At 39.5% G+C, this 72,089-nt stretch overlaps 1 protein-coding gene across 6 annotated transcripts; it reads right to left on the bottom strand.

Annotated features, from left to right (window-relative positions):
* Positions 1-17,438: 17,438 nt before the first annotated feature.
* On the bottom strand, positions 17,439-71,082 carry LOC131237139 (protein FREE1-like). Of its 6 annotated transcripts, XR_009167061.1 has the most exons (12): positions 69,985-71,080; positions 50,564-50,650; positions 50,270-50,401; positions 32,117-32,254; positions 27,025-27,090; positions 26,796-26,906; positions 26,100-26,192; positions 19,346-19,379; positions 18,826-18,896; positions 18,654-18,737; positions 17,962-18,054; positions 17,439-17,858 (listed from the first exon to the last, which is right to left on the bottom strand). XR_009167061.1 is itself a non-coding variant. In XM_058234804.1 (11 exons), the coding sequence occupies exons 1-10, from the start codon at positions 70,876-70,878 to the stop codon at positions 18,660-18,662; spliced, it is 1,704 nt and encodes a 567-aa protein (XP_058090787.1). In that variant the 5' UTR covers positions 70,879-71,080; the 3' UTR covers positions 17,439-17,858; positions 18,654-18,659. The 6 variants fall into 6 exon arrangements, 4 of the variants coding, with proteins under 4 accessions (XP_058090787.1, XP_058090786.1, XP_058090788.1 ...); XM_058234804.1 differs by lacking the exon at positions 17,962-18,054; XM_058234803.1 differs by lacking the exons at positions 17,439-17,858; positions 17,962-18,054 and having other exon boundaries at positions 18,393-18,737; positions 69,985-71,079.
* Between the last annotated feature and the right edge of the window lie 1,007 nt (positions 71,083-72,089).

Raw genomic sequence — 72,089 nt, 5'->3', positions numbered from 1 at the left:
TGATGTCTTATTCATGGTTTTGCTTGCCTACATATGGTAAGGTTGTTTGTTGTCCCTATGCCTTAGGGAATTTTGTGGTTCCCGTATGAGGTAGGGTCGCCTTGCATGTATGCACGGCTTACATGACATGGTTACAAGGTTCGAATGATGGATTCATGCATTCACATTTGCACGAGTCATTTGCATTACACCCTAGCAACATTAGGGTTTTAGCTATCACAGACATATCATGGTTAGTAGGTATAGACTTCGAAAATATGTTTTACTACTTGGGTGTTATGGATGTCTTTGGGTGAAAGTCCTTAAACCCTGTAGCTACAGGATGTTCTAATATCGAGACTGAGTAAAAAACATGAGCGCCTAAGTGTCAAATACCAGTAGATCGCGTCTCCCACTGTGTCGAGGTCACTTAAAATGGGGTGTGACCTTATCCGCCCAGGTGACGAAGGTTATAAGCTAGGTCAAGTCTGACCAGCTCGTAAAATGGGTCTGCTATCGGCGAGCCGGGTGTGCATTGCCATACCATTGACAATGCGAATAGTGAGGTCTCTTCCACTCGCTCGGTCATGAACGCGATGGGGCGGTGGGACAGTGTCAGAGTGTACTAGACCCTGGTGATTCCAAACGGAAACCGTACTGAGATATGGATTAGACATTAGGACTGACATGTTGCATATAACATTCATTCATTCGACATTAGGGATGCATAAATACAATTCAAGCATCATATAATCGTGGGTCATGGTCCCTAATAGGTATGGGACTATTCGGGATTAAGAGTCTATCATCTTGAAATTACTTCACATGATAGGTATGGGACTAACATATGTTGCAGCCCTAGGTGTGAAACTCTTATTGTCACACAATACTATGCACTACAACCTGATCATTCATCATGAACTCCTTTTCCTTTATATCACAACATGCTTTAGTAATAACATGTCTGATTGGTTGACTAGATATACTTATGTTGATAATATCTCATAGCATATATGCATAACCTTGGTATGGTACATGAATAAATATTAGTACAGTTCTCCTTCCACCTTTGCTGCTACTTACTTTGATGTTAATGTGGATATTGTTACAATATATCTGTCAAATGCATTGCACATGCACACACGTACTCTACTAAGCTTCGTATGAAGCTTATACATGTTTGTTTACACTGAAGGTTAAGCTAGAGCATATCAATAATAATGGGACTAGAGCGTGCACCTGCTCCTTGAATTTTATTATATCATGTATTTACTTTATCAAAATTGTATCTCGAACCATTGTTTAGTGGAGATGTAAGGTAATTGTGAAGTTTCGTGGGTTGTACTTGGTTTGTAATTTTTCCTTGGTCCTTGTAGGATCCTGCTTTCGAAACTTGGCGCTGGTAAACTAGGAGCCGAAATTGGGGTACTATGGAGATTATCACCTCCATAAATTCATGTTATGGCAAAAGGAGCTGGAAACCAAGTTCCGGGCATGACCCAGAAACGGCTAGACTTCTATCTGACCAAAATTGGCTTCAGTCACACCGAATTAGCTAGTGGAAAAATCACAAAAGTTATTAGATAAATTTTGGCACCTTCGGTCAGACCAAATATGGTCTTCAGTCGCACCAAAGCTAACCGAACGATTCTTCGCCTAGAGCCAAATTATATGAATTTCAGGGCTTTGTATCTGCCCTATTTTGAGCACTTTTGGTGGTGTCGAAGGTAGCTTGAAATTGTGTAGTTTGTTTTTCAGCAACTCAGGACCTCTAACGCCAACCTAAGCATGTTCAATAAGGATCCTAAGGCTAAATGATGATTAATAAAAGATTTTTCTATTATGGTTAAAATCATCTAAAGGTTTAGGTTGTTTTGGGTCAAGGGTTATGGTCACCAAGGCACCTCATATACCTGTTTTTTGCTCCTTAATGCTTCACGTCCATTGTGTCTTTGGTTTTCAGCTTCCAAGGGCGGTTGAGACTACATGACACATGGACTCACATAATTGAAAAATAAGGTACACAAATTAGTGCACTAATAATCTCTCCCTTGGTCAATTACGTGACAAAAACTTAACCTAGATAATTTCATGGTTCATACCAATAACATACCAAAACAACTATAAATATTACATGTTAAATGAATAAATTTATAACTCAATACACTAAGACATATAAGCTTGCAATGCTCTCCTATAATTGCTCCCCATTTCTCCATCAATCCCTAAAACAAATAAAACCTGCGAAAGATAATTGATTATTTTACTCGGACTTGATCTTTCTCCCCCATTTTGTCAATATTTGACAAAGAGTTAATACCAATAAATATACCAATAACAACATATCATGGAACAACTATATAAGTCATGGATTTACCAATTATAAGACACATACTTACAGGAAAATAAAAGGTGCACATAAACATTAAAACATGAAGCATGCTTATTATGGTCATTTAAAAGATAGACGAATTGAAATAGGAATGACCAATGATAATCTAGTAATAAACATATGATACTACGATCAAGAAACTTTAAAGCTAAACTAACAAAAATGAGGCTTAATTTTTTAATATACTAATTAAGCACAAAATGAAACTTGAATCTTTAAATTTTACTATGAGCTCACTCATGAGGCTTAAATTCTCTAATTTAACTATAGAGCATAAGATTGAGGCTAAAATCCTTAGATTTAACAATTAGCTCAACAAACGAGGCTTAATCCTCTTATATAACTATTTAGCTCAAAGGGACCTTTTAAGGTCACCTATCTGAGGTGTTATGGTCTCTCAAGTCTTTAGGAAGGGACACCATGGCGAATGCCGTTAGAACACGTAAATGTGCAGGGTTTTCGTCACTAGGGGAGTCTCTTGAATTAGATTCGGGCTCTTCTGTATCATCCCATGTTGCCGCCATAACCTTGCCTTTAGATCTTATTTTGTAATGTAATTGGTGATACCATGCCCATAACTCTCATTATTGGAACATTCGGTTATGCTTGTTCTTTTGAAAAATTTACTTTTATGTACATGTTTAACAGACTTACCCTTTGTGTCACAACTCTTCCATCTATTGAACTTGAAGAATTTGTTGAATTTTCTAAATAATTTCTCATCCTCATCATCATCATTACTATCAGATTTAATAATCTTATGCCTATATGAATGTCTATGAGATGTTTTAAGAACAAATAGTTTCTTTGCTCTCGAGTGGACCTTAAATTATAATTCATAAGTTTATAGGGATCTTAAGATTTCTTTTACTTTCATGTCATGTCTGTTCCTACACTCTTCGATAGAGGTGACTTGGGAGTTAAATCTTTTTGGGATGGACCTAAGTACTTTCCTACATATACAGCGATCCAAGATCTTCTCTCCTTAGTGCCACATGTAGTTAGAAATATCATTAAACTTAGAATAGACCACCATGAAAGTTTCAGACTCTTTCATTCTTATGTTCTCGAATTGATTCATTAAGAGTTGAAGCTTCGACATATATCTCACGCTTCCTTCCCTGTTGCACAAGTACAAATATGTTTGAATTCATTGGGAAAAACCGCACAATAAATGGCATTGAGAGCCTTGACATCATAAGTGTATTGTGCTCTCTTATCGACACTTTATTTAGATTGGTCTTTAGGAGTGCTGATGGATCTACCATATAAAATTGTGATAAACCGCTATTAGTGAAGTATAGAATTATGTCAAAGTGTCATAGAGGGGGTGAATAGGACTTTTCAAAACTTTAATCCTACTTAAAAACAAATACTACCCATCAAGCTCTAGTTAAACAAGATTAAAAGAAAACCATTCACAATCAAAAGCTAGGATAGTGAAATATACAAAAGCTGCAATGCATTAAACATGTAGTGTGCAGAAATTAATTATATCATGAATCAACATAACATAGACAAAAGCATGCACCACAAACACAATGATATATAGTGGTTCGACTATGTGCTTATTCCACTCCCAGAGGACACACTCAACCTATAAGTGTACCGGATTTCACTATCCAATAGTTTTCAATTAGGTTAATCATAAACCTTTACAATCTACACAAGGTTTTCTTGGTGCCTACACAAGGCCACCGACAATTCCTACACAAGGCAATCACAAATGCCTACTCAAGGCAATAGGTCCTATACAAGGGCACTCCACGTATTCTCCCATCGGAGGCCTACGAAAGGTCTTAACGAGTTTGTAAAACCAAATTTTAAATCTCAATCTTATACAAGGGTTTCAAACTCAATGGACTCTAATACTTGTAAGCGAGTGAGCTCCGTTTAAGCACATATTGATGAAGATCTTCCTATTAATAAAGAGTCTTCAGCTCCCTTGAACTGCAACCACTTGTAGATGCTCTAATTGAGGGTACCGAGGTTGTTGGGTTAGAGTTTGGTTCGATCTACTCTAGTTAATGATGGGTCTTTAAGATCTAGAGAAAATTCTCAAAAGCTAAGCATTCAAGGATCACATCATAATGATTTGTCATTAAAGAGTATTATTAGATGATCAATGAAGGTTGGAGTTCATAGTTCAATAGAGGCTATGAATATACCAATAAATGCCTTTAAGCCATGGATTAAATAATGAACTCCTATGGGAAAGATGGCTTGAGAGTAAAGGTATTAACTATAGCAATCATTGTCTTAAAGCTCTCTTCCATGCTTGCTTAAAAAGTCAAAAAGCAACTCAATTGATATATAAAGTCAAATCCCAATGGTAAAAAAATGGGTAGATATTTATCGTTGTCGATGCCATCGAAGGGTCTTCGATATCATCGAAACTTAAGTTTCGATGTCATCGAACTTCCTTCAATTCCATCAGATATATTCAAAATTTTTACCGTATGATTGTTGGACTATTAGGTCATTGTTTCGACACCATCAAACAAGTGTTTGATGCCATCAAATATGCTTGATTGCAATCGACAGAACATGAATTTTTGCTAATTGATCCATTTTCCACAAAATTTAAACTAACCCTAAATTTAAGCTTATCAAGGGTTTTAAAAACATGGTTTTGAGCAAGTGTAGACCATTTTAGGTGGAGCTTTTACTTGATAGGGTTTGATTAGGGAAGTGAGGCTTAATATAACTATGGAGCGCACTCGAACTTTTTCAACTTGGTGAGTCTTTGGTCTTGTAATCTTCATATAGGGCTTACTAGACTCTAGGACTCAACTTACACGTATATTGACAAACAATGGTACTTTCACCATCAACCATGACTTGTTCTGTAGGCATAGTCTATCATTGTTCGACAATTGCCCAAACCATAGAGTCATGAGATCTTAAAAAGACCCTCATCCTAGCCTTCTTTGGTAGTTAGACCCATCAAAATACGACGGTCGTGTGATGTCACGCCCCTCTTTGGTAGACATTATTCTTAAGCTCATCGGATCAACTTAAGGCGGTTAAACTCTTAAAGAGCTACCATCTTTGATACCAAATGAAATTACATGGAATAGGATACAATGACTATGTGGGAGCTTGGAGAAATTATAGAATGAAGCCTATGTCTTAGAGGGTGTGTGATTAGCACTAAATAATTTTTTCAATTAAAACTCAATTGCTTACTTATATTAATATGCCAATTAAATTATGCAAGGTAAGTTAACATTAAGGCTTACAAGCCAATAGTGGTTCCAATCACATAAACTATCAAAGATATGCCAATTATACCCCTAGCCAATAGTGTATGCATTACAAGTTAAGTGCCTAGCATGCAATTCAATTCAAGCATCCATATGATTTATTTAATCAATCACATAAGTATGAACAAGAATGTATGCAATTCACAATCACAAACACAAACATGTATAGTGGTTCGGTTTCCTTACTCCACTCCTAGCAGACACACTCTCCCTAAGTGTACCAGTATTCACTATCAAGAGGTATTCACCTCTAACTTATGCAAGCGTACACTCCCATCAGGAGCCTATATGTTTGGACAACCCCAAGTGTAGGATTATGATGTAATAATAACTCCGTGCGACTGAGGTCGTACCCATATGGACTTATGATTGTACAATTTCTAGAATACTTTAGAATTAGAATTAGAACTATACTAACTACTAGAATTTGAATTAAGAAATAATTGTGAGGGAAATTATCAAAGATAAAACACTAGAGCACTAAGGATCAACTTATAACTATAGCTTAATGTTAATTCGCTTGATTCAATTGAATCATTAATTGGAATCGAAGTCTTATCCTATCTAGTCAGATAATGGAGCAGTTAAATCATCATTCATATATCAAACATATTTAAACTTTTAATTAAATTGGTTCCTACATCACGCATCAAAATATTGATCACAGGGAATTCAAAGTATTTATCATGCCCGTAGTGTACAATAGATCAATGGATTTTACAGATCAATCTCTTACAAAATAGATAAGAAACTATTCTTAGTGTTCCTAAGCATCTAATGTGCGTGGAGTCAACAATGAATCAAAATCAACTAAAAATAAATCTTCATTCAAACTAAATATTAATGAATTGTTCAACAATTAAATCAAATGCTTGAATCAAAGTAAACTAAGGCATTAAGAATAACTACAAGCTTCACCTCTTAACCCTATCTAAGAGATTAGTCAATCAAAGATATAATTGAACTAAAACTCAAAAAGAAAAATATAAAACTAACTAAAACCAAAGCATTAGAGGAGGACTCCTTGGAGGCTCCACAACTCCTTACACTACCCCTTAAATAGGAAAATTCAACACGAACTTGGAACCGACTTCAATTTACACACTTTGGTTACGCTTTGGTTGCAACCAATTGGGACTTTCGGTTGGACCGAACATAGTATTCAGTCGCACCGAATTAACTCTCAGTTGCAGCCAAATTTTCTTGATTTACACCTGAAGTATTGTCTTCCTTACGTTACATCGAACATGCCTTCGATGGCACTGAACCTGGCTTCAGTCGACCAAATGTTCAGCCAAATTAACTCCAAAAATCACAATTGTGTTGCTAGATTGTTCTGTGCACATTCGGTTGGACTGAACTAACCTTAGGTGGGACCAAACAATCTGTTATTTTAGTTATAAAACTTTGTGATTCAATCAGTCTTTTCTCTCTCCTTTCAACTTAGTTTCCTTGGATATTTGGCACTTTAATTCTTCATTAAACACATCCAAATCTCTAAACCTTCACTTGATCATTCTTTGAGTTTTAAATCTTTTCTTTAATTATTTTTTCCACCTTAGCTCTTCAAATAACCTCGCATAAGAAAACATATGTAATTGGATCGATTAAGCGTATCTATGCTTATAAAATCAATATATAATAAGGGAGAAAATATAATATTTCACGCTCAACACACACCCTAACTAGCATTTTGCTAGTCTCAAGAAAAACATGCTAAAAACTAATCTTCAAAATCCAGATTTTAAATCTTTTTCGAAAAATAACATCATGTGCAATCATATACATATGTAAGTATGATGATTCAAAGATATAAGAATGAAATATGTCGGTCTAGAACCTAATATTACTAGTAAACCATTAAACTAAGTTTCCTATCATCAATTAATTAATAAAATGTATTCAAACATCAAGCTCCTAGTATGTTCAGTGAATTTCTAACTTATAATCCATAAAAGTTAAACTCTTCTCTATAACGCTAACTATGATAATTACCTTAAAGTAGACAGATTAATGTAAGTTATTGATTCTCAACATATCTCATTTCACTTATTTTTCCAGCTTTTTGATTTTTCATCGATGGCTTTCAGACTAGCATCATTTCTTTCTTTTTTCATTGTTTTTATCATTTAAGCACATGAAATAAGTAGCCATTTTGGATTCCAACTATTGTTTAGCTGATTCTTTTCTTCTTTTTATATCAAGGTAGATAAGGATCTCCAAACTTGGTTCATAACACTTTTTGAGTAATCATCAAGTTTAAAATTAAGAAATTAAGTTAACTTTGCAGAATATGAGTTAGATGTGAAACGTGAACTAGGCTCATTTGATGTTTAAATTTTCTATTAATTATTCATTTAAAAATAAATTTGTTAGAAATTTACTAATTAACTAGACTCTTAGACTTTCAAGATTTACTTTGTATCTTATCATCATATTCTCAAATATATTCCGATACATAGAATATTACTCTTCAAAGACAATTTTAAAATCCAAAAATTAAAAAATTTTAAAAGATTGTTTGCAAAAAATTAAAAATTAAAAAAGCTAAAAAAAACAAAGAAAATACTTGATTAGTTTTAGCTAATCTCACCTCTTAACCTAAAATCTACATTGTCCTCAATGTAAAAGAATAGAAAATACATCATAACATGAGACAACAAAAATACACGAGGAATGAGTAAGAGAGATTGTATCTAAAGAAGATCAATATAATGACCTAAATTCTCCACCATCTAAAGGGATTAGTAGTAAATAAAACAAATCTAAAACTAACTTAAACTATTCTATCCTAATCCTAAGAAAACAATACGTGGATAGATGGACCTCCATCAGACTAGAAGGTAAGTCTTGATATACAGGATCATTTTGAGGAATAGACATATCCTCTGAATCAAATTTCTCAACAAATAGTTTAAGGCGATGATTGTTCGCTTTGAAAATTTTACTATACATTGAATTTTCTATCTCGACTACCCCATGAGGATGAACCATTTTGACTTTAAAGAGGTCGGTCCAACGAGATCGCAATTTACTGGGAAAATGATGAAGTTTCGAGTTATACATGAGGACTTTTTGATTTAGTTCAAAAAAAATTTGAAGAATGTTCCTGTCATGGAACACTTTCATCTGGTCCTTGTATATTCGAGAGTTTACATAGGCAACATTCTGTATTTCTTTAAGTTCATTTAGTTGTAAATTGCACAGTGAGCCAACTTTCTCAAGATTAAAGTTGAAATTCTTTATGGCCTAAATATGCTTTATGTTCTAACTCTATAGGCAAGTGGCAAGCCTTCCTATAGACAAGTCTATAGGGTGACATACTAATAGGGGTTTTGTATGATGTATGGTAAGCCCACATGCATTGGTCAGTCGAAGTGACCAATCTTTGCGATCTAGGTTAACCATTTTCTCAAGAATTTATTTAGTCTCCCTATTTGATATTTCAGCATGACCGCTCATCTAAGGATGATAGGGGGTGCTCACTTTGTGCGAAATACTGTATTTCTTCATCAATGATTCAAAATGTCTATTACAAAAGTGATATCCTTAATCACTTATCATGACTCGAGGTGTTCCGAATCGGGATAAAATATTTTCTTTTAAAAACTTAATGACCATACAATTGTCATTATTCCAGTACGAATTACCTCAACCTACTAGGAGACGTAATTAACAACGAGCAAGATATATAGATTTCGAAGGGATTGAGGGAATAGTCACATAAAATTGATGTCTGATCAATTGAATGCTTCAATGATAAGAATGGGGTTCAGTAGCATCATATTTTTATGGGATAAACCACCCAATTTTCGACAACGCTCACACGCTTTCCAAAGTTTATGTGTATTTTTAAATATAGTGGGCTAATTAAAGCCGCATTGAAGAATTTTTGCTATGGTCTTTTTAGCTGAAAAATGGCCCCCACTCACATGAGAATGACAAAAGGAGATAACACTTTCTTGTTATGGTCAAGCACACATCTTTTAATGATTTAATATGGGCAATACTTAAAAAGATATAGATCATCTCATAAGAACTTGCTTATCTAAGCAAAGAATTTCTTCTTATCTTGTGCAATCCAATGAGTATAAATTATACTTGTAGCAAAATAATTAGTAATATCAATATACCAAGGTAATTGAGAGACTTTAAAAATTGTTCATCAGAGAACTTGTCATTAATAGGTGTCATCTCCATGGAGTCAGATAGAATAATCTGAGAGAGATGGTCAGCCACTACGTTCTTTACTCCTTTCTTATCTCGTTTTTCAATGTCGAACTCTTAGAGTAGAAGCATCCATCTCAACAGATGAGGCTTAGCATCCTTCTTAGAAAGAAGATACTTTAGCGTCATACTTAAGCCAAATTAACTTCAAAAATCACAATTTTGTTGCTGGACTATTTTATGCACATTCGATCAGACTGAACCAACCATAGGTGGGACCAAACAATCTGTTATTTGAGTTGTACAACTTTGTAATTCAACCAGTCTTTTCTCTCTCCTTTGCACTTGGTTTCCTTAGATCACCTTCAAATCTCCAAATCTTCACTTGGTCATTCTTTAAGCTTTAAATCTTCTCTTTAATAATTATTTCACATTAGCTCTCCAAATCACCTCGTATAGGAAAACATATGTAGTTGGATCGATTAAGCATATTTATGCTTATAAAACTAATATATGATAAGGAGAAATATATAATATTTCATAGTTTATACTACACAAGGACTTACCCTCGTACTCACATATATCAATGGCATACGTAAGGACTTACCACGTACACACTCATATCGATGGCCTACACAAGGACTTACCCACGTACACACCTATGTCAGTGTCTTGCACAAGGACTTACACAGGCACTCACCCATGTCAGTGGAAATACTATCCTACACAAGACTTACACGAGATTGGGTTATAAACTCTCCACTCAATCTTACACAAGGAATGTGAGGACTCTTACAATTTAACAACTTACTTGTCAGATTGCTTTTGTAGTGTCGTCTTGGGTTGCTTGATCGATGCTCTCCCGTGCTTCAATCAACTCCCATTTTGCTGCCCCGATCGTTGATGCTGGTGTTTTCTCTATGTTTCACCTCCAAGATTAAACACCTTGCATGCAATGCTCTTTTGAGGTGACCAAGGTAATGAGACATTGGTAGAATGTCCTACGACTAATTGTATAATTGAAATCCTATGGGATTCACCTAAATAGGTCTTATAGAGGATTTAAACAAGGGTTATGCCAAAAAGCTTTGGTCTAACCCTAGAATGATTGTGGAGATTGATTTCATCTTTTACATTGAGATTAGAATCCTCATTAGAGTGGTAAAGCTCAAGAAGATGAATCAATCTCATGGGATTAGAGGCTTAGGGTGTGGGATATGAGTGGGGATTTACATCAGCATCTATTGCACTAAAAATTCACTCCAATACCCAAAGACTGGATCTTCTTTATAAATGAATTGAGTTTCAACGATCATAAAACTTGTAGAAAAGGTTAGACTTCGGTCTCACCAAAATTGATTTCAGTCGCACCGAATTACTTAGTGGAAAAACTATAAAAGTTGCTGGACAATTTTTGGCACATTCGGTCAGACCAAATATGATTTTTTATCACACCAAATATAGCTGAATGATTCTTTATTTAGAGTTGAATTACACAAATTTCAGGGCTTTGTTGATGTTCTGTTTTGAGCACTTTCAGTGGGGCCAAAGGGGGTTCAATGGGACCGAAGGTAGCCTGAAATTGTGCAATTTATTTTCAGTAACTCAGGACCTCTAAAGCCAATCTAAGCATATTCAATTAAGGCTCCTAAGGCTAAGCGATGATCAATAAAAGATTTATCTACTGGGGTTAAGATCATCTACTAAGGCACCTCTTATACATGTTCTTTGCTCCTTAATTTTTCATATCCTCTTATGTCTTCAATCTTCAGCTTCCAAGGGTTCAACCAACTATATGACACATAGACTCACATGATTTATAAATCAGTGTGCTAACAAAGTGAGTTCTTTATTGTGAAGGAATGTTATTATATTCGATTCAAAGAGAGTCATGTTATACTCTCTAAGCATACACAGTTTGATAAGTAGGCATTCTAAATTCTATAAATGGCATATGCTAACTGAAGCTAGATAAATTGTATACGGCGTACCAAAAATGAGATGACTAACCGCATCAGAACTGGACCATGAGAGAAGGCTTGAAACTTAGAATCCTGAAAACCTGAACTATAGAAACCCTAAAGCTTAAATTTCCCAAAAACTTAAACCCTAGAAACCCATAGCCCGTATTACTTGAAAACCTAAATCCTAGGAAACCTTAAGACCCAAAACCCAGAATCTTAATTCTAAAACATTCACCAGAAACTCATCCAACTCGATTTAAGTTGTCCTAGGACCCTCTCTTCTGGCTACTTAGTCTTCTTAAGGTAGCATAACAAACCAAATGATCTTAGATTAAGGTAATTAATAGCTCATTGGAAAAATCATCAAAGTACCTTATCAAAGAGTCCAAAATCACTCATATCCAATGAGTATTGAATGAGATTCGGCCAATACCATTAGAAAGCTTATCAAACTATCTTTCAAATGAGCCCAAAATCACAGAAAATGGACTTGTAACAAGAGAAATACGAGCATTTTTATGTCATCGCACGCTGATATACATACCAACCAGAATTTGATTTTTATTGGCATTGAAAGTTGCATTTATCAGCTAACAAGCCTTTATCAGCTCAAAACAACTTGAGGGATGTGGAAGCAAGCCATGTGGCAACTAGCGAAATCTGATTACTGTTCATCGAAATGGATTCCCACCAATTTTGCCTAAAAAGACACCCAAAAAAAAAAAACCCTTACCAATTACAGATAGAGAAGTTCGGGAGAGGGCTAGAGACACCAAGTGGGAAAGGAGAGGAGAGGAAAGAGAAAAAGAAGAGAGAGAGAGAGAGAGAGAGAGAGAGAGAGAGAGAGAGAGAGAGAGAGATGCTAACCCATCCACCCACCTAGCCCAACATCCGAGCCATCCAAACCTAGGTTCCAGTCAATCCAAGCCTCTTCAATGGTGCATATTTAATGGAGTGAGGAGAGGATTTGAGATATACACCCACCTCATCCACAAAAGAGTGTTGGGTCTCTCTTATCCTCTCTTACATCTTCATAGCATGCGATCACCCCATGCAGGTATACTACGACATTTTATTTCTTATTTTAGATACAAAATTTCATTGCTCATACACCCTTACTAACATTTTCTTCATTTTTATTGGTCTTTCCGATGTATGCTTTGCATCTTGCCAATTAGTTGGAACCTAATGCAATAGAAATTAGGAAACCATTTGCCTTTTCAGTTTTGTTTTACATTAGCTACATCCTGGTCATGATAGATGCTATGCGTCTCATCTCCATGGTCGTGATCGCATTGGTTTCATATTATTGTTTTCCTTTTTATTTATTAATCTTTGAAACTTGCGTTGACATTAAGGACATTATCTCCACAGTCCGACCCCTGGATCTTTCTAGAACTCAATTAAATGCACAAAAATAAATAAATAAATAAAAATAAATTCAAAATCCTAATAGAGACCGCATATTATGCGGGCAGAAAAGGGTGTCTAACCCCTTTTGTCACTAAGGCCCTTAGAATCTCCGGTCGTAGACTAACCATAGGAGTCGCTTGAATTGGGGAATCTTGTGATTCCCCAAACCTTAAGTAATCTACGGTTTTTAGGCACACAGAGATTTTAAGCTTCGTTGGCTAATGGCTACTTCAAGTTGAATTCATTATCATATATAAGCCAATACCACGGTCCCTCTTCGCACCATTCAGAAAGAAACCACGCCTGAGGAAAGGGGTGAGCCTGCGTGCAGCGTTCACAAATTTTGCGACTTTACTTGAGTTAAGGAGTCTTGTGATTCCCCAACCCTTAAGTGATTATACGGTTTTTAGCCGGCCGTATATTCTAAGCTTCATTGGTTAGTGGCGATGTCAAGTCGAATTCATTATCATATCTAAGTCAATAAGAAAAGGAAACCACACTTAAAGAAAAATGTGAGCCTGTGTGCGGCATTCATAGATTTGGTGACTCTATTGAGTATGCTAGCCACTAGCCAATGCTCAACTCGAAACATAGCAATTTTATATTTTCAGGTATTTTATAGTTCTAGTTCTTTTAGCTTTTTTAATTTACTTTTTAGTTATTTAGTTTTCATTCCAATGCTTCACCGGTCCTGTAATTTACCTTTCTGTCATTTACTTTCCATTCCAATGATTTACTAGTCCGATAATTTACTTTCTTTCTATTCCAATAGTTACTAGTCCTGGCGTTTACTTTCTTATCTTTTACTTAATTTCTATTCTAACGACCTACTGGTTCAACATTTACATGTTGCCATTTACATTCATCTATTTACTTTTTGTATATTTTTCTTTTTTCCAGGAGTCACTACGTCATTGGCATTCACCAAGCGAATGCCACCTTGTGGCATAGGAAACCATCCAAGCCCGTTCAACATTCCACCCTGATTCTATTGTTGAGAAGGCCACTCGAAAGGCACAACCTAAGCATATACCCGAATACCAGTTTGCCCAGTTCGGAAGGTATAACTTATCATGCTCCAAAAACGGCGTTGAGCCCTTGGCTCTAATTCTTAAGGTGTGGCTTTGGGAGTTTTTTTTTTTTTTTTAAAGTACTGTTGGTTTGGTAGTATCTTCCATTAACCATGATATGACAAAGTCCAACAAAGTATGCCAATAACAAAAAATATAATATGATGTCATCCAAAATATACATTGGTTTAATTACATTATTTCATTCCTAAATAAATACTAAGCAAAAAAAAAAAAAAAAAAGGCATGTAATCTGAGACTTGTCTAGCTACCTCAATTGGCTAAGGTTCCCCGAATGGTTAAACAACAATTTAAGTGAGCTTTAAAAACTCAATGGGTACTTCTCAATTTTGAGTAAATAACAGAAACACAATAAACATAATGATGAGAATGTAACACAAGAGTCATCATACTAATCATCAATATGGTAGGCCATGAATGCAATGCAAGGTTATCTCCACATTCCCGAGTCTACATGTCTGTCCTACTCGGCCCAATGATGAAGGGATGCATTCATGATAATCCTAACCGACCTCGGTAACCAATGGGGTATATGTGCACTCAAGGCACTCACCCACTCGACCCACTGTACTCCGCCATTACCCAACCTTGACGATGGGCTATTTGTGCACTGAAGTCACTCACACACCCGATTCAATGATAAATGCCCCAGTATGCAAGGATAAGAATATCCACAACGTATCACAACGTTGCAACTTCCAACTCCTGTAAATCCACCACCCTCAGCAATAACTATAATGTTCATGTATAAGTCATCAAGGTGTAACGGTTGAAATGCATTCAATATATGGCAAGTCTCTGTATAGTTCTAAAATCAACATTTATTTAAGGTACGATATATTCCGAGTCTATAATAAGAATTTATTCACCTTCACAATATCATGATTCATTAGTCTGGGAATATTTGTATCCGTATATCTATCATATAATTCTATAATCATCATTTATTTAGTCAATGTACATATATTCAGAGTTCATAACACGAATCTACTCACAATTCATTATATCATGATCCAAATGTCTATGAATATATGTATCCATACACCAGATCAACTATAAGGATTTGTCATGTCATGCTAGACCTTTTTAAGACAAGGGTCCATTAGTGTGCTATAAAAGGATTTTGCTAGAGTACTTGAACAATGATTACTTTCAACTAATAATGGTGTATATCGCATAAGTCAAATGTGCTGCCTGAGTATACCCAAATAATAGTATGCATGTACATATCATTACGCACATTTCACCAGTCTAATGTTTCCTTGAGAGTGCACTTGAACATGGTTCATGTTCAAACCATCTAATGTACATCATATAAGCCAAATAGGTGTGTTTTTCCACATGTGCAATTTAGGGAGACCCTTCTAGCCCTCAGTGTGCTCGAGTAAACCTAGTTTAAGCTTAACAATCACAAATTCAAGTCACTAATCTACTTGTCATTCTCATGATTGAACGCCAAGTCGAGATCACTGTTATAAGAATCATATTTTTGACTTGTAAGACTGTTCATACAGTGGGCCTCGTATAACCATAAGGTGTGCCTTATGTCTTGGTGGGCGACAAAAGTTCTGAACCATGTTGATACGTGAGTTCTCGATACATCCAGATTCGTATAACCGAGGTAACAGGTTGGAGGTTAAGATTAAACCAGTACTTGTATTTTCCCTTTATCCAGTCGGTGGGCCCACATAAGTCTAGGATTAAGTGATATTTGTATTTTCCGCTTATTCAGCCGTGAGTGACGGCATCAATGGGCTAGATGGCAATTGAACATCATAGTGTCCCCCTACTTTCAGATCTAAAAGATGGACGGCCTGGATAAAATATACATCAGAGTGGGCCCAGGGTCAAGTCAGATGGACAGCTTGGATGTACACATTTATCAAGTGAGCACCACGGATATGCAGCGTGCATAAGACATATATCAGGTGGATGGATAGCATGTATCAACACGTCATGTGGGCCCCCAGCGGGGGACCACACTACTAACCGGCATGTATAAAACATATACATCTGTTGCGGCCTCAGCAATGAATGGACAGTGTGGGCAAACCCACGTATCAGGGGCCTCCACGATCTGGTGGACCCCAGCAACCTTCAAAATAATCTGATCTTTATCTTTTTCCCCCCCTCCATCCAGGTCTTTGTGACGTTATCAACAAGTTGGATGCAAACAAACATTTTGGTGGGCCCAAGGAAGGTTTAAACGGTGTGGATTCCATCACCGTTGTTCCTAGTGGTGGGTCCACAGGTTCAGGATCAAGCAGGTATTCGTGGTTTTCCTTCACCCTAGTCAGTGTGATCTCATCATGGTGGGCCTCAAAATGGTTTCAATGGTGGTTGTTCAATCAACACAGTTTCTTATGGCGTGGCCCACCTAAGCTTTGGATCTGCTTCATCTCTGGGGTCTGGCCCACGCCCAGGCCTACATTGCCCATGGACAGGATAGATTGCAGGAAAAAACATTAAGGCGGCCCCCAGGGACAGTTTTAATGATGGGTATTCAACCACCGCTGTTTGCTGTGTGGGGTCCAGTTGAGTTTCAGATCTGACTCATCTTTGGGGTCAGGCCCACGTGGCCTCATCACAGGTTAGATGCAGATAACGTCACCATGGGCCCCATAGGGAGGCAGCAATGGTAAGAGTTCAATAACCGTTGCCTCCTGCTGATGGGGTCCACTTGAGCCGGTGATATTTGTGCTTTCACTACATCCAGGTCTTATGTGACCTTGTAAACAGATTGGTGTAAACAATAACCACCATGGTGGACCCCACACGTTTTAACGGTGGACAGCAGTCTGCAGTGGGGTCCACTCAAGGTTTCGATTTGCCACGTCTGTGGGCCCTGCCCCACGTCCCGTCCAGGTGTCCTCATGGATGGTTTTGATGGTCACTAAAACCACTATAGTGACCCCACAGCAGTTTCAACAGTGGGAGTTCATCCCCACTGTTTTCTGCGGTGCAGTCCACTTGAAATTTGGACCTGCTCGTTTTTGGGCTCAAGCCCTGAATGGATGGCGTGGGTATGAAACACATGCATTATAGGTGAGTTCATGGTGGGTTTCAACGGTGGTGGCTGTCACCACTGTTTATAGTGGTGCGGCCCACCTAAGTCTTGGATCTACCTGATTCCGGGCCCATGCCAAGGAATGATCTGGAAAACAAAAAAAAAATGAACTGTGCTTATAAGACACATACATCACAGTGGGGCCCTAGCCTCCCGGTGGCAGCGTGTATAACATATACACATCATGGATGCGTCCACGGAATGGCAGTGAGGGTAGAACCATGCATCAGGTGGGCCCCCCAGTGTGGGGATCTATGCTGTTGGACAACACATACACCAGGTGGGCCCACTGCCCAATCCACCAGTTGGACAGCGAGGATAAAACATAAACATCTAGTTGACCCATGGCCCGGTCCACATGTAGGTGGACAGCGTGAATAAACTCATACCTGGTGGACCCCAAGTAGCTGTCCATGCACCGGTGAACAGAGTGAATAATGCTACTCCCGTGGGTTATGTATACATCCACAAGCAGACACGTGCGCGAGAAACTTTGCATCAGTATTTAGATCTTCTGGCCTGAAAATAAGGTGATTTACATCCGGTGGGCACCAATACAACAACAAAAAATAAATTAAATTAAATTAAATTAAATTGATGTACCATTCAGTTTAATTTGTACCTTGTGGCCCACCTAAGAATTGAAATAGCCTGTTTTCAAGACCTAAGATCTAAGCTTTACATCAGGTGGGCTACAATATTTAGATCTTCTAGCCTGTGAAAATAAAGTGATTTACATCCGGTGGGCCCCCATACCAAAAAACAAAAAGACAGCGAGAAGAAATTTGATGTACCCTTCAGTTTAATTTATACATTGTGGCCCACCGAAGAATTGAAATAACCTGTGTTCAAGTCATAAGATCTAAGCATTGTTTCCGAGTAATGGAAAGTTTAGATCTTGCACACACAGTCCATATTAATACATGCTCGAGCATGTGGATGGACTGTCTCTACGTGCATGTGTAGTTGGGAACCTATGTTATAAATCCACTCGTCCAGGATTTCATCATCAAATTCTTGGACCTGGGACAAAAAATCTGAAAGATTCACAACTCAGTCGAATCTGATGATATTCATATTTTGGCTTCAGTTTTAAGATACCCTGTCCATTCATAATTTTAGCATCTTATAATATAAGATTATCCCAAACACATTGGTTCAGATTTCATATACAAGAAAGACAGGTTCATCGGCCAAAAATGTATACAAGCAGGCAGATATACACAAACCAGAAACTCCAGATGCTCTTATTAAGCATGCAACCAGAATCAACAAATCATGTGAAGTTAAACTTGCAAACAAGGGCTCACGTACAGTAATTCAGTGGGCGCTAACGAGGAAGGGATGCTGACATACACCACACTCTATCGTTTCGGAGCCAGAAGTTGGGACTTGAACCTGCAACCCAATAGCATCCAAGAACAGATCAGATGAAGGGCAACTAATGGGAATTTATGTCGGAGACAAAAATGGCAAAAAAATTTACCTGCAAATGGACTGTGCAAATGGGGCAGGCAACTTCTTTCATCCGCCTCCCAGACCCATCTGACTTCGAACCTGTGAGAAGTAACAAATCGCCAGAAACTTCAGTGGTTATCGCCGGTGGGCCTTGGAAGAAACCAACTTTTTCTTTCCAAGGGATTTTGGTAGCATTACTCTTCATTCATTGCACATCTCACCTCTCGTGCCTCAGCACGTGGTGATCAAGGCTGCCCATTCAGCACATCATCATGGATGGACGACCTGATGAAAATCCCACTGATCACATATACTCACCACCCATACAAAAGACAGCCATCCACATTTCAATCTTCTGTATGGATAATGGTAGCCTCTGATTTACACAATGATCCATCCATTTAGGTGAACTGTAGTGGGAAGGCGTCGACGGGGGAGGATCAAATAGTCAACAATGCCAGCGAAATTCTATTTCCAGTCCCTCTCTTTCAGAGGGAGCATCTAGGACATTCTGTAAATAATAGGAAGAACAAATTATTGATGATTACCTGAAGACACCTTGCGATTTCTGTCCATCTCCTCCTGTTGTTAACCACCAGAGTGAAAAGCTTTATATCAGATCAATGAAAAGCCCTTTTGCCACTCATTAACATGATGCAAAACCACATTTTAATGGTTTAAAAGAATCCACATTCCATTCAAGCAAATTGCATGGAAGAAGCAAACGAGAACATGGTACAAAGCCAACAATTTGCTACAACTAGTTTGAGGTGTTAGTAACTTTGTAGCATGAACTCCTAGGTCAGACTAGATAACACATGAATTCAGATACCGTATTATTCAGTTAACAGTAAATTTTAGAAATTCAAGTTTGAGTAGGTATTAGCATTATTCCTCAAAAATTAAAATGAAAAATAAGCATAAAATCATCAATCAGACTACATAAATGCAACGAGATACACATGAATTCCTACATTGCATTATTATTCAGTGAAGAGTAAATTTTAGAAATTCAAGTTTAGGTAGGTATTTACATTATTCCTCAAAACTAAAATGAAAATAATTAAAAAAAAAAAAAAAAAAAAAAAGGCATTTACATTCAGTTGTCTCAGAAGAGAGATTTCTGGTAAATTTTGCCCATCTTCACCTAGTTTTTCCCAGAGTTCCACCCATGTTATTCATGAGATCGATTTAGAGAATGCTCTGATTATTGTTTAAAATGAAATTTTAAGACTGGATCAATCAAGACTGGGTCAAACATTATATTTTTCTGAGTGGTGGATCAATAATACTATTCCTATACAATGGGCGTAAAACCAGACACTATCAGTGATGTGACAACATTTCACCCTAACGACATGCATACCCAATCTTAGCAGTTGTTTCTTCAACTGATGTTAAGATATTGACCAGTGATATCATATATATCTAAAATTGTCCATCTCTAACTCAAAGTTTATCCGATACTTACCATGGGCTACACAATTCCCATGCAGCCTCATGCAAGTCTGATAGTTTTTTAAGCCAATAAACACTTGCCCTGTGCCACCTCGTAAATATTCTTAAAAAGCAGTGGTAGAAACCTGGACGCCACCCTCCATCCAGTTCTCTAGGTGAACAGTTCTGTACCACCTTTCTTGTTTTCTTTTTCTTTTTTTATTTTATGTTATTATTTTATTTTTTTTTGTGGATAAATACTGATTTTATTGAAGAAGGACAAACACAAAGAAATGGCAGAGATCGCCCGGCAAACAGGATATTCCTCAACACTCCCAGTTTAGCTAATTAGTCTGCAAGATCGTTACCTTCTCTCTGGATAAGCACAAAACTGGCATCGTGAATGATGAGGTTGCAGATGTCATTGAATACGAAAGCTACCCACCACAGTTCCTTCTACATTTTATTAGCCCGTGTTATAATGTCCACCAAGACTCTCCTTCCATTATTTAACTTGCTTGAAAATTCTTTGCTAAATGAAAATACGTCGAAAAGGTTCTAGCTTCAGCTTCCATGGATTCTTTTATCCCTACCAGTCACATTTCCCCCATATCATTCTTTACTGCATACCAATACCAACTCCAGTAACTCCCCATGTCATTCCTTTTCATTTTCCATCAGCATTTCCCCCTTGTTCCAAACATGCCTGTTCACAACAGATTAAAACCATCAAGAACTTTTTTCAGCGTGTCCTGCTTACGGCTGTAAAGGTTAGTGAAGTACTTCCAACTCTTCTATATTGCTTACAATGCAAAGGAAGATTGATTCTCTTCACCATTCTACACGTGAAAATACGTGCAGATCAAATGGTTTCTTCCATTTCTTGGATGGTCAAAAGTTAGGATTTTATCTACTGCTGCCAGCCAAGAAAGAACCACAATGTTAGGAGATTCAGAGTACCTCATACTGTACTTTCAGGATCAATACTGCCGCCAACGTTGTGATCTGCTTGAGAGATTTTATGAAAAAGAAACCATTAGGATCATCTGCCTAAACTAGTTTGTTAACTGCATATGCCAAGAATATGGAGGAGAAGCATGACCAGCAAAGCGATTTATTCATCCTTACAGATTCTAAAGTGGATAATTTAAACTACCTTACCCCCAACTATTTCAAAAGGATCCTCATGCTAAGACCACTTTTGAAAAGGCAATTCTAGAAAATTGGGGAAAAGAACTGTTAAAACACTTATGCCTACCAACATGTCTTCCCATTTGGAACCTCATTCCCCTTTTAACAACATCTGTGTTCTTGTTTGGTGTTTTTCCAAGGTCCATTAACACTGAAGGTTGGCTGACTCTTTGAGCACCACCCCCCCCCCCCCCCCCCCCCGGGGTTCTTTTGACAGAGATAATAAAGATTTATTGAAGAAAACCTGAAGGCAAAACAAAACAGAAACAAGAGCCACAAAAACCCCAGAAGGGGCCCCCAAAAAACAGGAAACTACCCACAGAAATTACATGCCCCAATCCTTTAACCAAGCAAAAACCTAGGGCCTGTTTGGTTCACGTGATTAAATGGTATGGAATTGCATTAGATGGAATTAGCACCATTATGGCACAATGATTGCATGTCTGGAAATACCATGGTATTTGACCATCCAATCCCACGTTTGGGATCAAATTCTTCCTTCGGGAAAAAACCATTAAGCTAAACCCATGTTTATTGGACCATGGAATTGTAATCAACAGACCAAATTCACAACTGATGTTGGAGTCCTGTACGCATATGCAACTTGAATGTTACGTGTAAAAGGGCGCATATGGACGGATGGCATGTATAAAACACATGCATCAATGTGGGGCCCACAGATGTAGTGGATTTCAAAATCCACCAGATATCATGTAGTATCTACTTTTGGGACTGGATGATATGATACCGGATTAATCCAATCCTTCTTGTCATTTCCAAATGTCGGATGGAATTTGCATGGGACCAAATGCAATTCCATACCAATTAATCCCACGTTCCAAACAAGCCCTTATACTTACAACCGATCGACCCGAGGCACTTTTATCCCTAAAACACCCACTATTCCTTTCCAACCAAATTGACCAAAGACCTGCAAGAAGAGGAAAACCTCCACTTATCTCTGACATCGGTAGCATAAATGCCATCATGCCAGGAAAGGTACAAGTCCACCACCAACCGAGGCATTAACCCAAGCCACATTGAAAGCTGAGACAATACCATCCCAGACCCCCTTTGCGAACCAACAGTGAATGAAGAGATGGTCCTCGTCCTCTAAACACATGATACACACATTGGGCAGCACCATACCTTGCTTGTGCAGGTTGTCCACCGTTAGGATCCTCTTCCTACCAAGAAGCCATGCGAAAGCTGCCACTTTTGGAGTTTTGTACTTCCACACCTTACACATATGGCAGGCTATTGGAGAAGCTTCCGAATGGGATAAGGTGCCAAGAAGAGACCGGACAGTAAAACCTCCCGACTAATCCAGCAACCAACAAGGTCTATCTATTTTCCCCCAATCACGGCAAATGCCTTGAAGCCGCGATAGAAGCCTCAACAACTCTTCTTCCACCTCCTTCAGATTCCAACGACAAGGAGGCAGCCAAACGCCTCCTGATCTTGCCCCGAGAAGCACGAAGTAACTGAAATGTTCCGATCCAGGAACAAAGCCACTACATTCGGATACTCCGATCACAAATTAGAATCCCCAATCCATGTCTTCCCAAAAGTGGATCCTATCTCCTCCTCCTAGAGAGAAACCAACATGAGGGAGGACCATCTTCCATCCTAGCTATGGCCTTCCAACAGAAAGAAGCTCTATAAAGGAACGAATCCCAGGTTCACCACCCCAAGCCAGTGGACAATATTTTCCAGCCACCACCGATCACCACAAGCTCCCCTCTTCCACCTGAATCTCGAAACCCACCTCCCCAATAAAGACAAGTTCACGTCCTCCAACCTCTTTATACCAGCTCCGCCTTCATCAAAGGGCCTGCACACTTCTTCCCAGTCCAGCAAGTGGAATTTGCCTGTAACTGTTCCACCTTGCCAAAGAAAATCCCTCTGCAATTTATTAATACGGAGAATCACCGACTTTGGGCATTGGAAAAGCGACATAAAATAAAGGGAAGGTTCGACAGCACCTTCATCAAAGTCAACCCATTTTTGAAGCCCTACTGAGTCAAAATTCATGTAGACTTGGTGGAATTGGACACCACTCAGGCGTGCTTTCCTGATTTTTCAAGTGACTCGATGACTCGATGAGTGAAAAAATCAGGCAAGTCCTAACCATTTAGGTTAAATATTAAGAAACAAGAATCGCCTGAGGGGAGGGAAAGAAGCAGAGAGGAGAGAATATTTCTCGCGTTTTTTGCAGGGAGATTCCGTCTTCGAACGAAAGAAAAGATTCCTGAAGGTCAGGGGTGTATTTTTATGAATGGTAGTACCCGATTGCCCCTGAGACATGGATTGGATAACTCATGAGTCCTTTTTATCTAGAGGTCGGAATTCCCTTGTGATATTAGTAAAGTGTTGAGGAATCATGGGTCCCATTGTATCAGATAAATAGTGTTCTTATGAGCCAAGTTGTTACAGGTGGGGGCCATGGAAAGGAAATCTAAACCGTTGATCTAATGGGTCTCCTCATAGTGGATTGGAGATGCCCACAAGGCTATTTAACTTTTATGATCATAAGCCTTCAATAATTGGCCTAATAAACTTTGGTACTCAAGTTTGATTGGATGATACATAGGCATTGTCTCGCCACGTCTTTCTCACTACTCTCATCTCCCTGTCACTTGGTGCTCCTAGTAGCTATTGGCCACAGCGCCTTAGTGACCATGTTGACCCACCCGAGTGAAGTTTTGTAAGCTGACTGAGTCAAGTCTAAGTCCCGAGTTAGGCAAACTTATTAGCACCTCCTCTCTTAGGACAAGATGGCATCAATCCTCTTTCAACTACCCATAGTTGTCCATGATAAACTGTCTCCAAAGCCGCTCGGTTCTAAAATGGTAAATCGATTTCCCATGAGAGCCGTCTTCCCTAGATTTTTTATTTTTTTTCGTTACACTCTCTCACACCTACACACAACACATGGGTTCTTGAACCCATGACCTCAGCATTGAAACACACTGGGTGTCTTCCCTAGATGAATGTTCCATAGGCCACTGCCCCTGTTCTTTTTATCTTTGTAAACATCCAATCTAAGAGTGATATTTCTGCATCACCTCCCAAAGGGAAGTCACTTTGCAGCTTTTAAACCTATCTGCCATGGTGACCAAAGTTTCAAAGACAGGAAATAGGAAGGGATATTGGGCAAAGTAGTGTTCTTTGTGAGTGATATGAGCCCCGATGTACTGCTTCTTTCATTTCCCTATCATTTTTTCCATGCATTTACCATTCGTGGGAGGCCCAAGTAACGTAGGGTACACCACACACTCTACATCCTTAAAAAATTACCCACTCTAGAAGTCCCTTCAACCCACAAGCATAGCAATTGACCTTTTACAGGGATTTAGTTGGATCCTCAATGCCACTCTCAAGGATATAATAATAACTTCAAGATTAGAAATTTGTGTAACCCTAGCTTCACAGAATATATCAGACAAAGATCCACAAATTATAAATGACAGATGGACACTACAAATTAACACCTACACAAAAGCATTTGGGCAAACCCGGAGATTTACCACAAGAAAGCAATGCACTTCAAAATTCACCGAGGTAAGCATGAAGGAGGAAAGTGGGAGTCCTTTACATAGCCCGTGACTGCTTTTGAATAAACTTTTTGGCAAGCCGATTACAACAGCAAAGAAATGAGCATAAGAGTCGGACATTTTTTTCTTCTTTGAGAGGCACAAACAATCCACCACCTCCATTTGCGACCAAAAGTCACATGTTCAAGAAGACACTGAAGGAATTTTCAATCCACATGATCCTTCTCCTTGTCGATTTTGCAAAGGACCACTGTTCTTACACCTCAAGGCTAGGCATTCATTCTGAGCTCCTTATTTCAGAATGGCTTACGCAACCTAAAATAAGTAACAAGTTGCTAAGAACGCTTCAATCATAAAGCTCGACAAATGTTCATATCAATTATCTTTGAACTAACTTGAGAGTTTTCAATTGTATACAATACACTCAAGAAGGAGCACTTACTCTTAATTGTCCGATATGGATCTTGAAAAGCACTTACATCAAATATACCAACGGCAAGGTAATTTAGCAAATCTATAATATCAACAGGGTTTGTTAACCATCACCGACCATCAGCAGGTGACTGAGCTCATTCATCAGGACCATCCATTAGACAAACCCCTCTTGGATCAGCCACTGCTCAAAACCAAGATTGATTGGATAGTCTGAACCAATGCAAAAAGTAGTCTATGATGTACTCTAGTTGGACAGTGAATATAATTTCAGCCTACAAGGTTAAGAAAAATAGGATACAATTAGATCAACTGTCCACTTGATGGACATTATAGGCTACTTCTTGCATGGCATTGGGTTTCAGGCGGTGGCTTATCCAAAAGGTAGCTATTTTAATGGACGGTCTTGATCAATGGGAAGGTTCACCAATGAGGGTCAGGGGATCTTGACAACCTTCACCAAAGCAATGAAGATTAACAAAGCCCTATTTCTATTGTTTAACATTTGTTCCTGACTACTTCACTTCAGGAATTCATTCAACAAAGGCATTAAAAATGGTAGGGACTCCAAAACAATGCTTGCACACTGAGCATGTAGCATGCAAAGATGGTAAGCTGTGATACATAAACAGAGATTGTGAGGCAAATAAAATCAAATGCTTAGGATTAAAGATCAGCAGTTCACCTGAAGCTTCCTTGCAAGATCCTCATGACTGTGTTGTGCGGCAGATTTATTGCTTGTTTCCTTCGCATTACTCAACCTTTGCGAAACTTCTGCCTGCAAAAGAACGTGATAAAAGAATATACTGTGTTTTCAAAGTGTAGAAATCTAAACCGGTACTGAAGAGAGAGAGAGAGAGAGAGAGAGAGAGAGAGAGAGAGAGAGAGAGATGCTATTCTACACACCTGCACTATTTATTTATTTATTTTATTTCTATTTTTTTTGTTTTCCTGCTTGGGCAAAAACATGAGTTCCACTGGAGTCACTTTCCACTCCCTCCCTCTCTTCCGAAAAAGGTCGATAAAAAGATTTTACAGACAATCTTGAGATGATCCCAGTTCCAAATTCTTTTTATCTCAACGGGATTGAGGGATTGATAATCCCTCCAACAACACCAAGTGAAAATTTTGGGAAATATATCATTGTTGTTTTAACACAGTAGCCAGACAATGGCAACTAAGATCATTAGGGGTTATGCCATTTATCCTGGGTGACAATTTGAAAGAATCTTTTTGCTGCATTTGATCTGAAGTCCATTTTCATCTCCACAGTGGATGAAAAAAAATCCCGACAGAGGGGACAGGGGCAGAGCGTAGACACAACAACATTTAGTTTAGTGGCACAAGAGTCGAGAGGTCACAAATAAATTAAAGAGCATACCAAACATCGGTCACAAACTCGGACGGACTGAGCTTGCTCATCTGCAGTGAGAGCAATTCTACCATGGGTACACTTGTCACAGAAAATATCCCCGCAATTCCTGCAGTGATGCTGGAAAAGCAAAAGAGAAGAAATTCCAATCAAGTTTACGCATAAAAAAAGCTATTCCACTTGATCAACCCAGTCCAGTCAATTGCTAACTCAATAATATAAATGGTAGGATAATCACCTTACGCACAAAAGCTCCAAAATCTGTTCCACATGCTGTACATTTGGAAACTGCTTCATCTGGAACCTGGATGAGGAAAAACAGGATTGTTGACTTGGACAGATTAAACATTAAAAAACTGGGATTTTCAACCAAAAGTAGTACATCAATGATCAAACTATAGTTGCACGAAGCGTGAAGTGAAGCATCAACAAATTCAGGTGCGGGAGCAGAGAAGCGTAGGTAGGAAGTGGGAGCGGCACCTAGTTAGAAGAATCCTGAAACTAAGAAACAAACTAGGCACATTTAGTGCATAAGTGAAATGTCAAAGAAACTCTTAAGGTCCCGTATTTGGTTAGAACATAGGTCTTATGAGGCAAAGGTCGAGAGTACGAGCCCCACAGGAAGCATTCAAAATACCAGAGCTTCTTTTCAATGAAGTCCAGGATCCCTGTTCTAGTTTAAACATCTCTTTGATCATAGTCCCAGAGGCTAATGATGTTGAAGACTCTCTGCCAAAGAAGCTCGGTAAGGGAGATTCATGGCCCCTCGATGTTCATTATGTTTTCACCAATGCCATCTGTCTCTTCACTGGTGTTCTAATAAAATTGATCATCATCCATCAAAGAAAAACAAAGTGAAAATAGCACAAAATAAAAACACAATTAAGCAGCTCAGGTAAAGAGGGAAATTTTGGTTTCAAGTCAAAGCCAAGATTTTCAGCCTGTTTGGATGTACTCCAGAATGACGATCGACTGAAATAGCTTTTTACGTGTAAGATATGCTGCAAACCAACAGAGATGGCAACAGAACTTTCTTTTTTATAGTAACTTACATTATACATACATTACAGAAAAAGGATGGATAATGAGATATCCTCAATGCCAATACAACATGTGAATCTGATCCCCGAAACTATTAAAAAGCTCCGTGGAGCATCTTCCAAATGCACTTAAGGATTTGGCCCAAACCACTTTAAACCTTGCAGTCAAAAAAAACTTCCTGCCTAACACCAAATTATTAGAGGTTCTTCTGTTGCTTCCACTCATATTGTCCGAAGGTGCCCTGCAGCAAGGAGAGGCGCCATGGCATATTCCCTTTTGGGTAATGGCAACCGTAGTGCCGTTACCCAAAAGGCACTATCGCCTGAGGAATCACCAATTGATATTGAAGAGGTATTTGAACCACCACATGCCAGATGACTCAAACTAATAAAGCACAAAAAAATGATTCACTAATTCCTCACCCCAAAGACAAAATGCTTACATTAGGAATGATCCTTTTTAAAAAAAAAAATCTCAAACGATCAAGAGTAAGCAGTCTATTCTTTCCCACCGACCAACTGAAAGCACTCACCCTTTGTGGATCAAAGCAAGACCATATGAACATAGCCGTAGTCCTTTACCTCAGTCTAGATTCCTTTGATAAGGTTACATAGAAAGATTTAACAGTAAAACATCCAGATCTATCCAGTTTCCAAGGCGATGTCATAATGAATGGCTTTAACTATTGTAGATTTCCATGATACTGACTCAAATTTCTTCAAAATAATCGTGAACACACAACTTGGTTCCCTACGAAGTGGACACCAAAAGATCAACGCCTTTCTCTATACCACCTGAGCCAACCTACATTAGAAAAGTGTAAGGTCCAACTTCCGAACAACATTTAGTCCCAAAGTTGGGTTCGAGACCCACCCCAATGCGGCAAACAATCTCCCGTCTAAATTGGCTTCCGCTATAAATATGTAATGAACCAGAATTTCCTGAGCCCATTTGGAACTTCATGTGTTTGTGCCCTAGCTACCCCTGCGTGTGTGACTGCACTTCCGCACCCGCACAAGTTCACACGTGTGAACCCTCATGAGTGAGCATGCATGCACCTTGTACACTTGTACGCACAAAAACAACTTCAGGAGAGTGTTGACCAAGACCAAAGGGTAGACTTGGACTTCACTTTCCACATCATCACTACTTTTGTGGTAGGGACTTGACCGAGTCAAGCCCATGGAGCTAAAAGCCCACGGCCCATAACAAACTCCACTAACTCTCTCTTAAGTCACACCCCACTATCCTACATCATCCTCCACTAAGTGGACCACTACCTCTCTCTCCTCTTCCCACCTCCCACATGCACCAATGCATATCTTCCACCACACCTTCCACCTCCCTCACCCACCAATGCATGCACTCCACTAATCCTATTGCTACAATCACCCTCGCATCACTATCCACTCACCTCCTAACCTGTGAGGTGTTACTCCACTCACATGAGCCCAATCCTTAGTCAATTCTCTACACACCCAAAAGCTTGTAGAGAGAGAGAAAAGAAAGGAAAGGAAAGGGTAGAAAAGAAAAGAAGGAAGAAAGAAAAGATAGAGACAAGAGAGAGGAAAGGAAAGAAACCACTGTAGTGTGTTATTATCCCCTACATCCATCCTTTTTACCGCCTCACCTTAGGCATGAGCCCAAAAACCAAGGTAGATCTGAACCTTAGGTGGAACGCACCCTAAGGAATAGTGAGATTGAACGACCACCATTGAAAACTTCTAGGCCCACAGAGGTGGGCTACGTTCTAAAGCCAACGTGCTAACAGCGTGCCCCCACACTGTGGAACCCACTATGATGTATGTTTTCATCCATGTTGTCCATTCAGTTTGTTGGGGCCCACCATGGTGTATGGGCTTACCCACACCATTCATCCATCTCACCAGCTCATTCCAGGGCACGAGCCTAAAAACAAGACAAATTCAAAGCTTAAGTGGGCCCCACCACAAAAAGCAGTGGGATAATGACACCTACCGTTGAAACCTTCCCAGGACCAAGCGTAAAGTTTATTTGTTATCCAACTTGTGGGAGGGGCCACCAGGGACGGGGGCTCCACTCATGCTGTCCAGAACAGCGTGCCCCCACACTGTGGAACCCACTGTGATATATGTTTCTATACACGTTGTCCCTTCAGTTTGTTGGAGCCCACCACAATGTATGGGCTTACCCATACCGTTCATCCATCTCGCCAGCTCATCCTCTTTAAAAATCATTTGTTGCGGCTGAATATCGGTAATGGCTAACACAATCTGTGAGCTTTTATGGATAAAGTCTCTCGTGTGACGTGATCTTTCCTCCTGCGTCAATCCCTCTTTGTTGTGATATTCAGGTGCCTGCTCATATTGCCAACAATCCGATGTTCCATAACACACAAAACATATCAAAATGGATTGACATTTTATTCGAGAGAAAGTGGTATATAAAGATGTCACCACACCATTGTTAGATTTGATGAAAAACTTGCAGACATCTTTACCAAAAGCTTTGAATTTTGCTTGTCTTCATACTACCAGCTCGAGGGGGAGTGTAGAGAAATATGTGTGTGTGTGTTTCAGTAATATGGTGGAGTACCATTCTAATTGTAATAAAATTGAGGAGAGGGGGGCCTCCCAGCCCTCTCTCATTCTCTCTCCCTTCTTTCTTCTTCCTTAGTCCTCTTTTATTATGTAAATCCACCACATTGCAGATTAACTCTACATCACATTTCAGCAACTCAATTTTTCTCACAAAAATTTCAAACCGATAGTGTCACCTTAAGCAACAGCTTCTTCGTTACCAAATTATGCAGCGACATTGAAGCAGGAACCACAACCGCATGGATAGTAGATGTTGATGATTACTCCCTCCCCCTCTTTTTTTTTTTTTTTTTTTTTTTTATAATGACATCAGGGTGTCCCTGCCCCACGCAATCACCCGCAAATCACATGCATCGGGTAATCCCGGGGAGGGGAATCGAACTCGCGTCTGTGGGAAGCAAACCCACGATGCTAGCCATTCGCACAAACCCCGCCATAAGCTTCAAATCTAATTATTTCATCACATCTTCATGTTTTAATCAGCCATACTTTTTTCTAGAATATTTTTGTTAATTCCTGAGCTGCTCTTATATCAGTTTTGCAAATTCCTACTACACAGCTTCCTAAATGATTATTTTCACTTTCTGGATCAGGAAACGGAATCCCAATCAGGGAACGAGTATGAATCTGTGTCAAAATGTAAACGAGTATTATCAGGTAGGAAACAGAAACGGGATAAGGGCAGGAGCTAAAGTCTAAGAATGCACAAGTTGAAGCAGGAACAGCACCTAATTAGAAACATCCTGCAACTAAGCTTCAACCACCAACATACAAAGACATGGTATGAGCAGTAACTGATAAATCTCAGGTGCATATCTTGAAAGCATTCCATGGACTTACAGTAACGAGTTAAACAAGTATGATATTGACAATCGTTTTGTTTAAATGCACCACCTGAAAAATCAATATCATGCATACAGTCTAGATTGTGCATGACTTTTAGGGATGCTAGTTTCTTTTAAATGCTTGTTATGACTTATGACTTCACAGAAGGATCTATGGATTTCTTTCATATAATCTTGGGTAGAACATATGTTATAGGCGTTTCTCTGGGACACTAGTGCATGGAACGGGTAAAAATGAAAAAAGGTTTGCTTAGCGTACTTTTTTTTTTCTAGAAAGGCAAGGAAATTTTATTAAGAATGAGGCAAGCAAAACACCTCACGGAACCACAGAGCAAAGACCAGCTAGAATTTTATTTTTTTTTAAAGGTCCGAATGGCAATCCATAAAAGGCTTTAGAACCAAAACATCTAGTTTGGATTTTCAAGACACCTCATATGGACCACCTATTATTAAAACACCTATTGTTATGCTTTTTCCAAATGGGACCAAATATGCGATAGAAGGATAGCTTCCAAAGATCTTTTCCTCTTTTTCCCCACACCACCCCATGCAAAACCATAAATTACAAATTACAAACTTAATTTATTGGAACAAACTAAAAATAGCATTGTAGTGGTTAAACAGAAATAATAATAATAATAACCAACATAAATATTGATACCATGAACATAGAGAAACATGTTTATTTTTATGGCTTTCAAATGAATGGAACTGGAATCTATGACTAAAATATTTCTTCAGGAATCCAAAAAAAAAAGGATAAAGCAATGAGAAAATTAACGTCCAAAAAAAAAAAAAAAAGGAACTCACAGACCCAAAGAAATGTCAGGCACTCGTCTGCAATTGAACATAATAAGACTCTTACCCAGTGATCTTTCTCCTCGTTACCAGGCTTTATCAAGTTCATCCAATCAGCTAAACCTTTCTTCTTTTCTGTTGGCTGTTCAGATTGTTTGCTAGCATCAGGAGTTACCCTGCTTCTACTGCCACCCATCTCCTTAAGCTGTGATTTAGAGAACACATAAATAGAGGAATTTATTTCCCTAAGCAATATATAGAAGATTTTAGAAGAAATAAAGCATTCTTATGTAATGGATCTTTTGAATAAAATACAAAAGGAGAAAAAAAATACAAAACAAAAAAATTAAAAAATTTAAAAAAAAAAAAAAAAAAAAGAAGTTTGCAACCAGTTTGCGACAGCATTCAAAGCATCGATCACCAAATGAAAGATAATGTAAGTCAAAAGTTCTGTAAAATATAACCCCTTCTGCAGTTTACCATGGAATTCTTTCGTATTCTTTACAAGAGAAAAAGCCATCCCATAATTAGGAAAGGATATCTGGCAGTTCTTGAAAATGTTAGGAAGCAAGCATCATAATATAGTAATAAACAATTTGATATCTGATGAATTTTATATGAAATGACAACTAAGGGGAAGCGACCAGAATGAAACTGGCTCTTTGCATTTCAAAGAAGAATATTTCATTTGGATGGTGACAAAAGATGATACCTTGCAGTGAACTGCTTGACTGTTTGACATCCAGATTCCAGATGTGTTACTAACACAGATAATCAATCCCCAATGCTACATCCACTGAGCTCTTTCCATAGTCAAGGTCTGGTAGCACTTTCAATTCCTTGTGGTGTGCAAATCAACTATAGTTTCTTGGAGATGGTGATCATGAACAATGAACGATTACCTTTTCTTCCACTAAATGGTGTATTATTAAGAAGGTATAAAATAATGTGATTACACAAGAAGTCTCTAACCATGAAAGGATGGTCCAAGGACGATGTAAACAAATCCCTAGAAAGGTAGGACTCATCCCTGGATTACCTTTCTCCACATTATGTAAAGGAAAAGCTTTAGAGAAACACATTTCCTTTAGGGCCCATTTTGACTCACTTTCACGGGAGTGGGTTTCCGCAGAAGGGGTTTTCACACCTGTTGTTTTGATCAACACAAATGGAAACAAATCCAATTGTTTTATGTTGAGCCAGCTTTGTAGGTGAGCAGGGGATCCAATTGGTTTTCATGCTTACTATTTTGTCAAGCTAGGGATACCACGGGGTTTGTGAAAGTGCATCAAAATGCAAAACATGGACTGGGTTGGCCTAAAACACGGTATGTCAAAATGCCCCTTCTGATGGTGCGTCCAATCAGGCCCTTATATGTCATCATGAAGGTTAGTCTTTGCATCCAGGGGATGCTTTAAAGTTTTAGTGTGGCAAGTTCTGATTCAGATGTGATTGCCCAAGCGTTCTGATCGTTTCAATGGAAGTGATGAGATGGAGGAAAATTGAAGATGCTCAGCAGTTTTGTGTTTGAGGTTTTTGGGCACCGAGTTTCTCGTCTTTGGAACCCCTCGATCTCTTCTTTTATTTTTAATATTTATTTATTTGAAGATTGCAACATTATTAAAAGCCCAAGGGCAAGAAAACAACAAAGACAAAACTAACAGGCAAGGGAAGAATAGACAAAAGACAAATTGAAACAACGGAAAAGATAAAAAAATAAAAATAATAAAAATAAATCAATAAAAAGAAAAGAAAAGAAAAAACCTAGGAAAAAGGCTATGCAACTCGAAATGGGGGTGCACCACCACAAAAACAAAGCAACAAAGAAACACGAGGAGCCTAGGGGCACCTGATCCAAGGGCAGGAGGCAAGCTAGCCAATCCGCAACATCCCTCGAGATCAATGCAATAACCCAAGCAGGGGGAAGCTGAATCCTGAGACTTCCCTCCTCATCCTCGAAATTGCCCAGAACGTAGTTAGGATCAAAAGCCGCCAACGAGCAATTTGGGAGCCATTGCCTGACACACCGTTCCAGGCGAAGAGCAGATCAGGAACGGAAGAAGCCATCACCCACACCATTTTCGAGAAGAGGAGAATAGACGTCCAGATATCTGAAGAGAAAGTACAACTGATGAAAAGGCAGGAATGGTTTCAGCATTCTACTTGCCTATTACGCCCCCCTGTAAAGGCCGCAGGCCCACAACAGCCCCGTAATGGTCTGTTACAGGCAGATATGAGCTTTTCAGATTTTTTCCAACGTTAAGGGGCATATAAAGGTTTTTCAAGGGGAGGTGGGGGGTGTTTCCAATAAAAAAGAGACTGCAAATGCCATTGTGGGGGTCATAACAACCGTTGCGGGGGTCGTAAAGGTAACAGTGGTGGCCGTCATGACCACTGTTACCATTACGGAATACCTTGATTCTAAACCCTTTGCAACGGTAACAAACAGAAGAGGGAGCAGTAGCAGTCAACTTCTATAGAATGGGCCTTCTATTGATTATTGATTCGACTAGAGGGACTCCTAGCAAGTATCTCATACGGGCCACCAAGCAAGCTAATGGGCCTAAAATCTTGGAGATAATCAGCCTCTTAGTTTTCTAAAATGAACAAAATGAAGGTGGCCCCCATAGCACAGGGAAGCTTCCCATTAGAGAAGAAATCATAAACCAAGGAAAGAAGGTCCTGTTTGATGACTTCCCAAAACATTTGAAAGAAAGCAAGGGGAAACCATTGGGGCCAAGGGCTTTGTCTTTGCCCAAAGAAAACACAACATCTTTAACCTTTGACTGGGTGAAAGGAGATTCAAGTGAAATGGCAGTCTCAGCCGAGATATGGGGAAAATCAATGTTGTTTAAAACGAGATCACCCTTCAAAAGAGAGGAGACTGCGATAAAAGGAGACTATATGATCACAGACCTTATCCTTCCCATCCACTCTCACACCATTGGCGGAGATGCTATGGATCTTATCATTATGGGCCTTGGCGCTAGATCTCTGGCACCATTTGATCACTTCCTGACTTTGTCTGAATAATCTAACAGCAAAACAGATTTGTGGTCTCTTTCAATAATAGACAAAACGCCAAGCTGATCCTTAGCGTCAATCGCTTGAATAGCCGAAAGAAGATTGGCTAACTCAAATTGTAGGGAGTCCGGGGAAGATTTTCTCCAGCAGATTAATTTGGCTTTAAGCAATTTCAATTTCTGGCTAAGGATGGAGCCCGGATCACCTAACACAGAAAAAGAAGACCACCAATCTATGATCATAAGGGAGAAATCTTTAAGAAATCTTTCAATTGAAGCCAAGATAACTCAAAGCGAAAGGGCTTAGTACCCCAACTCTTCTCTAATCTAGTATCTCTATTCTCTTATTCTAATCTATTTCCTAATCTCATTCTCTCAACTATCAATTATCAACTCTCATCTGATCTCTTAATCTTTCTTTGCTTAGCATCTATTTCTAATCTATACCCTAAGTTCTAACTTGTATGATCTATTTCTTTCATTATCATTCTCAAGACTTAACAAGTCAACTCAAGAGTGATAAACACACGTAAGAGTCAAGTCACCCAAAATTCAACATTATTTTGTTTTATTATAATTGTATAAGTGTATTATGTAGTTAGTAGATGCTAATTAGTTTATCATTCATTCATTCTTAGTTTCTAGCTTCTGCTTCTACTCATTTCCTTTATTAAGCATCAAGATTGAACACATTTACATCAAGATTCAAGACTTTAAGAAAGGTTCAACTTTCAATACTTCAAATCAAATTCCAAAGTTGAGACTTCATTTCAAGAATCAAGATCTTAAAATTGTAACTCTCTCTCTCTCTCTCTCTCTCTCTCTCTCTCTCTCTCTCTCTCAATTGTAACTCCAAAACTAAAGTGAGACACTCTCTCCCTCTCTACATCAGTATAACAGCATTTACTATTTAGTAACTAATTTGATATTTAGTAGTTACTACTTAGTAGTTAGTTAGTAATTAGTATTTAACTAGTAGCTAGCATATAGCTCATTTGTTTGTTTCATACTTTCATTGTTTGCCTAATACACACTTACTTATGCACTAGTACACTACAGTCACTACTCACTACCTACTATCCAATGTCATCATGTCTTCTTCCCAAGCTTCTATTATGAAACTGAAGCCAAATGACCCAGGTTGAAAGTACGGGCACTATCGAAGTGTCAGTGAAAAGTTCAAGCTAGAGTGTGATCTATGCAGATACATAAGTTCCAGTGGTATTGGCCAGCATAAACACCTTGTGCACACATCGAGAGCAAATGCAAGAGTATGTCCTCATGTTACTCTAGAGAATCGTAAAGAAATCATGAAGTACATGGACAAGCATGCTCGAAAAAGACATGACACAACAACTACTCCAGAAGAATTTATTGAGAGATAAGCTTATGAGGACATCGATGTAGTAGATTTGGATGAATCTACCCACCTATATCCACAGGGTGATCTATACCGGCCGCCAAAAGTGCTTGTGAGCATGGGCCTATGGATAGGTGGTGTAGAGACTACATTCGGAAGATGAGGTTGACTAAAGGGGTAACGGCAAAGGACCCGCCCAAACCACTTTAGAAAACTGATATAAGAAGTGTGATCTGACAGTGGGGTGTACTAAGAAAAGAAGAAGAAGAAGAAGAAGAATGATAGAAAAACCACAATTCAGTACAATGCAAAGTAGTTGTATCAAGCTAGTGTAGCTTTTAACACAGTGAAGATGAAAAGTTTCAAAGTAATGGTTTAAGTTATAGGTCAATATGGACCTGGCTTAAAACCCCATTCATATCATGAAGTGAGGAAGAGTTGCCTAAAAAAAAGGTGGAGTTAATAGAAACTTTATCTACACATACAAAGAAAGTTGGTAAATCTATGGTTGTTCGTTGATGGCCGTTGATGGACCGATGGATCCAGTCGGACATTGGTAAACTTTCTTATAAACTATTCAACTGGGACAATGTTTTTAAAGTCCGTGGATGCATTGGCCCATTCCCACACGGCCAATTATTTATTCAAATTGTTAGATAGTGTAGTTAAAGAGGTAGGAAATGAATATATTGTCCAAGTCATCACGGACAATGCAACTAATTACACAGTTGTTGATCACCTTCTTATGAGGAAGAAGCGATTTTATTTTGGACACCATGCACGGCACATTGTGTTGATTTAATATAAGAAGATGTAGGTAGGTTGTATCTTAAGGTAATTAATTGCTAGGGCTAGGAGAATCACGATTTTTATGTACAAGTATACCCTTCTTCTCCATCACATGAGAAGCCACCTTGGGTATAACTTGCTTCTTGAGGTGTACACGAACCGAGCTAGCTCGGTTAGCTCGCTCGACTCAACTCAAAAAAGCTCGATTCGACTAGGTTCGAAGCTGAGTTTGAGCCGAGTCAAGCTGATTTTTTGAGCTCGAAAATACCCTAACCAGAGCTCGAGCTCCCCTCTTTCAGTCTCTCTCTCTCTCTCTCTCCCTCTCTCTCTCTCAAGCGCTCACCTTGGTCTTCCTCCCTTTGATATTGATGTTGCTCACCAAGTGTTTGATGAAATGACCCAACGAAGTGTGGCTGGTGGCAAGGAAGGTATGTATATGAAACCAATACCCTTTTTTTCTTGATTTTTATGTTGCTTAGAAGGTGTTTGATAAAATACCTCTAAAATAATTGTTGCTGTCTTAAATACAGTGAGATTTTGAAGGTGCACACCAGGTATTTGTGAAAATGCTGCACAGGCGAATTCGGCTCGATCTTGGCTCGAACTCGGCTCGAACTGGCCCTTTGTTTTAGATTTCCAAGAATTAAATTTTCCTTTTCTCTTATCAGATGGTTTTTTAATATTTGTTCTTTTCTTGTTTTTGAAAATTCTATAAAAATTTCCTAGCTAACATTGCCATATCATCTTCATTTTCTTCAAAATCAAAATTAGTTTCTTTTGAAAGAGATTTAGAAGATCTAAGAGCAATGGACTTAGCTTTAGGAGCTTTAAAATTCAACTCATAAGTTTGAAGAGAACAAACCAACTCCTCAACCTTCATAATATCAGTATCCCTTAATTCCTGTATAGCGGTAACCTTAAAATTGAACCTATCAGGAAGAGATCGCAATATTTTTGCGCAAACCTTACTTTCAGGGATTCCATCTCCTAAACCCCACATGGAGTTCACTATGTCATTCAGTTTAGTATAGAAGTCCATGAAAGATTCATTTTCTTCCATACGTATCTCTTCAAATCTAATTGTGAGGATTTATACTTTTAATTTCTTGACAAAAGTTGTTCCTTCATGTGTCATTTCGAGAGTGTCCCATGCTTGCTTAGCTGTATCGCACGAAATAATTCCTTTGAATTCATCAAGCGATAGAGCGCAAGTTATGCCATTTAAGGATTTAGCATTAGCACTGCTTTCACTTTTCTGACCAACAGTCCATAAATAGAATGCAATTCCTCTCATATATTTGGTTCCATCCTCGACTACTACTTCAGTCATAGGAGGTCTCCATTTAGTCACAGTGGCTTGCCATACTTTCATCTAAGAATTTGAGAAAAATCTTCATTCTGGCTTTCCAGTGTGAATAATTAGATCCATCAAAAAGAGGTGGCCTGGTAATAGATAAACTGTCGAAATTTGACATTATAACGCTCTAAATCTTAATTCAATGAGGTTAATCCAAAAAAAAAAAAATAGAGCAACATGCTCTAATACCACTTGAAAAGGAGAGCTTAAGAAGTCCTGGATGTGGGGTGAATAGGATTGTGCCAAATAATCGAATAAAGTACTGAATAATAAATAAATCAGAAATCTCAACTGCCTAAGTATTGAGACGTTGATTCCAAATGATTCGTAGAACAACCTTCACCTAAAAGTTCAGGCAGGACAACCTTATTTCACGAATTACTTTAAAATCAAAATCCCAAACTTTGCAAGAGTAAATAAAAATAAATATTACAATCATTCACCACTTGAACTGAAATGTAAAAACAACCATTCACCACATAAAAGATAAAAAAACATTCACCACATAACTCAGAGAATTATAATGGTTTGGTGTGTCAATAACTGTTCTAAAACAGCCACACCTACTCCACTCTCAAAATTACTCTTCACATAATCTTAGCTTTTACTATGAAAAAAGTTTTCTCGGGGTCACCTTCAAAACCTGATACACTTGTGATTTTATTGGGCTATCACAATCAAACCCCTCACTAAGATTTTCAAGTTATCTCAGACAAAACCTACGCTGATATTTTCTGGCTATCTCAAAAAAACCAAATAAAGAATTGAAGGTATACTTATCTTCACCGTATAAGACGTATCCAAAGATGAAGCTGAAGAACCGTTTTTCTTGAATGTCGATTGTTCAATGTTCAGTCAAATAGAAAAGGTCCAGGGTTCTATTGATTTCAATCAAGTTCAAATCAATGGCTACTTGAGTTAACTCTCTTAAATCTCAAAAGAAGAGTAGTATTTACTCTCTTTAGAATCAGAATAAAAGGATTTGAGATTAAGGGAATTAAACAAAAGCTATAAATAAAATTTATAAATACTGTTCAATAGCTTGCTAATAATTGGAGCCTCTCTCTCTCTCTCTCTCTCTCTCTCTCTCTCTCTCTCTTGCAGAAGAATTTTGATAATAATAATTGATATTTCAGATTGAGAAAGAACCTCAATTTATAAGCAAAGAAGTTGAATCTTCGACTGGCCCGAGGTAGTCTTTGACTAGTCTAAGAAGACCGGAATCGGTTCAACGGATTTCAGATTGCACGGGATAAGATCTATCCAAACTTCAACTAGCCCTAGGACCAGTTCGACTAGTCAAAGAGCTTTGTTCGACTAGTCAAATTTGGTCTTCGATTGGTCAAAGATCCGAAAATCTGAAAAGATGTTGTTGCTGGACTTTGAGCCGAATTAACTCGGGCTCGTTGAAGGTCAAGCTTCGACTAGTCGAACCAATAATTCGACTGGTCGAATTTACAACCAAAATTCGGTTTTGCTTCGACTTGAACTCGGACTAGCCGGAAAACTCAGACTAGTCGAACCGAACCTTAGGCTGGTCGAATTCCAAGCAAACGTAAGTATAAAAACCCAACTTAAATAATTTTTTTAAGCACCTAATCGTAAGGTCTTTCTAGGGTTTTATACTACCTGAGATATGTGAAATATTTGAACTTCTTTGTCTTGAACTCGATCACTGACTTCATCATGACTTATGAGCTTGATCTGATACTTGAATATCAGTTGATCATTAGCTTGATCTTCTCTTGACCTTGAGCTTGATCTTTTCTTGATCTTGGACCAGTCTTGAAGATCTCTTGTCAAGTTGTTTTGACTATACGAAATTTGACAACAAAAGTGTGCTTTAAGCACTTACACAGCCCCTCATTAACAGAATCCATTTCCTAGGGGTTGCATTCCTAGGAGCTAAAATGACCCCTAAAATTTCCCCGATGTTTCCTCAAGACTGTGATACATTACTTGATACATGTGATATTTCTCGACATTGCTCACAATATTTCCATATCCCTAGGTTGTGATACATAATAAAATACCAATACTTCGAACTGGTGAGAATTTCTCAATATTTTCAATATGGTGGTGGATGATGTCAAGATCAATTGCATTGTGGTTCAAAGTTTGAGATAGGGGTTATAGTGGTAAGACTCATGGGGACTTGTGGAGATTTGCATTTTAGCAGTATTAAGGTTGAGAGAGAGAGGGAGAGATCTGAAACCAAGAATGAACTTGAGAGAACCCGAGAGAAAATCCGAGTGAAAAATCAAGATTGAAAGAAAATTTAAGAGAAGAACCGAGAGGGAGAGAAAAATTGACAGATGATAAGAGTGAGAAAAAATCCGAGAGAAATCCAGGAGGGAGAGAAGATCGCTGATGCTGGACAATTAACCACTTGCTCTAAGAGCTCGAACTGATAGAGCATGGAGAATTAATCCCTTTATCTTATAAGCCCAGGCCCCACATCCATGGGTTAGGTCCTCAGTCGAACCCTCCTCATGGGTCCCAAATCACATGGGTTCCGCCCCCTCATGGGCCCCAAATCACATGGGTTCCGCCTCACACGAGCCACCCACCCCGAGTGTGCCCCTACATCCCACAGGCCACCCACTCGAGCCCAGTGTGAAAATGCCCTTGCATTAATCACAAAAAGAAGTTTCAAGGACATTTTATTTTATTTTTGAAGACACAGGGTGTCCCCACCTCTTTTTGAAGTGAGACTAATCCATGCAGATACACGCAATCACCCACAACCACGTGTATCAGGTAAAGCCAAGGAGGGGAATTGAACCCTCACCTGTAGGGAGCAGACCTACGGCAAAGACCATTCGCCCAAACCTCGTTGGGTAAGTTTTGAGGACATTATGCTCATTGAGAGGAAAAAGGAGAGATTGTTGCCACATAATCGAAAGAGGCAAACCTCCAAAGAGGAAAATCGAAGGTTTTACTACTCACAGCACAAAATTGTTGTTGCAAAAGAGACCTCATCTTCTGGTGTGCATTTTCCTAGCAAGAATCTCCCTAAACGTCATAGAAGGATATCCACTAGGGGTTTGAGAAATCTTTAAAATCCTGGGTCAAGGAGTTCAGTGCTGGCAAAGGTGGGGTGGTCAACCGTGAATCTTGGGACGAAGCCATGTGTCATCCTTCATTCCGGCATCCGTCATGGGGGAAGAATGGACTCTCATCTCTCGGTGGCATCCTCCAGGCAAGTTAGCCTCAACACCAAAGTTTGCTTCCTCTCCCACTCTCTTCATCTCGAACTTTCCTAAGGACAGGTGAATACATGGCTCATTACGGTCCAGAAACAATTACCCGAGGCCCAAAGAGGAGAGCCAGGAGCTCAAAGACCATGTTACCTCTCTAAAACCAATGAACCACTACCCTATCTAATGCAGGATGGTTTTCTAACCTATGATGATAGATGAAATCATATTTTCAGTTTAAAACATGAACCACAAAAATATGAAATTTCAGCAACCTCATCATAAACCAAACAATAAATCAAATAAGCAATTACATGTAATCCTAGGCTACCACATGCTCGTACGAAGGAACTACTAAGATGTTAATTCAAAATAGGCCAAATGGAATTAAGAAATTCCATCCAAAACACGAGGATAGAACTATTTTAAAGGGAATCACCTAAGTCCTAGGGGGATTCTAAAGGATTTTAGGTTTAGGGAAATTAGGATTAGGGTTAGGTTTTGAGTTTAGAATTTGGGGAAATTTGAAATTAGGGTTTATTTGAAAGGGGGATCTAGGGTTTTAGGTTAGGGCTTGGTTGAAGAAACAAGAATAAGGGTGTAAGAAAATGGCTTAAGCGAGGTCCACAAAACAATCCGTATGGGCTGTCCGTACAATCGTACGAACGTACGGATTCACATGTACAGCTAGACTTTTTGTTTGGGCATAGGTTGGGATGTTGGGATGGTTAGGTTTTAAGAAGAAAGGAAGAAAGATAAGGGAGAAGAAGATTTGAGAGGAAAAGAGAGAGGAGATGAGAGAAAATACATTTGGAGCTTGAGAAGAGCAAAGAGATGGTGAACAAGGCTTCACACCAAAGTAGTTTTCATTCAGATTCACACCGAATGAGGTTTCACACTACATTCTCCATAAATACAAGAGAGATGAGAACTTCAAGCTTTTTCATTAACATCACTTTAAGAAAAGAGTAGGGTTGGACGTCCAAGCCTTTATAGTCTAAAAGTTAAGTCTTTTACAAAAAGACAATTAATAAAAAACATGTTTGTTTTTAACCCCCTACCTTGTAAATTACAAATACCCCATGGTAAAAGCATAAAACCAATAAAACATGTAAATAAAATCTTAAAATGTAAACTAAGTGCTCAAAACAAAAATCATTATAATCCTAAGACATTAAGACTATACGATGAACTCAAAATACGTCCACGATCACAACGGGCTACGATCAAGTGGCATCCAACGGTCCAATCGTGAAGTCATTGCGATCCAACGGTCTGAAAACATACTCCACCCAACCCACAAGCTATGTGCGTCTTCGGCTCCTCCTCAGGACTCGAACAAGTAGTCGCCTAGCCACAAGGACATTGGGGCTCGGAGCCTCCTCTGATATGTGTGTAATGCCGTCCATGATGTGATGTCCCCGTCACTATTCCTGGAGGAGGTCAGTAGGTCCATGGTCGCTCCTTTAAAGATGTTGTGGTTGTGGTTGGTCGATGATTGACTCCCTTTGGGGTGTTCCCCACAAGGACTAGTTGTCTCTCAACACAGTTGGCTCCGTAGGTGGCATTCTAGTGGCCTGGGATTCTAGAGCTTGGGTGAAAGAATACGCTTTGGTTGGGGCATTCTTTGTTTCTATGGTCATTAAAAGCCCTTCTTCTAGGTTTAAGTGGGTTTTTTTGGCAGTCTACAACCCTTGTAAATGTTCCTCAAGGCACCTCCTCTAAAACGACCTAAATGCAATTAGAAGTAGATGGTCCCTGCCCTAGTTCCACAGAGGAGACTTTAATGTCATCCACTTCTCCTTCGAGAAGGCGGATGATAGCCGCCTCTCTAACAGTATTAAGTCAATCACTAACTAGGTAGGCAACATCGATCTAGTGGATCTCCCCCTTTTGTATGTTAAATACACCTAGCCAAATGGTCAAAATCCCCCTATCCTCTCTCGCCTTGAAAGATTCCTCATCCTTCCGATTGGTTGCACACATTTCCTAAGGTCTCTTAGTGTGAGCCTCCCCGTCCTATCTCTGATCATTGCCCGATCCTTCTAGATTTTGTCGAGGCCAATTGGGGGTCTAAGCCCATCAAATTTGAGCTCTTGTTGCTCGAACTGGAGAGCTTCTCTTCCTTGATCATTAATTGTTGGTCCTCCATTTCGAGTGATCCAGTGTTCGTCCTTAGCCAAAAGCTTAAGCTCTTAAAAAATAAGTTGGTTAGGAGGAAAGAGCCCCTTGATGGTATCAAGGTCGAAGTTAATACGCTCCTATCGGCCATTCATCTTTTGGACACTAAGGAAGAATCCGACTTGCTCTCCCATCAGGATAGACCTTCGAGAACGGCTCTCTTGGTCAATTACTCAAGCAAAGTCAAGCAAGAAGAGATCAAGTGGAGACAAAGGTCGCATGCTTTGTGGCTCAACAGAGGAGATAAAAACACTCATTTCTTTCACTACATTGCTAGTGCGAGGGCCCGCAGCAACAAGACAAGTAGTGTTTTTATTAACGACTCCAATGCAGAGGACGAGCAGCAAGTTTGCAATCATTTTGTTTCATTCCATAGCAACCAGCTATCCTCTGAAGGTTGGACTCAGCCCAAATAGAATAATCATACCTTCCCCAGATCTCTGTCGAGGAAGTCGAAGCCCTTGAAGCCCCTTTCTCTTAGGAGGAAATCAAGGATATAGTGTTTTCCCTCGACAAAGACAAAGCTCATGGCTTGGACGATTTTCCTTTGGCCTTCTTTCAAGTCTTCTAGGATGTTGTTAAAAAAGATTTAAGTAGCTTCATCTCTAAGATCATGCAAAAAAAAAAAAAGTAGCTTCATCTGTAAGTTTTCTTTTTATTTCTTGACTAGTAGGAGATTCTTCCATAGCTCTTATTCTGAAAATTGAAGGTACAGCCTGCCTTAAGGATTTCTAGCCCATTAATCTGTTTGAAGCCTTAAGCAGGATGTTGGGGAAAGGCGAGTCGGCGAGCCTTTTTAATCGTTTTAAGGTGGTGCATTCGGGCCCTTTGCATCCCACATTCAGTTTGCTTACAATACGCCCCTCTTTTACGACGTTTCTGAGACCGTTGTCGAAAATCTCGGAAAATCATCCACTTTTTGGAGGTCATCTCTGGGCTTATGGTTAATCCCTTTGAAAGTGAGATGTTAGGCATCATTCTTCCTCCGTCAACCCTTTCTCACTTAACGGCGGTGACGCGGGACAACTAACCACTTGCTCTAAAAGCTTAAACTGATAAAGTGTGGCGAATCAATCCCTTTATCTAATAGCCCAGGCCCTATATCCCATGGGTTAGGTCCTCGGCCGAACCCCCCTCGTGGGCCCCACATCACATGGGTTCCGCCTCACATGGGCCGCCCACCCTGAGTGTGCCCCAGCATCCCATAGGTCACCCCACCCAAGCCTAATGTGAAAATGCCTGTGTTAGGCGGTCTTCAGTTGCAAGGCTATCTCCTTTCCTTCAATATACCTTGGCCTTCCCCTCTGCATCGGGAAGTTGGCTAAGCACCTTTAGGATGTGGTCATCGAGAATGTCAAGTGGAAGTAATCAACTTGGTCGAGCCGTTATATGTCTCTTACAGGCCGCCTAACCCTTATTAAAGCTACTCTCTAATCTCTCCTCCTACTTTCTTTCATCTTTACCGTTGCCTTAAGTTGGTTTTACTTGGGCTTAAAAGGCTTAGACGAGAGTTCCTGCAGAATGGGAACTATGATGGGCACAAATTCCATCTCAGCTAGTTTGAACTCTGCAAAGCCCTCTCAAAGGGGGGAGCAAGCATCCAGGATCTAGTTGTCTTTAATTATGCCCTCCTAGGCAAATCAATTTGGCATTTTGGCATTTTGGCAAGTAGCTGGTGGAGAGAAATCTTAGCAAAGAAGTATGGCAATAAGGTTGGGGAATGGTTCACCAAACCTTCCTCCCTCTATAAAGCCTCTGTTGTGTTGAAGGCCGTAGCTCTCCTAAGGCCCCACGTGCAGGAAGGTGTCTCTTTTGGCCTTGGTAACGGTTTACATCCCGTGCTGGATGGATTGTTGGATTTTTGAAAGACCTCTCCTTTCTCTCTTCTCCTATATGGCCTATGTTGTCTTGAACCAATTTGTTTCTGTTGCCTCTTGTTTCTCTGATGTGGGGTATGGGGCATGGGGTATGGTGCCCTCCTTGTAGGAGATCTTTATTAAACTTGGAGCTGGAAGAATTCCTAGCCTTCTGGAACTTCTACGGGGAGTTCATCCTTCTCTGAGACTACCTAGTCTTTGAACCACTCTGGCAAGTTCTCCATTCGATCGTTGCTCAAGCTCCTTAGAAAACCTTCTGATGTTGTCGAATGCAACTTCCCCTCTTTTGCTTGGTCATACAACACTCCCTCGAAAATCGCAACTTTCATTTGGTTTTTAGCTAGGGAGAGGATCCTAATTGATGACAACTTACAGAGATAAGGAATGGTGTTCCCCAGCATCTGCTTGGTGTGCCTAAAGGATGCGGAATCCATCAATCACCTTTTCGCACATTGTTCCTTTGCTCGCGAGATCTCGTCTTCCATTAGTGATCACTTCCACACCTCTTGGGTCATGCACCCCGCTCCCGTGATCTGGTGTTCGCTTGGCAAGCAAAGGTGGACACATAAAGACCTTAAAGCTATTTGGCGTCTATCTATCATGGCATTTTTTGAGGCAATCTGGAGAGAGAAATTGCCGATGTTTTCAAAATTCCTCTTCTTCTCGAGTGCTGGCCCTATTCCTCGTCTTACCTCCCGATCTTGAATCGCAGTATTCTTTCCCTCTTTCTAGGCTTTTAATTACCTTGGCCTCTATTTCCCAGTCTTGAGTTGCATAGTTGCTTTGGCTTCTTTTTCAGTTTTGTTATTGTTTTCTGTTTTTCTTTTGTTGTGGTTTTGTTTCCTTGTTTTTCCAGTTTCCGATCTCTAGTTTGTTTTCTTGTCTTTTGGCGCTCTCTAATAATAGTTCTTCAATCTTCAAAAAATGAAGGGAAAAAAAAAAAGAAAAAAAAAAAACCCAAGATGGAAGGAGTGGAAACATAACGACATCAATAGCAGTGGCCCTCAAAAGAACAAAAGCGAGGATGTTAAAATGGGCTAATGATGTTTGCAAGATGAACACTAGCAGGGCAGTGCTTTATATTCTCATGGTTCGAATGATTCTCATAATCCAACTTTTTCTTTTATTGTCATTTTTTCTAGTATTCTTTCTCCTTCTCATCTCTTGGCCCTTTTGTAGTGGCTTTGTTGTTTTGTCCATAGTCACATTCTCATGCACAAAATACAAGGTAACCATTGTCTCACAAATATGAGATCTCCACTTGCTATTCAAACAGAAACCCTAAAAATGGAACCCATAGAATCCATTTTTCAATAGTGTTCATGGAATTCATCATTGGCTAATAATTACATTTTTTTTTTTCTTTTCTTTCCCACTAATCAAACAGGCCCTTCCGGTTATTTGTGGTGTAAACCCACATATCTATCCATTTTATTATCTGCTTACTCCAATCTATGCCACAAATTGCAGAAGAGTGCTACTATGGAGCATACATGGTGGTATTTTATCTTCAAAATTGGTATGTATGACAATCATATCCTATTAAATTCCATTCCATCTTTGCACCATCAGTAAAGTTGTATGGCACAAATATCATGCACAAGAATCAGGAATGCTTTGTATCAATAAAGAACTCTTAGTAAACATGGTTAAACCCATCTATAGTGTAACGTCTCGGAAAAATCCGTACAAAAATCCGAGTATCACCTCAGGTAGAAATCACTAAGGATCGAATTTTGTAGAAATTAGGCGAAAATTAATTAAGTACTAAACTGAATGAATCGGAGAATTAGCTCAAACCACTTTCTATATGAACTGCAAGACCCAAAACCATTAAGATCGCTAACCCGACATTACCTAGAAACCTAGGATCAATCTCAAAACCCAGTTACTCTTGGGAGCACATTGAAACTCCGTATCAGACCTGGACCGCGCGTCGAAAGTCCGATAACCGCAAAACTATAAGGCTATGACCACCTTACTGGGTTTGACAACCATCATGGGAATCCAGTCCAAATAGTATTAAAAAACGCACAACTTGAGCCTGGAGCGAAGTGTGTGAGAAACGCGAATATCCTCAGAAAATGAACTCAAACTTAAGTGAATTGGGCCGTTCGCTTGCATGCCAAATTTAGGGTTTCAGACCGTCAAATTCTAACCCAACTACACCCTTCGATCGGGAAAATTTCTCTGCACCCATTATTCTACTTGTGGCCCTGATTGAGAGATGATGACCGTCGAACTGAAACAGGTCCTCCACGGTCGATCTACAAATTCGATCGGACCGAAATCTTAACCTAGCATAGATCCATTATCAGGGAACTTTCTTCAGACCGTATGCAAGCAATGGCCCTCCAGATGAGCTCCGTTGGCCCGAAAAGTCATCCTTTGGCTATGCCCTAAGTATACCATGGTCATGGGGCCATTGACATCACTTCTGAGCCTATATAAGGACCTAAACCCACCCCTCTCTCATTCCATACGAATTTTCCTAACCCTAGCAGAGAGAAGAGAGAAAAGAGGAGGAAAGAGTGAGGAGAAGAGAGAGAGTTCAGGAGATCGTTACTGGGATTCATTCTCACTGCTCCTTGTGTTGAATCACCACCCCACTGTCGCTACACCATCGATTCTAGCTTCGATTTGGGTAAGGAATCCTAACCCAAATCTCGTTCTTGGAAACCAAATAGAGGAGTTAGCGAAATAGCTAACCTATTTCAATGTTTAGGTAGCCGTTGTGCCGTAGATAAGGACGTGGTGTACGAACCGAGTTCGTATGGAGCGTACCGACGAAAGGTGCGGACTATAAACGTTTAGGTTATGGTTTTCAAGGCTTTCAATGTCAGCAATGATTTATGTCTGACTTAATTGCTACCATATGATCTTAGTTACGACGTTTTTGATATATTGTGTATGTGTAAACTAAGTCGTATACTAAAATGCATTCCATGTGTTTGTTGAAATATTTGAATGAATAGGAAATTATGATTTATACTTCCCATGACTATTAATCTAGAATTTATGTTTGTTGTACGTATGACAACTCCTTGGTGAAAGGACTTGCCTGATATATGTTATAACTAATTTATTACATGTATTCGGGAGGTACCTTAGCTTCCCGAATCTGCTATATGAATAGGCCTAATCAAGAACTCGGCTAACACGTGCATGCAACGCATTGCATGTGCTTTGGCGATGAAGGCACAGTGGGAGTAGCATGTGCGACCATGAGATGGTGTCACTGAGGGAGTGCAGGCGAGGGCATGCATCATTATAGCATATCATTCCTGCATTAACAAGAGTACTGAAGACATGATTGTTGTACTGCTTTATCATTACTACTTGATTGAATTGATAACATGTTAACCTTTGTACTATAGCTCCACTGAGTTGATCACTCACTCCCACTCTGGGACGGTGTTTTAAAACACCAACCAGACTCTAATTTAGATGCAGGTAGCGACGCGGCTTACATGACGGAGCCGGACTTCATGGATGAGGAGGAATTCTCCTATATGTAGCTATCAGGCGGGTCTCAGTAGACCTTGTTCTGACCGACGGGATTACAGGGATACGAACAGAATAGTTAACATGAATAACACCATGAAATACATACTGAACTTCCAATGTGCAATCAACTATTCTAGTTCCTTCGTTCTCATTTTAGTGCACCTGACTCACCAATCTTTGTTGGGATTTCAGAAACTTCGCTCAATACTCTTCTCAGCTTCAAATAGTTTGGAATTGGCAGTGTTGTGGGCAATATATAGTTGCATGAAGTGTGACGCAAAGCAGCGACAGATTCCGATGAGAGAACAGGGTGGCATCCACTTCAAAAAGTTTTCAAGTATAAATAGGTAGGAAGCGGGAGCAGCAACGCATCTGAAGTGCAATTTGAAGCAGGAACAACACTAGTTAGAAGGATCATGCAACTAAGCATTGATATGGAATGAGTGAAACAACGGGGCTTTCGACAACAGTTCCAGATCTTTGGGATTTGGTTTTCTAAGGGTAAAGAGCAGGGTCATGCCTTAGGCCATGGGACTTCCCCATTCTATGGGATGTAATAGGGAAGTCTTGTTGGATCATCCAGCATCCTTGTTAAGATTCTCACGGTGGCAAGTTGGGGATGGAATGATCTCTCACCATCCGGATCCCTTCTGGTGCCACTTTTATGCTCTTTCTAAATTGTGTAATAGTTCACAAAAAAACAAAAAGAAAAAGAAGGAAAAAAAAAAACAGCAAAGGTCTGGACTGGCAAGATATTCGATGTATAAGCATCTGTAACTTAAGTAACCCACGTCTGATAGCCATGACTTTCTAACATGAAGGGAGAAACATTGGCAAGAAAACAGATTGCAGTTTTGAAAAGTATAGAAGCTGTAAAGAGGCATACAAACTAACAGAAGCAACATTTAGAGCTTTGCCCTACAAACCTGGACAGTCGCAGCAGTAACAGCATCAAGAATGGTGTTGGTAGTATAGCTGTTTGATTGCAACCTTATGCGCCTTGGCTCGAAGTCAACAGAGCTTTTAGCCCAAAAAGTATAGATGGACGAATCATTTACCTAATTGAGACAAACGGAAAAGCCTACTTGTCAACAAAAAGAACGAAAGAAAGAAAGAAAAAACAAAAACAAAAACAACAATATTGAGGAGATAATAGCAGAAAATAGAAGAGAACAAAACACCAAACTGAAAAATAAAAGCAAAAAATGCAGCTAACTTACTTCCCATCTTGTCACAGTCTCAAGTGGGTATATTCTCAATGTTCTACTAGTACTTGGGTCAAGCATACGAATTCCGTCCAGTCCAATCTGAAAAGTAGAAATAAGTCAAAAGTATGAGCCCAACCCAACAAACACAATGAAAATATAAAAACTAAATGGATTTACCGATGATATATAATAAGTGAAAATTTATAATCAGTCACTGGTCACAAAGGAATAGACCACCCAAAATGAGATTAAGCAACAAAGAGGCAGTTTAAATCTTGAAAAAAAAAAAAAAAAAAAATCAGAACAAATTTCGATCTAAGTCTATCACAACATGACGCGGATTTAGGACATTCATGCACCATAGCTATCTAAAATCTATAATGCATGTTTCCTAGAAAAGAATTTTCAAATTGGCTTAGATCTTATTGTATGTATGAACATAAAGTTGTTGCTCTCTCTCTCTCTCTCTCTCTCTCTCTCTCTCTCTCTCTCTCTCTCTCTCTCTCTCTCTCTCTCTCTCTCTCTCTCTCTCTCTCTCTCTCTCTCTCTCTCTCTCTCTCTCTCTCTCTCTCTCTCTCTCTCTCTCTCTCTCTCTCTCTCTCTCTCTCTCTCTCTCTCTCTCTCTCTCTCTCTCTCTCTCTCTTTGCTCAGACCCAAGACCTGAATGCTGATACACACCCTGTCTAACATTGAGATATGGCCTTGAACCCTACGGTGACTGTCATGGCTGAAGAAATGAAGAAGTATATTGAAAAAGTCGATAAACTCTGGAGCTGCACCTCACTTGGAAATGACAAAGAATAGAACCAGCTCCGAGACACTCACCAGGGTGCCCATTTCTCCAACTTAACTGTAGCATTAAACCAACTTCCTTCATATGTGCAATGTGTAAACATTTTTCTTTTGCAGAAAATTTCACAACCCAGATCTCTGTTACCATTCACAGTTTCCTGTCTACATGACAATTTGATCAGAATAATCAATGTACCAATGTATGATCTACAAGATTTGAGTAATGCCAGGTATCCAGAGAAACATGCGAAAGACATGAGTATTTCACCAATTAGCACATAATAACAGGAGAGCTCTGACTTTCTCTCTTTTTTTTTTCTTTTTTTTTTATCAATAAGGTTTAGAAACGAGGCGCAAGGGCAAGAAACAACTCACAGAAAGAAGCAACAATGGCATTACAAGAGAACACTCGCCCAACCCCAAATGGACTTGTCTATCCTGTGACCTGATAATTCTTTCGATCTGTTGAAATCAGTGTTTAAATAGCTAGACCATGTAGCTTACACTATGTAGAGTAGCTTAGACTTAATGCTACATAGCTCATGAAAATAGCTTACATGCTAATTTACATATGCTACACAGTACACAGCTTACGCTTCACACTATGTAGCTTACACAACAAGCCATTTTTCACTAAAACCATCATCAAAAATTCCCTTCATAACCTTTCTTAAATGCCAATATCATTCATAAGACAATGAAAGAAAGACAAGGTACAACAATAATGCAACCACAGCCAATAGGTATGGCTTTTGGGAACTTAATGCCCACACCTCCCTGTTTTAGCAGTTTACACACCTTCCCCTCCAATAAACTAGAGTTTGCCTCTCTTCTGCCACTTGCAAAGAAAATTCCTTTGCAACTGTTAACGTAAAATAAATAAATAAAATTCCCTTTTCAACTCAAGGCTTACTTCAGGTCAGTAGACAAGAGACCAATCGATCTTGGAACAAAGCAAGCCGAGACTCAATGGAGAGCTCTTCAAAATACTTTCCAAGAGACCAAGATTGGTTGATTCTAAGTCCGGATAAGTCAGATGTTAGAGTCTTCAAGACTGAGAAGTCCCCAGCATCATTCGAGCATCAAATCTTCTACTTCAAAGACAAGGGCCTCAAACTCCCAATTGTGGAGCAGTTCCTGTGGGTGCGGCCCAGGAGCTTGAAGGTTATCTAAATAGGTTTCTAGAGAGCTCAAGTTTGGCTAGAACAGAACTATGTCAAGGGAACTACCGCTTCATCTTTGCGAGCATACAAACCCGATCGAAGAATTGGAGGCTCTCATAGCTCATTATCACTCGGTGATCATTTTTTGTAGGCCAAGTAGACTCCAATGGCCCTAATTCCATGCTAGCGTGAAAATATATCCAATTATCTTTCCAATGGTTCCGAGATCACCTCGATTAGACTGGTAATGAAGGAGATGGCATTTTACCAAGATCACGCATTGCTGGTAGTACGTATACTTATCGAGGCGGATTATCCGTCATTGGCGAACCACGAAGTGACATGTGGCCGCCACCACGGATGCAATACAATTGTCACCTAGACCAGTTCCGTGTGGGACAACTGTTACTTGTAACCGCGTGGATCAATTAGGTTCCACCATGTGTCGGTGTCCTCATTTCAAACTCTTCCTCGCCCCGACTTGCCAAAAAGAGTAGGTTCTGAGGTGATTTCAAGAGTTTTGAGTTCGATTCTACATGGGGCAACCGAGTTCGTGCACCTCTACTTCAAGCCAACACATGGAGACTCCAGATCTGTGCACACAACTTGGTGATTGACGCATACACCCATGGGGTTGGCACACTCTCCTCTTCAGTTGGCGCACTCAGGCAAGTGCACCTGGCGCATTCTGCTACCACCCAGTGCACCGAGGTACATTATCGATGCACCCTCCCGTGTGCCCAACACTATTTCTTGTGCACCCAACATTGTTTCTTGGGCGCCCGGCACTGCTGTCTGTGCACCCAACACTGCTGCATGTGCACCTAGCTAATGCAGAGGCATTTACACACCAGGCTCAAGTGGGGTGGCTTGTGGGATGCAGGGGCATACTTGGGGTGAGCGGCCCGTGTGATGCAGAACCCATGTAATGTGTGGCCCCACAAGGGGGCTTTGGCCGAGGACCTAACCCATGGGATGTGGAGCCTAGGCTATGAAATAATGGATTGATTCGCCACGCTCAATCAGTTCGAGCTTTTAAAACAAGTGGTTAGTTGTCCTGCATCACTAGCTTCCCTGCATCCTGCACACTTCCCCTTTAGCCTTATGGTTTCACAGATCGAACAGATTCTGATTTGGGCGAACCTTGGCTTGTTGGAAAGCTTGAGGAATTTCCTTTCTAACAAGCCTTGAACTAGCTCAATCTAACTCCAAATAAGGGAGTTATGAGGTTTCCTCCAAAGCTATGTGATGCAGCCGAAGCAGTCAACGCACCGTCATGCGCTAGGTGAAGATGACACGGTGTATTCTACCTTAGGGAAAAGGGTTGGATCTTTCAAATGAAGTCAACTCACCTCGTTCCAATGACAATTGAGGGAGATACAAGCTTTTCATTGCAAATGTGCCTGAACAATGCAAGGCGCATCGAGTGCAATACTAGTGACTTCTCACCAACATTTGACAATGCAAATGACCTCCAATTCAAGTGATTCAATGTGTGTTGGAAAGCTTAGGCAATTCCATTTCCAACAAGCTAAAAAACACCCGAACCAAACATTGGACAACAAAGTTATATCGTAGGTGCAATCTAGAGTGAGCCAATCCACCGCTACCAGACGCCAACTCACCTTGCAAGTGCACCAGCACCCCCAGTAGCACCTTGAATCTTCTATGTATGTTGGGTTTCAACCTTACAGACTCCTCGTGATGTTCCCAGTAGTGGTGCACATGGAACCAGTAGAACCGGTAAACCTGACCAAAACTGACCAAACCGCACGATTTGGTCCGGTTCTGAAGTGCACCAATTCTCGATTTGGGGTTATGTAGAACCGAACCAAACCGTGAACCGAACTGTGGAACCGACTTTGGAACCGAACCTGGAACCGACCTTGGAACTGAACCTGGAACCAAACCTTGAACCGGACCATCCCAAGCAATAAATATTAAAAAAATAATATTATTAAAAAAATATGCCCTTTGATTGTTTCCGTAAACATATTTTTGCACACCTTACACAATATCTAAACCACTCATCAAATGAATCACAACATGAATGGACATGGGCTAGATTATAATTTTAAAAACTGCAAATGGGTTGTATTATAAAAAGCCCATAACCGTAGCACTGATCCAGAACCGAAGCGGTTTTTACGGTCCAGTTCTAGTTTCGCACTAGGGTGCAAACGGTCCGGTTTCGATTTTGATTTTCCTGAATCGTTAGGAATGGTTCGATTCTGGTCTCACCCCATAACCGGACTGAACTGACCCGTGTGCACCCCTAGTTCCCAGACCACCTAACTCGCTTCTTAGGGATACGATACCCCTTGTGCTCGTCGACATCCTCCAAGCCACATGACTCAGAGGTTGCGTACTTGCCTCGCACTAAAGTCACCTGAGAGACAATGCCAAGGTGTGTGAAGCCCCTTATAGCGGAAGCCGACATCTGACAATGCCCAAACTACATTTTGATCTAGACTATCTCCGAGCATTTAGACAATATTCGTCATTTGATGGTTATCTAAGCCAACATCATGCATTAGCATGCACATATCTCATCCATCTTCCACAGCTTAAGAGTTGAACAAAGATGAGATCATTTGGTCCCATTCCTAAGACAAAGAGACCCCTGGTAGCCCCAACTAGTTGTTATGCACCCACTGATTGGAAAATATCATACAGACTCCCGGACCGGAAGCCAGTGTTCACTCCATGAAATCATATATTCATTATCGATACGGGGCCGATACGGGCGTAACGGTCAGCGCCGTAACGGTCGAAAAACGGCCATTTTTTTTTGCATTTTAAGGTCCGTTTTTGATGTTTTTTCGAAATTTCTTGCTTCCAAACTCCTCCTCACTCCTTCTACTGCTAATTTCGACCAACCTTGGGTGAATATTTGAGGAAAAAACACATTATATTGGCGGATTTTGTTGAATCAAAGCTTGGTGGGCCATTTTTCATAAATTTGTCAAAAATAGGTATTTATACTTTTTTAATATGTTGTGCTGTTTTAATCATCTCATATGATGTGTTAATCATAGTAGAACATGTTAATATGCATTTTACAGATTTGGGGTGCCATTTAATATTTTTAAAATATTTTTTTCTATTTACGCATGAATTTGCCCCTTTTTTTAAAATTCAAAAAATCAATTTTTAATGATTGTTTTGCTGTTTTAATCACTCCATATGATGTGTTAATCATAGTAGAACATGTTAATGTGCATTTTACAGATTTGGGGACCCATTTTATATTTTTAAATATTTTTTCTATTTACGCATGAATTTTGCCCCTTTTTTTAAAATTCAAAAAATCAATTTTTAATGATTGTTTTGCTGTTTTAATCACTCCATATGATGTGTTAATCATAGTAGAACATGTTAATGTGCATTTTACAGATTTGGGGACCCATTTAATATTTTTTTAATTTTTTTTTTTATTTACGCATGAATTTTGTCCCTTTTTTTAAAATTCAAAAAATCAATTTTTAATGATTGTTTTGCTGTTTTAATCACTCCATATGATGTGTTAATCATAGTAGAACATGTTAATGTGCATTTTACAGATTTGGGGTCCCATTTTATATTTTTTAAATATTTTTTCTATTTACGCATGAATTTTGCCCCTTTTTTTAAAATTCAAAAATCAATTTTTAATGATTTTTTTGCTGTTTTAATCACTCCATATGATGTGTTAATCATAGTAGAACATGTTAATGTGCATTTTACAGATTTGGGGTCCCATTTTATATTTTTTAAATATTTTTTCTATTTACGCATGAATTTTGCCCCTTTTTTTTAAAATTCGAAAAATCAATTTTTAATGATTGTTTTGCTGTTTTAATCACTCCATATGATGTGTTAATCATAGTAGAACATGTTAATGTGCATTTTACAGATTTGGGGTCCCATTTTATATTTTTTAAATATTTTTTTCTATTTACGCATGAATTTTGTCCCTTTTTTTAAAAATTCGAAAAATCAATTTTTAATGGTTGTATTACTGTTTTAATCATGCCATATGATGTGTTAATCATAGTAGAATATGTTAATGTGCATTTTACAGATTTGGGGTGCCATTTTATAATTTTTTAATATTTTTTTCTATTTACGCATTAATTATGGCCCTTCTTTTTTAAATTTAAAAAATAATTTTTTAATGATTGTTTTACTATTTTAATCATGCCATGTGATATGTTAATCATAGTAGAACATGATAATGTGTATTTTACAGATTTGGGGTGTCATTTTATAATTTTTTTCTATTTTCGAATTAGTGACTTTATGTTTTTATTTGCTTATATTGGACAGGTTTTGCCTTGGAGCTTCTTAGGGTTTAGTTAGAATATAAAACCATCTTTATTAACATAGGTCATACACTCATACTCAAATCTAATTATCTAGTGTCTACCTAAGCCTAAAGAAATGTCTGGATCTGGCCAACAACAAGTTAGTGATGATATTGGATGGCAACATTGTGAGAGGGTTGGTGGTACTAGGCACCAAATTAAGTGCAAGTATTGTGATAGACTAGTGACTGGTGGAATTACCTGTCTCAAACAACATTTGGCACATCGAAAGGGTCAAGTTGCGCCATGTAGTAGAGTACCGAAAGAGATAATGCTTTTAATGCAAGCTAGTCTGGATGAGTCGAAGGGTAAACGTGCTGCTATACAAAAGAAGAAAGATGATATTTTGGATGCAGCTCGACAGGAAGTGTTTGGTCCTGAATATATGGGCATTCGTGATGAAGATATTATTGATTCCGACGAAATTCAGATCGAGAACTTACTATAGCTAGGAGAGAGAGCTTGCGTCTAGCTCGTGAAGAGGAAGAACGTCGCCGCATGTTTGGCACGCAAGGGTCAGTGCGTGATACAGGGGGGGGAGTGGGAGTGGGAGTGGGAGTGCGACTGGAAGTGCAACTGCTTCTGCAGGTGGGGGTGGGGGACCTGGGGGTGGGAGTGGGGGGGGTAGGTTTGGTGGGTTACGACGTATGTTTGGGAGCCGACGACAGACATCTTCACATGATGCCCCTATACGTTTGGATGAAGAAGTAAATGAGCCTAGGAGACCCTCTATTGATCCAATCCTATTTAGGAAAGAATCAACTAAACAAAAGAAGATAAAACAAATGTGGAGTAGAACTTCCGTTGAGAAATTAGGTAGAGCAGCAGCAAAGTTATTTATACATGCCAACATACCTCCTAACGCAGCCAATTCTCCATATTGGCAGGTGGTAATTGATGCAGTAGCAGAAGCAGGTGAAGGAATAAAAGCTCCCACGGCTAAGGAGATTAGGGGGAAATGGACAGATGTAGAGTATGCGGATGTGAAAGCATACGTGGCTACCTTTAAACCTGTATGGCAAGCCAGAGGATGCACAATCATGTGTGATGGTTGGACTGGCGCAGCATGATCAACTTCATGGTATACTACCACTTAGGAACTATATACCACAAGTCAATTGATGCCTCAGAGGCAACAAAAAATTCTACTTATATTAATGGACTAATGGATAAAGTTGTGGACGAGATTGGAGAGGAGAATATAGTGCAGATTGTGACAGATAATGAAGCAACATATAAGCTTGCAGGACATATGTTGATGGATAAGAGAAAACATCTTTTTTGGTCACCATGTGCTGCCCATTGTATTGATCTTATATTGGAAGATATTGGGAAGAAGAAGAATGTTAAGGAAATGGTCGAAAGGGCAAGGGAAGTGACGACGTTTATTTACAACCATAATCAAATAGTTGCAATAATGAGAAAGTTTACGAAAGGACGAGAGTTGTTGAGGCCTGCGGCGACTAGATTCGCAACAAACTTTATAGCATTAGAGAGTTTATTCCAGCATAGAGAAGAGTTGAGTGAGATGTTCGCTTCCCGAGAATGGCTCAACACAAAACATGGGAAGAAGACATCAGGAATACCGGTCGAAGTTGTGAACACCATACGGGACAACAAATATTGGAAGAAGGTCAAGGCGATCCTAAAGGTGATGGAGCCACTAATGAGGGTACTCCGTCTTGTTGAATCCGATGAAGCACCTACCATGGGCTTCATATATGATGCCATGGATAAGGTAAAGCTTGCAATTCAACGTGATTGTAGAAGTTGGCAGACTTATTGGAAGATGATCGACAAGAGATGGACAAACCAACTCCATCACGATCTTCATGCAGAGTTACTACCTAAATCCTAGGTATAGATATGCCCAATCATTTGTTGCGGATGATGAAGTTCGTGTCGGGCTAAAAATGTGATAAAGAGATTAGAGCCCGACTTAGATCTGCAAATAAAGGCATTAAATGAATTAGATACATTTGGAAATCGCCTTGGTAGCTTTGGAGATGCTCTTGCATATGCAGTATCTAGATTGCAACCGGCCGAATGGTGGATTAATTTCGGAGAGAGTACGAAGGCTCTCCAAAAATTGCAGTAAAAGTTTTGAGCAAGACAACATCTTCCTCTAGCTGCGAAAGGAATTGGAGTTGTTTTGCGCTCATTCATTCAAAGAATAGGAATAGATTGCTAGAACATTAGATAGACTTGTCTTCATGCACTACAATATAAAATTAAGAATGCGACGACATCATAGGAGCATTACAGCTACTGATGACGGAGACTACTGTCCAATAAACTTGGATAATATTTATGATGAGGATGACCCACTTCTACCTTGGTTGGAAACAAGGGAAAAACAAATTGAAGAGGATAGTGAAGAATTGGAAATTGATGACCCAGAAATACGCAGAGCGCAACAAGAGTCGTGCAGATGTGTTGGACCCAGTAAGAGGGGCAGCGTTTATGCCACGTACAGATACGGCTCAAGATCAACAAAAGAGTACGAGCGGTGGTAGCGTGACCGTGTCGGATGAAGACGATGACCCCCCTGCCCCTGGTGCTGGCACTTCTGGTGTTGCTCAGTGCCCTATACAGCCGTCTACAGATCATGATGTCGATGAACAGCGACGAGGTGGTACACGAGGTCGGACTTATGAGTGTACCGAGTCACGATACAGCCAGCAGGAGGGTACAAGTGGTGCACCGGGTCCGAGAGGTTCAGAACATCAACAAGCTCATGGTCTTGGTTATTATGATGGATATTCTTATGGTGAATTGAATTATGATGGTTATACTGAGCCTGTTCCATCACATTCATGTTGGAGTAGCCCTCCTGATCAATATCCATATGATTATAGATATCCAGATCCAAATCCAAGTTACTCATCACAGCAGACGCACTCTCAATCTCAAGATTCTCAACAGCCTGAGTATGGGCACCAGTATGGCTATTCGACGGGCACTGGTAGATATCCTTATTCCGGGTCAGAGTCGTTGCCTAGTCAGGATCAGTCATCCTCTAGTTTCGTTGATCTAGTATTTCCTTATGGCACTGGATATTATGGATATGTAGCACCTACACCTATCGGACATCCTCTGCCTGATGGTGACGATGACGATGATGTTGAGGTCGAGCAACCACAAAAAAGCAGATTTTCATTTTGGTGGTGACTTGTGAGTATATATTTGTGTTAAGGTAAGTATTTGTTGCAGCAGACAGCTCACACAGTATTATTGCAAGAAGCCATGCACACACTTGACACCGCCGAACTTGTATTTAAAATAGCTCCCCCGACAACCAATCAAGTAATCCTTAATCAAGTTGCAGGGAGTATATCAGACACTACTAATTTTTTATTTTTTATTTTTTAATATTCTTGACTTGAGGATGACAAGTCATAGACAAGAATCACTATCACAGTCACGTGCATGGTGCACCACACTGCACAGGACCACAGGTATGTTCGAGAAATTCCTCAAAAATAATTGCAAACACCTGATGTAAGATATTTTCATTTTACATTCATTCTAATATATCTATCATTGATAGTAGATAGTTAGAAAATTAAATATATGATCAAATTCAGGTTATCTGGTTCATAAATTCATCAGACGATCCGATACAACTTCTCACCAAAGAGTGGACCGTTACACCACCATAAACATGTTCCAATTTATAAATGAATGCATATTTGGAATACTTAGAATATTCTGGATTTAATCCATATTTTTTCATATTTTTTTGGCAAAAAAAAAATTGCGCCGTTACGCCCCCAACTAGTTGTTATGCACCCACTGATTGGAAAATATCATACAGACTCCCGGACCGGAAGCCAGTGTTCACTCCATGAAATCATATATTCATTATCTGTCTCACTTATATGTCTACTCGCACAACATAGTGAGAAAGGCAAAACTCTTGAGAAAGCAATAAACTAATACCACAAGCTTAGACTCCCTGTCATATGGCCCCAATCCTAGCTAAAATGACATTGCCATGAGCTCCCTGTCTACCATGCTAACTTAGTCTTACATACGATCTTATGATGCACCCCCAGGGCCAACAACATATTAGCTAGACTCGAGACTAAGTCAAATCTCATAAGTCGATAACGAGAAAGACCATATAACTCACTAGCATACCGACTAAGTGATCACCTATCTTCTGGGCCCCGCCCAATGCTCAAGTGACGAACTTATTGCAGCCCGTGCTATGGACACAATGCCCCGAAGGCTAAGTGATCCCTTTAACAGCTAAGGTTGGTTTGTATAACATGCATCTTACATCATGCACTACATTATAACTCACTAAGCTTTGCTTTAGAATCAAGAGTTATTCCCCTAGAATGTAATCAAGGATTGTGACAAACCATAGCCTGGAATGTACTTGAATCCAGAGAAATAAAATAGCCCTTGGTCTTCTTGTGCCTTCTTTATTGTGTATGTATGAATGTTATGTGAATGTTTGTGAAGAGATCCAAACAAATCAAACCCGTGACAAATCTGCATTATCAGTAACCTTTCCTATTTGCCAATGGTACTCATAGGACAATGAAAGAGAGACACAAAGTACAACTACAATGCTACCTTAATCGACAAGTATCTCCCATCCATGCAAATAGCTCTCTCCATTCTCTCAAATATCGGACCCTAAACTCTTAACAGATTAATCCTTTAACAAATTCACTATTAGAAAAGGACCACATCAAAGAACATCAAGATAGATGTCACAGACCGAGATTTCGACTCTCATGGACAACACGAAAAGTTAATTCCAGGGTAATAATTTGAGTATGTCAGAGTATAAATGCTCCACATATTCCATACAATCATATAAATTCATGTTTTCAGGGCAATTGCAATACAAATGACGAGAAAAATTAAATCTCATCCCATTAAATAATTACTCTTAAGTTCCACTCATCATCATTACATCAATATAGTACATGCTAGGTCCTTCCATGGGGCTTATCACAAACTAAAAATTCAAGTGACTACTACTAAGAAAGCGAAATAAATAAAAGAAGAAGAATTCTTATCCAAGCCATCTTGGCTTCATCATCCACCATTCGTTGCCACGAAGCACCATAGTTCTCACCTTAAAGCCCCAGCTCATTCCTTGGATCTTAACTATCACAGTCTACGGTTGTTTTTCAAACAAGAGGGATGAGTAGCCTAGATTCAACTCAGTGAGGGCATCCCCCCAAGATTATCACAACAATAGCATAATCATCTCATATATGATTTCAAAACAAAACATCAATAAGAAATCTTGATTAATGCAATGCATGATATGCATGCACTGATGAAGGTACCCTAACTAGATGAGACAGGAATTTTGAACACTCTCATTAGCCACTAGTCATTAGAGTTTTTTGAACCACATGTGAGACAGGAATTTCCTACACTCTCACATGCTAAAAAAAATTTAAATAAAAAAAAAAAAAAAAAACCTAATGAAATGGAAATTTCTGACACTTTTATTAGATATTGCACAACAAGAGAAACGGGAGCTTCCAACACTTTCACTATCGCAACACCCAAAGGGGTTGATCCAACTCCTGGATCCCAGTGAATGCATGAACTTAATCCCATCCTATAATTAATCCGATTTAATATCCATCCGATTTAACAATGCCCACACTCAACAAGTCACAATCTCACCCCATCCCATCGTCCACCACTCCCTAAGATTGTCGTTATCCTTCACATGACACCATTCATGGAGGAGCGAGTGGGGTTAGTTGCCCCTCAACAAGACATTCCCCTTGCCTTATCTAGCGTCTTACTGAGAGCTTCCGCAATCACCACAATTAGGAATTGTGAAAAAACAAATATAAAGCCTTGTAGTCCCCAAAAATAATAATTTTTTAAAGGTAACACTAATAAGGATTGAACCTTAGATCACGCACACACACTACACTATCTCTACTAGCTCTTCTAACGAGTGGGGGACTCCCCAAAAATAATAATAATGAAATAAATCAACGAGACCTTCCCTTTGCCTTATTTAGCATGTAATTAAGAGATTCTATAATCACAACAATTAGGAATGTCAACAACAAATCCCCCCTTTAACCTTTTTGATATGTCAAGGTACCCTTTTGGAGATCCATTTACAACCACTAAGTATTTTGTTGATCTCACACACGTTGCATTAAGCCTCTACATGAAATCCCAATGCCCATCCTCCAAAGCAAACAATCCAAGATTTCAAAATCAACATTATTGTAAGCCTTCTCTAATATCAGTGTCTTAAATAATGAATGGTGTGTGGCGTAGCATTCATCCCTCTAAAGCATAAGGCTTAAGCTACTGTAGTGTAAGCTACACCCTACTTCTAAATTTTTAGTTAAGGTTATGCTTAGTTGTGCCAAATATCATGAAATTTTATGATATTTTATACCAAATTTATCTAATTAATACTAGCATTTAGTGCAACCAAACACAACCTAAAATAATAGAAAAATTAAAATAATTAAAGATTAAGTATAAAGGTAAAGAAAGAGCAACCTAACTAATTTAATACTATTACCTAGATTATTTTACTAAGACCATTGAAAGATTAACTAATTTTTATTAAAAAAATAAATAAAATGTAACAAGTCATTGAAAATATTAATTGATTTCAATGTTTGAGTGAAAATAAAAAACTTGTAGTGTTAGCTAGGTAGTGTGTACCATACGCTATGTAGCGCGTAGCATATGCAAAATTAGTGTGTAGCGTATGCTATACGTGATTTGAGATATTTACGGAGCCATAAAGGCCATTACGTAATGGTAATGGTAGCAACCGTTACATGTTACAATGTCGTAACGCCCGTAACAGCCGTTATGGAGAAAAATGACCCGTAACCAATGTTAACAGCCCATTACGTCCCTTGTAAAGGTCATAACAACCCCAAATGGTTAGTTACAAGGCATATGCAGGTTTTTTGGATTATTTTTTCAACGTTGCGGGGCAAATATAAGTTTTTTGAGTTTTTTTTTTCAATAATTAAAAAAAAGAAGACCGTAATGACCGCTACGGAAGCCATAACAGTCGTTACGACCAGTATTGTAAAGGTAACGGTGGTGACTATTAAGGCCACCGTTATCGTTATGAAATACCTTGAATAGCATTAAGGTTAAGCTATGCAACGTGGCGTAAGCTACACACTACATACATAAGCTACAATGCTTTAAATCAAATTTGCACAAGAGACTTCTCTTGCCCAATTTGTACCTAGAATTGATGCACTCATGAACCACAACGCCATCTAAGATCTCTGTCCCTTCTACAAATGTACCTTGGGAAAAGGAAATGATAAGACTGAAGCCCCTCAAAGCCATGTTGCTAGCACCTTTGTTAGGATTTGTATAGGCTCCCAATCAGGCTAATGGGCCAAACACAATATATCCTTAGCAACTAATTCAAAATTAACACAACCAACCAAAACCGGATATAAAGCCTCGTAGGCCCCCAAAATAGAATAAGCAAATCAATCAGTTGTCACTAGGTCTTCCTAGTTATTGGTCTATGTGAAGGAAGCACCCCCAAGGTGAAGATCAACCAAAGCATGTGTTTGGACCTGATTTGAAAAGCCTCTCATCCTCAAAGTCCCCATACTATCACTTCTCGAAAGAAAACTAGATTAACTTCAAGTGGCAACCCAAACACCGCAGCAGAGCCCACTTCGCTACAATTGAATCAAACCCGTTCTAGAAACCCCACCACAAATTTGGGCAATTCAGACCATACATCAACATAAACACCCATCTGAAGCTTAAGACTGCCATCCCAGAAAGAGATGGAGATAAAACATTTCATATCCATTCCTCCACCTTAGCCAACACTTTTGCATCACACAACCACAATTCCAAGTGTTGAACAATTGGCAAAAGTGCCTCGCGTCAAAGTGTCTTGATCTTTGGCACAAAAAAAAAACCCAAAAATCTAGCTTAGGGGCACACTTTCATCTGCAAATAAATAATATTTTAATTGAATAAATAAAATAAAAAAGAAAATAATATAATATCGATAACATTTAAATGAAAAGGAAATTAAAAAAGAATATTTGCATGGTTCCAATAAATTCAATTACTAATAATACAAACTAACATATAATTGATTAATAAAGCATCAAAATCATACAAGAGCGTCTTAAGAAATAGGTAGCTTTAATGAACAAACCTCACTCTTTAAAAAATAAAAATAAAAATATTAGAGAACCCCAACAAAGGAACAAAATGAAAAAACAAAAAAATAAAAAAAAAAATTGTAACTTTTTATGATATGTATCATGCTACCTATTATATGATATAAAATAATAAATAAATAAAAACTAAAATATAGATAATGAGTAATTTTCAACAAGAAGACAATGGAGGCAAGCAGCAAGCTTAAGGTATAGGAGTTAGGTATCTTCAACTTGAACAAAAGAAACTTTTTTCTTTTTTAACTTGATAAAATTTGTGGGATCCCGGTCCTTTGTAACACCGCTCATGCACACACGTCCCAACCCACATAGTTGATAGACCGTTCACCGCACCCTAGTGATTTGTCTCATATGACCTTGAAACCTCTATCACGAGGACCGCGTTGTTGCTGCAGTCATAACGGCAAAAACAGCGCGTCAATCCATCACCCAAGCACGAAGTTATGGGCATTTGATCAGAACCCTGAAAATTATGCAGATTTGCATGGGGCCCACCTAAGTGGGCCATGCCCAGCACGCTCTCCCAAGCAATCATTTCTCTTCCATGCATGCATTTACTCGCTCTATCATTCATTGCAAATTTGAAATAAATATTGCCCACATTAATTGTTTTTTTTGAAAACCCAAGAGATGGCATTAATTTCTCCTTGAAACTCCAGGAAGCCATCATAACTCCAGCATGCTCTCCCTCATCCCCACGCCCTCTCTTCTCTCCCCTCCATTTTTCTCTTGCAAAAAAAAAAAAAAAAAAAAAAAAAGGAGGATGTCCCTCCATAGACACCCAACCACCTCCCCCCCAATGCCCAAACGCCCCCTCCTTCTCCCTCATCCACAATCCCAACCTCCATGAGAGTGAGAGAGAGCTGTGAGAGATGAGGAACGTGAGAGAATGAGAGAGGAGCAGCCCCCTCGTCCAGCCATCCAACCGTCCAAGCAACGTGAGTCTCGCCCTCCCTTCCCTTCTCCTCTTTCTTTCTTCTCTTCCTTTCCCCTTTTTGCTGATGTGAGTGGGGCCCACTATGTAGGGCCCCCATGCATGTGTTGCTACCCATGGAAGGCAACAAGGTGGGCCACCATTGTTTGAATAGGTCCAACCAGACCCCTTTGCACAAGCGTGTAAACCCACACCATTGTGGGCAGCCATGGGTCCCTGTTGGACATGACTCTCACCCATGACGTGTGGGTGTGGGCGGCAGTGGTAGGGTAGATTGTAGGGCCCATCGATTGTGGCCCCAACTTGATGCATGTGTTTCACCTTTTGTGTAGGGCAGCAAGGTGGGCTGCATGGATGGCCACACCTTTTGCTTCCAACCTGTTCGTGTGGTCACGGAGGTGGGGCTCACTAATCGTGAGGCCTCACCATAATGTTGGCATGCAATCCAAACCATCCTTAAGGCCTATAGATCGTGTGGGGCCCGCTGCTTTGGGTGGATAGCCCTGCACATCCTTCCTCTCTCTCTCTCTCTCTCTTCTTCCTTTTACTTCTTTTATTTTCCCTTTTGTTTGGAACCAATGGGGCCCACTGACGTGGGGCCCCATGCCTGTAGAATGCTAGCCACAATGGCCAATCACATGGCACATGCTATGTGGGGGGCCACCATGATGTATGCGTTGTATTATCCACACCGTCCCTCTCATATCTCTTCCATCTTCTTCCTTCCTTCCCTTTTCTTTTTGATCATTTTCTGAGGTAATGAGTGGGGCCCACATGACACCCACACACATGTGCACACAGGTTGTGGAAGACCAGTAGGTGGCCCACATGTCGTGGGACCCACCATGATGTATGTGATATCCACATTGTCCGCAAACATGTAGTGGGGTCCACTGAGATGTGTTGCATCATCCACACTGTTCATCCCTCTTGTTGTGGGTCCACTTGTAAGTGGAACCCACCTGCGTTGCATTTGTTTTTGTGGGCCGTCCAACTAGACAGCCATTGGACCCGAGAGGTGCGCATGTTGGACACAAAAAATTTGTAATTGACCAACTCACTCCATCGGTCAACCCATCTGACATAATCTTACATCCGGTTTTCCCCATTCCTTCTAATAAACATCAATAGATTTCTCTATTGATTCAACCTCCATCTTCAAAAATTTATTCCGTACTCCATGATATAACAAAAGCTTTAATCCCGTCCCAAATGCAACAACCATTTCCATCATAGGTGCGAAGAATGGGCTCTTTACAAGGTTAAATGGTAGAACATTCACATGTAAGAAACGAGAAATAGATAGGCACACACTATCTCTATATCCCTTCTTTCAAATTTTGTTTAGAGTGGCTTGTTTTTCTTTTGGCCCGCTCTTTCTTCACATAAAATCATCCATTATTCTTTTCCTTTTTCTTCAACCCATTTCATCGACATCATCAATAATAGAAACCCATCCAACATCATATGCCATTTCTTCTTGTTGCTTCTTCTCACTAACATTACCATCCAATAAATTCTTGAATTTCTCCGCTATATCATTACCGACTTGAGGACATGCCGCTACATTTTCTTCATTCGGGCTAGGTAATGTTTCATTCAAAACACACCTCCCCATTGTCTTCCCACTAAAATTACATCTTAGGTAGAGATTATTGATCTCATCCATCTTTGAACAATATTCCCACGTAAGATCATTGTCCTTGGTCTTCGATTTTCTTTCCATCTCCAATGCTAAAAAAGAACCAACGCACAAGTGACAAGCCTACATATTATGAAAAAAATATTTAGGCCCCAAGCAAACATAGAAGATTAGAAATGATTAAAAATACGAAAACTAATGAAATTTTGAAAAAAAATGAGAAAACTCTTGAAAATAGAAACTATTTAGGCCCACAAACTCCAAATCTCACCAATATCTCTAAAAAACAAGGTGATATTATAATGTATGTGAGGGCATAAATAGCTTTTAAACACAAAAGCTCCAAACAAAAATTGCAAAAAAAAAAAAACAAAACAAAAAACTGAAGAAAAAATCGAAATATACTATTTTTCTTTTCTGAAAAATGCATATTTTCACCAATATATGAAAGAAATGAAATGCAAAAGAATAAATGAATATTTTATATGTATTCTTACCTATTTTAATGTAGAAATTGAATGCAACAAGCGGCATTCGATTCCGTTGAGCTACGAAAAAGATATGTTGATTTCTTTCTTTAGGTTTTCTATAGCCCACAAGCTCCAAATGTCCCCGCAATCTCTCAAAAGTAGCAAAATATGTGTTATTCTAATGAGTGTGGTGGAGCCTAAATACCTTTTAAAACAAAAGGCCCTAAAAGTTTAAAAAAAAAAAAAAAAAAAAACCGATTTTTTTTACCAACGTTGTCGGTTTTCTGTCGAAAATATCGAATCATACAATTCAATATGAATCATATGATTCACAATATAATCATATGATTCTTCCCAAATCATGATTCATGTGTATGATTCAAATTGTACGATGGTACTATACAATTCAAATTGTACGATTTGAATAGTAAATCGTATGATTTTGACAACAATGCTCACAACTATCGATTTTGGAAGTACGGAGCTCCCCCGAAAGTGGCGGCTTTTGTTTGGTCGGCAGGTAGAAATAGGATGCTAACCATGGAAGAACTTCAAAAGAGATGTCTGATTCTCCAAAATGTTTGCATTTTGTGTTATAGGGATGCTAAGTTGGTGGATCACCCATTCCTCTAAACTGTTGTTAGGCCATGCAGGGTACAATCTCCTCCTTTCTGGCTACATGGCATGGAATCGGTAAAGCTAGAAAGGTTGTATGGCACTAGGCAGCAATGGCATCTCCATAGGCCATTTGGGGAGAGAGGAATAGGCGGTGCTTTGAGAACAAGTCAGAATTGGAAGGTTAGTTATACCACAAGGCAGTGTCTTGGGTAGTTGAGTGGGCTTCTAGGTTAAAGGAGTTGGATGCCTGTGTCCTTGTTGCCCTTTTGGGCTTGTAATTTTCTCTTTCCTTTGTATTTTTTTCGCCCTGATTGGTGCAGGTTTTTAATAAAATTGTTTTCTTTCAAAAAATAGAGAAGAACAGATAAACTATATCATCCTTTTAATATCCTTTTGATAGTGGATTCACTTGGTTGTCTATTTTGTCCATGGATGGAGCCAATTGTGGCAAACCACATAAAACTTGTCTCTTGGGGATTGTGATTGTGTAGAGCATCTTATTCTCCAATTTATTTTCCTTCATTTTGTTGCACACTACTCTTGGCAAAGTTGGTGATCGTCAATTCACACAAGGTGTTTGTGGGTTTTGCTTGAATCAGTGACCGATTTATGAGCCATGGTGTTGGCTGCTACAATGCTTGCCCTCCATTTACCAATACAATACAGGCCGGTAACGCCCCATATCAGGCATATCAGCCACTTATCATGTAACAAGATGGACCGACATCGATACGTTACAGCTAATACGTATTGGATGCTTAAAACCATACTCCCCTATGCTCCCACCTCCTTAAACATACTAAGATGATCCAGCCGAGTAATTCCCGCCAGAAAATTATGGACATAGAGGGAAATCTAGCTCCACTAGTGTGTGTGCGTGCGTGCGCACATAGACAATGTGTGTTTGGATGCACTAGCAACTACGAGCCTAATAAAAAGTAAAGGGCTAAATTGGGAATTGATAAGCACTCATAATGAGAATTAGGCTCCAAATTGCCACCTTGATACTTTCAAGTTGGATTTGGACATAACTGCAATTTTGAGAAAACTTACTCATTATGAATAATAGGAAATTGAAATCCCTACATGTCATTTCCTATACATTTTCCAAATGTTCTCAATCCGATTCACTCAGTCATCCAAACACAACCTAAGATAAATCAAGATTCCAGTTACCTGAATAAAAGAGGCCTGAGTGCTCTGAAATTGACAGTTGTGAAATCAACCCATAATTAGCAAAAATAGGAAAATTGGTTTTTGATCTTCATACCTGGCAAAGAACGTCCATGGTGCTCTGCCCCGAGCTTTCCGGCAACAGCTTGACCCGGAACTTCTGCACCCCATTCTTCACGTCTTGCTGCGTCTCTGCTTTCGGCACCGCCCTCACGATCTTCCCAGACCCCACCTGCTGCTCCTTTCCAAGGCTTGTCGACCGCCCATAATCATCAAATGCCGACCACGACGAAGAAGAAGACCTGGGTGCACCCGTGCCCCGTGCACCGTAAGGCTCGGCCCGGCCCCCATCATAAGCATAAACCCCCTCATCCAAACCATCATTGTGCGGCCCAGTCGGAAAGGAGTTGGTCCGGCCGTAGCCATAGCTAGCAGAATTCTCTTCAAGGTAGCTGCTTCCAGATCGGTCAAATTTGAGCGAAGCACTAGTATCGTAGGGATGGTTCTCGTAGACAGGTGGCGGGGGGTAGGACGGAGGGCTGTAGGGAACAGAGAATGACGAATTGGCCGGGGGATAATTCACAGCCGTTGGATGGTGATCATACAGGTAATATGGGGCGGGAGGGGGTTGCTGGAGATGTGGAGGATAGTCCGATGTGGCAGTGGGAGGAGGGGTTTGCTGGAGATGTGGAGGGTAGTCTGACGTGGCGGTGGCGGGAGGGAAAGGAGGGTAGGTTGGTTGGGAGTTGAGAGGGGGTTGTTGGGAGTAGGAAGGAGCTGTTGGTGGGAGATTAGGAACAGGATCGGGATTTTGAGAAAAGGAAGGGTATGGGGAGGAATAGGGATCAGAGGACGAAGGGTAATGGGAGAAAGGGGGGGCGGAGGCGAAGGTTGGAGGGATGAGATCGTTAAGGTTAGGGTTAGGGTTAGGGTTAGGGTTTTGGTGGTGAGGGTAAGAATAGGAGGCGCTGAAATCTCCTCCTTGTTGCATTTTTTCCGCTTTTTCTTCTTCTTTTTTATAGAGAAAGAAAGGGATAGGATATGGGTTTGGATCGATCTGAGAAGAGAATGGAGAGGAGCACAGCTTTTTGCACCTTTTTCTTTTATATTAACTATTCATCTTCCTGGGAGGAATGGAAACGAGAGGATAGAGAGCCAAGGACGGGAGCAACTGTATATTTCACATACACTACTTGCGTATTTTGCACGATGTGTATATGCGGGTGTTGAGTTCTGACAGGTGGACCTATTGGTTGCTAATCCGGACGTTTGGTCGTTGTCTAATCATGATGGACCACAATACGAAGCAGATTCGCGTTCTAATACTGTCGGAGCATAGTTGGTGATGTACCCCATTTCCGATGCGTAGTCTCTGAGATATGCTGAGATAACCAAAGAAAATTTACGCAGTTAGCATTCACCAATGCTAGGTTTTGTTCGCGTCAATTAAAGAGCAATTACCGGTACAGATGCAGCTGCACGTAGAGTCTGAGTGGGACCGAGTTAGGGCTGACCTGGCTCAATCCGTTTTTGAAATAGGCCTTGTTGGGGGGAAATAGAACGACTTATAAAATGGACTAACTCTAGTTCACAACCCTTTAAATAAGGGTAACAAGTAATGGAAAAGAAATCGAATCAAACTACAACTCAAACTCCTAGAATCCATGACTTACTATAAATAGTAAACTTACTATTTATAGACGTTCGTTTTGTCTACTTGTGAGATTGTTTTTCGGCCAAAAATAGTAAGTGTCCTATTTGGCTTTACCAAACTGTTCTCCTAATTATTTTAAGCTCTTTTCACATTGGATGCAACTCCTAAAGCCCAAAGGATGAAGAGTTATAATCAAACTAAAAATTACTATTTATAGTAAAAACGAAATTAAAACAGAAAAACGATCGTCGATCCACGGGTTTTTCGCAATTCTGGGCTGCGCAACCCGGCATAGCCGGGTTGGTTGGCTTTAGTAGCTCATTCTACCCCAAAATCATGTATTTTATGTCAGATAACTCATTCTGAGATATGCTGAGATAACCAAAGAAAATTTACGCAGTTAGCATTCACCAATGCTAGGTTTTGTTCGCGTCAATTAAAGAGCAATTACCGGTACAGATGCAGCTGCACGTAGAGTCTGAGTGGGACCGAGTTAGGGCTGACCTGGCTCAATCCGTTTTTGAAATAGGCCTTGTTGGGGGGAAATA

The sequence above is a fragment of the Magnolia sinica genome, chromosome 2, assembly GCF_029962835.1.
Source record: "Magnolia sinica isolate HGM2019 chromosome 2, MsV1, whole genome shotgun sequence".
In the NCBI taxonomy this organism is placed as follows: Eukaryota; Viridiplantae; Streptophyta; class Magnoliopsida; order Magnoliales; family Magnoliaceae; genus Magnolia; species Magnolia sinica.
The sequence above is the reverse complement of the archived record's forward strand: the minus strand, read 5'-3'. Positions and strand labels throughout refer to the sequence as shown.

Bases quoted from the DNA above. Each gene is read 5' to 3' on its own strand.
- LOC131237139 (XM_058234804.1), bottom strand. From the start codon at position 70,878: ATGCAACAAGGAGGAGATTTCAGCGCCTCCTATTCTTACCCTCACCAC. The intron at 26,193-26,795 runs GTATGCTCTTTA...GTTCTTTTGCAG, and splicing joins GAGTTTGTGACCGATGTTTG to GCAGAAGTTTCGCAAAGGTT. The intron at 18,738-18,825 runs GTAAATTTTTTT...ATTGGGTTGCAG, and splicing joins TTTGCACAGTCCATTTGCAG to GTTCAAGTCCCAACTTCTGG.